At 43.5% G+C, this 72,089-nt stretch overlaps 1 protein-coding gene and 1 non-coding gene across 2 annotated transcripts; both read left to right on the forward strand.

Moving 5' to 3' along the window:
• The first annotated feature begins 11,332 nt into the window (after positions 1-11,332).
• Positions 11,333-49,770, forward strand: HTR3B (5-hydroxytryptamine receptor 3B). Its single transcript, XM_061155141.1, has 9 exons — positions 11,333-11,372; positions 17,703-17,863; positions 34,390-34,434; positions 34,901-35,010; positions 35,689-35,858; positions 36,369-36,526; positions 47,618-47,828; positions 48,217-48,399; positions 49,538-49,770. The coding sequence occupies exons 1-9, from the start codon at positions 11,333-11,335 to the stop codon at positions 49,768-49,770; spliced, it is 1,311 nt and encodes a 436-aa protein (XP_061011124.1).
• LOC133064812 (U6 spliceosomal RNA) lies at positions 48,729-48,832 on the forward strand. The gene has a single exon (XR_009694727.1). It is a non-coding gene; the product is annotated as a U6 spliceosomal RNA (small nuclear RNA).
• Positions 49,771-72,089: the final 22,319 nt, after the last annotated feature.

The following is a 72,089-nucleotide window of genomic DNA, read 5'->3' on the forward strand; positions in this document are numbered from 1 at the left end:
AAAAGGCCATCCTCGAAGGGAAGTGAGACAGGGCAGACATCTCGACAGGGCAGTTTCTGTTTACAAGAATCAGAGTGGAATTCAACGATTATTGAATGAAGGGAAATTCATTCCATCCATCTGCTAGTGAATCTATTTGCCTTGATTTAAACTTGTGATTTTCAGACCTGGTTGCACATCAGAGTCACCTGTGGAGTTTCAAAAACATGCCAGTGCCTGGTTCCTACCTTTCACCATAATATCGGAATCTGTGAAGGTGGGGCCTACGTAATTTTTTTTTTTTTTTAAGTTTTTAAGCACTCCAGTGATCCCAATGTGCTGCCGGGATTGCAAACTTCTTGTTTAGACTTCATGCCATTATAATTTTGACTTCAGATTTTAGGATTTCATATCTTATTCTTAAATGATGTGATCAAGTTAGAAATCATGTACCTCTGATAAAATTTCATCAGCTATGCAGATGACACCACCCTTATGGCAGAAAGCAAAGAGAAGCTAAAGAGCCTCTTGATGAAGGTGAAAGAGGAGAGTGAAAAAGCTGGTTTAAAACTCAACATTCAAAAAATGAAGATCATGGCATCCAGTCCCATCGCTTCATGACAAATAGATGGGGAAACAATGGAAACAGTGAGAGACTTTATTTTCTTGGGCTTCAAAATCAGTCACTGCGGATGGTGACTGCAGCCGTGAAATTAGAAGACGCTTGCTCCTTGGAAGAGGAGCTATGACAAACCTAGACAGCACATTAAGAAGCAGAGACATTACTCTGCCAACAAAGGTCTATAGTCAAAGCTATGGTTTCTCCAGTAGGCATGTATGGATGTGAGAGGTGGACCATGAAGAAAGATGAGCGCTGAAGAATTGATGCTTGTGAACTATGGTATTGGAGAAGACTATTGAGAGTCCCTTGAACTGCAAGGAGATCAAACCAGTCAATCCTAAAGGAAATCAATCCTGAATATTCATTGGAAGGACTGATGCTGAAGCTGAAGCTCCAATACTTTGGCCGCCTGATGTGAAGTGCCAACTCAATGAAAAAGACCCTGATGCTGGGAAAGATTGAAGGCAGGAGGAGAAGGGGACGGCAGAGGACGAGATAATTGGATGGCATCACTGACTTGAGTTTGAGTTCATGGGAGATGGTGAAGGACACAAAATCTGGCATGCTGCAGTCCATGGGGTTGCAAAGAATCAGACACGACCGAGTGACTGAACAACAATAACAACTGCTAAAATTTATAGCTAAATCATCATTGAGTATTTTGGGGCAAGAAGAGCCTTCTTTGGTGGGGGCTAGTAGCTCAGTCGGTAAAGAATCTGCATGCAATGCAGGAGACCTGGGTTCAATTCCTCGGTCAGGAAGATCCCCTGGAGAAGGAAATGGCAACCAACTCCAGTATTCTTGCCTAGAGAATCCCATGAACAGAGGAGCCTGGTGGGCTACAGTCCATGGGGTCGCAAGACTTGGACACAATGTAGCAACTAAACCACCACCAGTATTAATTTGAAGGTAGCTTTTTATACTTCTGTATGATTTGTTTTTGTTTTTTAATTGCTAAGTTGTGTCTGACTCTTTTGTGACCCCATGGACTATAGCCCACCAGGCTTAGGTTCTGGAAAAGTTGATTATCAGTTTCTTTGGAATGTAATAGTCTTCTGGAGGAATAATAAAATCAGTGCCTCCCACAAATCTTCGCAGACTCTGCAGTGGAAACCTTCAGCCGTCTTCCCAGATCTCAGATTTCTCTTTACTGGTTCTGGACTCCCTTCTCTCGCCTTCTGTGTGCTATTGCTTCCAGATGCCAGTACCTGGAACTTTCACAGGCTTCGCAGGTGGCGCTAGTGGCAAAGAATCCACCTGCCAATGCAGGAGACGCTAGAGACGTGGGTTCGATCCCTGGTCGAAAAGACCCCCGGGAGGAGGAAATGGCAACCTACTCCCGTCTTCTTGCCTGGGAAATCCCATGAATAGAGGAGCCTGCTGGGCTACAGTCCATGGGTCACAAAGAGTCATATAGGACTGAGCTCGCATACACACACACAAACACACACACACACACACACACACACACACACACACACGTGTGAACATCTAATTAAAAGGGGCTTCCCAGCTGACTCAGTGGTAAAGAATCTGCCTGCCAATGCAGGAGCCGTAGAAGACTGGGGTCTGATTTCTGGGTCGGGAAGATCCCCTGGAGGAGGCAGGCGATGGCAACCCACTCCAGTATTCTTGCCTGGGAAATCCCAAGGACAGAGGGACCTGGCAAGCTACAGTCCATGGAGTCACAAAGAGTCAGACACGACTGAGCAGGCACGTAGTCAGTCAGAACTTTCATAGAACTTCCCTTGGACTATTGAAGTTTGTCTGCACGAGAAAAGAGCAGGAAATGCCTGGGAGTTCACCCCTGACCACCCCACCCACCCCCGACCCCGCTCAAAGCCAACGACTGACAGGGGTGGTATGTCAGCCAGGCCCCCTTGCTAAGGAGCAGTCTTTTAGTATAGTTTCACTGCCATGTCAAGCTAAAGCCGTTGTTTCTCCTTAGTTATTTCTGTTGGGAGTACTTCTATAATAAATACGAGTTCACAAATCCTTATCTCAGATATATTAACAAAAAACAATTTAAGACAGTCAACTTTACATAATTGTATTCTTTCTGTCCAATATTATCGCCTTCATGGATGCAGTCTTGTCGTGGCGAAGGGGGGTTGCATAACTCAATGAAGCTATGAGCAATACTGTGAGGGGCCACCCGAGACAGACGGGTCACAGTGAAGAGTTCTGACAAAACGGAGTCCACTGCAGGATGGGGTGGCAGACCACTCCAGTATTCTTGCCTCAAGAACCCCATGGACAGTATGAAAAGACAGAAAGGTAAGACACCGAAAGATGAGCCCCTGGATCGGAAGGTGTCCAGTATGCTACTGGAAAAGAGTGGAGGGCAATTACTAACATGCATTTAGTAGTACTATTTATAATCTTCCAGATAAAAAGCATCAAGGCTTTACTTCTTCCTGCTCTTAGGAACAGGGTAGGTAGGGAAGTTACCCCTTGAGAAGTCACTGAGTCATTGGGAAATTCCCAGGAACAAAGAGTTTGGAGGAAGGAGAGTAAGTAAACGAGCAGGGAGGGATTGGCTGACATTTGTAAACAGAGTGGAAGTAGATTAGATAGGTTGGTGTGAGTTGACGTTGGGGAATATAAAGAGGGATATTCAGAACAAAGGGAAAAGAGTGGTGACACGGATAGAGGCCAGACGGAACTTGAAAATGACTTAGAAGTGCACTGTTTTACAAAAGAGAAGACCGCGCGGCGGTTCCTGGGGCTGCAGTTATGACTGCTGCCACAAGGAGGCGCGCTCTGACCGCACTCCCTTTGCTCTCCTCAGAGCGTTCCATCTTCCCACTCTGCAGCCTTCAAGGGCTCCAACCGAGGTCTGTCACACTCCATCCGTAGTCAGCCAGCCTATTATTAGTGCCAAGTGTTCCTCCTGGAGCAATGACAGTGTAAATTTCAGCAGTGGCAGAAAGGGGACAATGCAGCTGTTGTGAGTTTTAGGATAATTGCTACAGGCCATTTGGAGACAGCTTTATAATAACAGCCCTTAACATCGACTTATACAATATTTCACTTTTCTGTTTTATTTTTCCCCTTCACACTTTTTAACACGAACTTGTTAATCCACTCAGCTCATGTGAATCTGGAATTCTCTACCCCCTAGTTTTACAAAGTGAGGCTTGCAGCCCCCTGGAAAGTATATGCTCTTTTTTTCTTCTTCCCTTTTTAAAAAAAAAAAAAATTTTTTTTTTTGGAGTACAATTAATTTACAGTGTTGTGTTAGTTTCAGGTGTACGTACATATTTTAGGATTCTTTTCCCATGTAGGTTACTACAGGGTGTTGAGTAGATTTCCCAGTGCTATACACTAGGTTCTTATTGATTATCTACTGTAAATATGTGTGTGCGCGCGTTCTTAGTCACTCAGTTGTGTCCGACTCTTTTCCACCCTATGGACTGTAGGTCACCAGGCTCCTCTGTCCATGAGATTCTTCCAGGCAAGAATACTAGAGTGGATTACCATGCCTTCCTCCAGGGGATCTTCCCCACCCAGGGATTCAAACCCATGTCTGTTAGGGATCCTACACTGACAAGTGGGTTCTTTGCTAGTAGCACCGTCTGTATAGCAGTGTGTATATGTCAATTCCAAACTCCCAGTTCATCCCTCTTCCTCCTTTCTGCTTTGGTAACCATAGGTTTGTTTTCTATGTCTGTGAGTCTATTTCTGTTTTGTAAATAAATTCATTTGTATCAAATTTTTTTTTAGCTTTCACATTTAAGCAGTATCATGTGATATTTGTCTTCCTCTGTCTTACTTCACTTAGCATGATAATCCCTAGTCCATCCAAGTTGCTACAAACGGTGCTATTTAGTTCTACCACGCTCTTTCATCTCACCATCCAGCCTTTTCATGTGCTGTTCCTTCTGCTCTCCAAGGTCTCTCCACCCCTAGCTGACTATGATCTTCACCCAGAACAAACGCCATTTGTGAAAATCCTCTTCTCACCTACCCAAATCCAGGCTCTTCCCCCATCCTCCCCACCTGCCCCTCCCTGAACCAAACAGGCTTGTGGGATCTTAGCTTCCTGATCAGGGATCAAACCTGTGCCCGCTGCAGTGGAAGCATGGAGTCTTTACTGGACCACCAGAGGAGTTCTTTTTTGATTCCCTCTTCCCCAGTTCACCCATCTGCTGGCATTTATCTCATTGTATTCTAGGTGTTTTTTAATCTATTACCTCCACCCCAAGAACCTTGAACGCTCTTATCTTTAGCTCTCCAGTGTCTACCACAGTTCTCCATTCAGTGAATGAATGAACAAATAAAACAAGCTCTGGAAGATCAAATCCCTTGCCCATCTTGAGTCTACAGCAGACACTGAAATATCCATAAATTTAGATCCAAACCAGAAAAATCTTACTGGCCGCTGTTATTAACCATTTCCAGGCCTCTCCACTCCTGAATGAACCTAAATGGAAAGTCCTGGGCTCTGTGGTGAGCCACAGGTCACAGGAGATTTCCCAGTTCGGGCACAGCAAAACTTCAAGGCTCACGGCCTGTGCATAAGGCCTGGCCAGCGTGGCACGCGGAGTAAGGCTCTTTGCCTGACAGTGCAGTCTAAGCAGTTCCCTGGAAGAAACAAGTTTCCTTTTGTGGGGAGCATACACAGACACAGCAAGCCCACAGTTCTATATTCCTCTGTCTTTTTTGGGGGGAGACACCTTGCTTCTGATGATAACAAGACCCCTGAATTCTAAGCTGCCTCTGAGAATTCAAAGAGAGGCATGAACTTCCTCTATTTGTGTCCCATGTTTACCCTTTGCATGACTTGCTGGCAGGTTCTGGAGCAACCCAAATAAAAGCAATCTTGGTTTAAACCCAAGTCATCTTTCTCCCCCATCCTTCGTGAGATGGATAGTGAAAGAAGAGCATATTAGATGTGCTTGTGAAAAAGCTAGGCCCTTGGTACCAACTTTCTTGCATAAACCGAAATTCTATTTGTTAATTCCTTCCTCCCTCCCCTCTTTCCATCCTTCTCAAACATTTAGTGAGCACTCACTAGGTACCAAGCTCTGTGCCAGAGACAGAAAAATGAATAAGATACAGTGCTCTGCCTTCAAGGAATCCACAGAACCCTGAAAGAGATAGGAGAGGAAACAAGTAATGATAACACACTTGAGTAAGTGCTGGAATGGAGGGGTCTGGGAAGCCTTGTAAGTTCAAGGTATAGGGCCCCAGTGTATTAGTGGGTGTTTAATAATCAGCTGGTGGGAGGGACCCTGATTTTTAGTTTGCTGGTTCCCATGTGGCAGATACTCCCAGCATGACTGATTTCAAGCTACTAACTAATATCATTGAACACAGAGTTGGGAAGGGATATACACAGTTCCACCAAACCCTTTTTATTTTGGTCACTTTGGATGCCTGCAGGATCTTAGTTCCCCATCCAAGGATCGAACCTATGGCCCCTGTGGTGGGATCATGGAGTCCTAACCACTGGACCACCAGGGAAGTCCCCACTATCGGCCCTTTTGATGCAGTAAGAGCCCGCTTCAGTAGACCACCATGATTTCTGCCTTGTGAGATTCTGAGCAGAGAATTTTATTCCTTGCTGTGCCTGGGCTTCTAACCTAGAGAACTTTGAGCTCACAAATGCGCTTTGTTTTAAGTTGCTAAGTGTGTGGTAATTTCTTGTGCAACCATGGAAAACTAAAGAGAGCCTATGATACCCTTTTTACAGATGTGAAGAATGAGGCTTGGAAGCAATAAGCAGTTTGACCAAGGCCATGAGCAGCTAACAAATGATGGAGTTGGGAGGCAAAATAAGGTATGTCTGACTCCAAAGTCTGGAGCCTTAGCTCCTATGTTCTCATAGAAAACCATGTCACATAACCACAAAAGGCCAGGGTCGTGAGGGGTCACCCTATTTCTTTATTTGTTTATTTTTAGGGACCAGAAAATGCACATTATTATTAAAAAATGAAATCCTGTGTGAGGAAAAAAATCAAATGTTGAATGTAGCCTTGAAGTGGAACCCAAGTGGTTACCTTATTATTTATTTCAGAGGACAATGCTATGGAGCAGAAGAAATTTCATATGGGACTCTACTCATTAAATATTTGAGTTTGGCTTCAGTGACCATTTCTGCTTTCCTCCTCCAGCCTGACCAGATGTGCTCAGAAAATTTGGTTCCCCCTGAATATGTACATCTGTCAAAATTCCTGTCAATTTTAGCACGACTGCCAAGGGAGTGAACAAAGAGAGTTAGTGATTAACTTCAAAGAACTTTGTTGGAGAGGAATAAAGATATTTAAGGCCTATTTTGTGAACTAATTGCATTTGCATATTTATGGGATTTACTGATATAGCAGTAATTAAAAGCTATTTAGTAGTCTTAAAGGACACATAACTCAGTTGCTGTTTGCATAATAAACACTTCCTTATTATGTTTGCATAATAAACCGTCTCCCCCTGCTTCTTCCAAAAGACTGGCCCATCTAAGGGGTGCCATATCTTACTTGGAAATAATGGAAAACACAGTGTGCAAGGACTCATGGGAATGTGGAGAGGAGACCTCTGAAATAAATATATTTCTAGGTGCTCTCTTAATGATTGGCCTGGCCTCGACTGCTATTAGAGAATGGCAGATTTAAACCTCCGATTGTCTTTCTTTTTCCCAGGTGATGTTTAAGAAGCCTTACTTCGTATCCCCTGACAATTCCACTTCTTTTACTTTAATACCCTGATTTGTTTGAAGTGCCTGAATGGGGTTCACCTGGTACTCATCCTTTCTAAAGAGATGTCTTGTGTGTGTGTGTGTGTGTGTGTGTGTGTGTGTGTTCAGTTGTGTCTGACTCTTTGTGACCCCATGAACTCTAGCCCACCAGGCTTTTCTGTGCATGGGATTTTCCAGACAAGAATACTGGAGTGGGTTGCCATTTCCTCCTCCAGGGGATCTTCCCGACCTAGGGATCAAACCTGTGTCTCCTGCATTGGCAAGCTGATTCTTTACTCCTTGAGTCTCCTGGGAAGCCCCCTAAAGAGATGTCTAAGGATGCTTTTGAACTGTGGTGTTGGTGAAGACTCTTGAGAGTCCCTTTAACTTCGAGGAGATCAAACCAGTCAGTCCTAAAGGAAATCAGTCCTGAATATTCATTGGAAGGACTGATGCTGAAGCTGAAACTCCAATACTTTGGCCACCTGATGCGAAGGGCTGACTCATTGGAAAAGACTCTGATGCTGGGAAAGATTGAGGGCAGGAGGAGAAGGGGATGACAGAGGATGAAATAGTTGGATGGCATCACGATGAACACAAGTTTGAGCAAGCTCTGGGAGTTGGTGATGGACAGGGAAGCCTGGCGTGCTGCAGTCCATGGGGTCACAAAGAGTCAGACACAACTGAGTGACTGATTTGAACTAAAGGACAGTGAAATCTTTGACTAATGGGTTGTAAGAAACACTGTGAGTAAAACGTGCTGAATTTAGGCAGTGAGAAGGGACAGTTTTCATGGAAAATTAAAGGTTGAGCAAGGGACAGACACCAAATGTAAAGGCACTGAATATATAAACTAAACCCAGATGGGACAGTAAGGTTGGGAAAAGAAAGCTCTGAGCCATCTGGTGGGGCAATGCAGGGAGATCAAGGGAAGACCAGGAAGGATTTGGATGCAAACTACTTCGAAGACAAATCACTCGTACAAACCAGCAGAATTCATCAGCCAATAAAAAGCTGTAATGGGCAGGATCACCAGACTGTTGTTAAATTAGCTAATGAAGGTCATAATGTACCTGTATTACACATCATTAGCAATGGCCTTCCAGTAACAGATGGGTATATGAGAAAGCGAGACAGAAGGGAGGGTGAGCATGTCCCAAAGGGGTTGACTTCGAGCCATGGCTTACTAAAGTGTGTGGCAGGATGATAATGTTGATTACCGTCTCAATTAAACCTTTGCATAAAGGCAAGCTTCTGTGTTCCCTGCCCATGACAAAGTGCACTGCTGCATGCAGCTTGCCTTTCTCCTGTCCTAATTCATCTCTTAGGTGGAAACCAACAATTCAGAGCATTTATGGAAAGTGATGGGACTTTGAGGCCCTGATCAGTCCTTAGTGATCTTATTTCTTGTACATGCCTGCTCAGTCTCTCAGTTGTATCTTACTGTTTGTGACCCCCACAGACTCTAGCCCTCCAGACTCCTCTGTCCATGGGAGTCTCCAGGCAAGAATACTGGAGTGGGTGGTCATTTCCTCCTCCAGGGGATCTTCCCAACCCAGGGATCAAACTCAAGTCTCCTGCATTGCAGGCAGATTATTTACCGCTGCACCGAACACTTTCTCTCAAGGTTATTTCTGAAACTTTCCTCAACTTTGTATTCCGTTTCCTCTGCTAGGTTACATTTCCTTTTTTTTTTTTTTTTCTGAAATATGTTTAAATGCACAGCAAAATTAGAAGCATAGTAGGAATAACTCACTGCCCTCGCCCCGCTAGCCGTTTGAGAGTTCTTTGCAAACATGATGACCTGTGAGTACTTAGAGAGTTATTCTTACAAACAAGGACATTAATTTACATAATCTCAATACAGTCAAAATCAGGAAATTAACATCACTATGTCACTACCACCTAGTCCACAGACCCTGTTGAGTTTCACGAGTTCACCCCAAAATGTTCTTTATAACACAAGTATCTACTCGAGAACCACACATGGCATTAAGTCATCAGGTCTCTTTAATCTCTTCTTGTTTTGTACTGTTTCTCAGTCTTTCTTTAACTTTCATAACCTTGACTCTTTTGAAGACTACACACCTACTGTTTTGTAGAATGTCCCTCAATATGGAGTTTCTTCCAAGATACATTCAAGTTATGAAATTTTGGCTGGATGAAGACAGAATGGCTGTTGCATCTTCTCAGATCCTATCTCATGGTGCACAACTCATAACTGGTGATGCTAGTTTTCATTATTTGATTGAGGTGTTGTCTGCCAGGCTTCTCCACTAGTAGATTTTTTTAATCTTTGTAATTAATAAATATTTTGTGTCAATGTCCTGTTCCTCATCAAACTTCCACCAACTAGTTTCCATCACCCATTGTCGTTTCTTCTGCAAATTAGTCATCACTGTAAAGATTCCATTATTCTACATTTATTAGCTGGCATTCTAATTTAAAGGAAAAGCTTTCCCTTCTTCCCATTCATCTCTTTATTTAAATCAGGATAGACTTGTGGAATATTTGGTATCCTATTTTGTAGGTTATAATTCTTTGCCATCATTATTGGTTTTGAAGCTCAAATCATTAAAGATTGGGCCAGAGAGAGCCCCTTCAAGCTGGCTATGTCCATGTATCCCATTCCCATAATTTCTTTAGCACTTCTTTATGATACAAGGGGGTGTTCTAGGCTCTTATATTACACTTTCCCGCCCCAGCCCTGACTCACACATTGCTCCATTTCTTACTTGTCGGTAGGTGTGCCATTTAGAGACCAAGATCTGGGTGTTAGGTGTGCTCACTGCTCTTGGGGTGTCCCTGCTCCCAGGCCCTCTAGTGGACAGAGCTAGGAACATGTGCATTTACGAACAGAGGTTCACATACACCGTTGCATTTGTATTTATTTCTGTATTTAGCAAGCGCTCACTCTGATACTTCCAAAACGAACTCAGCACTACAGGAGTCATCCTGGTTTTCTCCCTTTTTGTGTTTGCAACTTCTTTCACCAACAATGGGAAACCAATCAGGCTACCTGGAGAGAGAGCTTCGTGATTCCAAACAAAGGGGATCAAATAATTAGGAGAACAGGGACCAGGTATATATTTCCCCCCTCAATTTGTTCCATGAAAACTTATCTCAAACCAGCGGGCTCTACATTTGATTTAGAGTAAAAAGCAGGCAGATGCTGGAAATGGCATGAAATTTAATTTTTTGTTTCTAGAGCATCCAGGAGTCTACTAACGGAAAATAAATTTATGTGGAAGGATGCATCTTTTTCCTTAATAATTAGCAGTGAATGGGGCTCAATCCAAAACTGAAAAAAACTTTTTTATGAACATTAAACTTTTGTAGTTTCATCTTTAATAAGCCTATACACATTCTCTCTTATGTAGTTACTTTCTGAATTGTGGGCAGTGAGAATTAAAGAAGCATTTCCGTTTATCAAAAAAATCAATGTTTCTTTTAATGAAAGGGGATTAGGAAAAGCAAAACACACTCTTCCCACTGTGCTGTTTGCAGTTGCTGTTCATTTGATGATACCAGGTTTCCATTAGCTTGGTGTAATTCAAGAGTCCAATAATCATTGTCAAATGCTGAAGATGTTCTGCATAAGTCTGATTTAGAACAGCTATTTGGATCTCAATTATTAATGAAATTAGTGTCCTGGATGTCAGCAAGAGCATTGCCTTAGGTAAAGGCTATAAAGGAAATCATATTAGTGTGGAATTTCCCCTCCTTAGGGGCTCCTCTTGGATTACATTATTCACTTAGCTATCTCCTGTCAGGGAAATTGAAATGTTGGCCACGATCTGATCCTGGGGCAGAACCAAATGGAGAAGTTAAGGGGTACTGCAAGGGCATCAATTCCAAAACATTTGTGTGGTGTTGGTATTGTCTTTGGTCCCCTTCAGTGTTTACAAAGCAGCGTCAGCAAGGACAGCACAAACTGGCAGACAGAGGAGGATGGAGGAGAAAGGAGCTCTTTTAGGAAAGCCTGAGTGACATTCTACCCAGGAGGCAACTTGTATTTCTCATCTTCAGGACGCGCCTGGGGGACACTAGCAGGTCCAATGGCTCCTCTGTGGCCCTTCGTCCTGGCAGCTGCCTCCGGTGAGTACCTTAGTGATTTTACTAGGCATCGAGGATTAGCACCTAGAACCTAGAGACAGGCCTTTCTATGTTGTGCTAAGTAATTCCTCACAAGTGTTTGCTTTTATTCACCATCTGTAAAATGCCAGTCCTGTGAATCTACAAGGAGACCAACACCTTGTTATGACTTTGCTCCCACAATTACAGGTGCGTGTATCCAGAGGGCCACACAGTGGGGCTTTCCAAAGTTAAAAGTATGCTCTGAAATGATGTAATTGTTTGATAAATTTCTCCTTCTTTAGAAATCAAGCTCTCTTTACAACAATTGATGTTGAGAGTTTGGGGCATTCTTTTTCAGATTTACTTTTATGTCTGAAGAGTGTATTTTTATTATCCAAAATAGTCTTGGTCTTTAGAAGCCCACGGAGAGAGTCCCTTGGATCCATCATAGCTACAGACACCTGAGTGTCATTTGGTTTTAGGGCTTTACATCCAGTCCTACAAAGTCTGTATAGACATGGAGTGTTTCTCGAAAGATGAGCTCTAGAAACTTGCATGTTTTCAACGTGCAATTCCCCTAAAAAAATACTTAAGAAACTAATACATATATGTTGTATATATATATTTCCCCCTACATTTCTGGACTTAAACTTCCGTGGTGCCAGTATTAACTCTACCGTATTGAACCATTTGAGTTAGGATACAATTGGTTCCTAGAAAACATGCACAAATCAAAAATTTATGTTCACGCTAGTGTTTCCCAACACGCCTTGTTCTTGAGGGTTCTCCTAGAGCTCGTATCTGAATTTCCATGTTTTAAAATATAACTGAAAGTGGAATGAGTCAATTACAGAGATGAGGAAGGAATTTGGTAGCCAAGCAGCTGGAAATGATTTTTTTATTGGATAGAGAAGAAAAATAGCCACTTATCATTAAAGTTTAAAATCCTGGATGTTGAACTTAAAGGATAAAAGCATATCTTAATTATAAAAATGAAAACAGAGGAAATTTCATTAAATGCCAAATGGGTTTCTTAGCAGAAAATAATTGTCAACATTAAACGAAGCAAGATAAAATAGAAAAATGAAGGTTTGAAAATAGAAGAAATTCTTCTTAATGATTTCTCTTTTTAATGTTTTGTATTACGCTTGATTTTTGTTCTAAATGTGGCAGAGAAAGTGTTTTAATAGCGTCTCATAGTCAGCACTTGACCATAAATCATACTGAGAACGTTCGTTGCAGAAAAATTTACCCTTTGAAATCTTACTGGGTTAATATCAGGTTGATTTGTAAATATAAGAGCACTTAACAAACCACCAGGTTGGAGCCAAACCCAGAGGCAGTGTGCTGGAACAGGATAGGAGGCCTGAATTGGAACCACGTAGTCCTACCACACTGCTCACCAGCCATGTGACCCTGGGTGAGTCCATGTACCTCTTAGAAATGCTGTTTCCCTGTAAGTTAACTTTTTATTTTGCATATTCATGGAGACCAAATAAGAAAGCATTATGAACTCATAAAGTGCAATGCAAATGTAAGATATTGTTGACCCAAAAACACGCAAACACAGAAAATAACAATGAGCTGTTTCTTTCCAAAAACGTACACCATGCAACTCTTCCTTTTTGTTTTAAATTTTATTTATTTATTTATTTACTTTATTGGAGTATAATTGCTTTACAATGTTGTGTTAGTTTCTGCTGTAGAGCAAAGTGAATCAGCCATGAAAGTGAAGTCGCTCAGTCGTGTCCCACTCTTTGTGACCCCATGGACTGTAGCCTACCAGGCTCCTCAGTCCATGGAATTTTCCAGGCAAGAGTACTGGAGTGGGTTGCCATTTCCTTCTCCAGGGCATCTTCCCAACCCAGGGATTGAACCTGGGTCTCCCGCACTGCAGGCAGACACTTTACCGTCTAAGCCACCAGGGAAGCCTCCTCTTAGTCTTCCCTCCCACCACCATCCCACCCCTCTAGGTCATCACAGAACATGGAGCTTGGCTCCCTGTGCTAAGCAGCAGGTTCCCACCGCATAGAATATACGCATGGTAGTATTCTACGAGAGAATACACAAGCGAATACACAAGGTATTTTCTTCTTCTTGAAGGGTTACTTGCTGCTGTTCCCAAAGTTCTCAGGGAGCCAGGTCAGTGTAGCATCAGAGTAAGAGCTTGGTCTTTAGATTCAGATCCGCCTTGTTTAAATTCCATCCTCTTCTCTTGCAAGCTGTATAATCTTCCGCAGTACTAACCTCACCAAGCCTAGAGTCCCTCACCTGTAAATGAGTCCTAACAGGGTTGTAGAGCACCTATCTCATAAAGCTCTTGTAGAAGTTAAATGAGATCATTTATGTAAATGGCTCTTAGCCTAGTCCCTGGCACACAGCAAGTCATTTAATCAGTATTAGGTATTTAATAATACCACACATCTAAACCACTATTTCCTTGTAACCTCTCAGATATATGTATTGCTATCTATTGTTCAACAGAAATTGATCAGAGACTAGACAAGAAATTCAGGCAAGTCTTTATTGGGGTCCCTGCAGCAGCAGGGAGAAGCTAACGCAAGTAACAGGTTCCCTTGCTCACACTCAGAGCTGAGCTGGCTCTTTACATGGGATGAAGGTAGGGGTGGGTCTGTGATCGAGCCAGAGGTGTGGCTTAGGTATTTTGCCCACCACTTTGGTAGTGTTGTATGCAGGGGGCAAACACAGTACCTTGCTTTTGCTCCCTACTCTTCAGAAGTGGCACTTGGGATTTTGGTCTTTTTGTATCTTGTTCATAATTTGCCCGAACTGCACATGCACACCGGAGAAGGCAATGGCACCCCACTGCAGTACTGTTGCCTGGAAAATCCCATGGATGAAGGAGCCTGGTGGGCTGCAGTCCGTGGGGTTGCTAAGAGTCAGACATGACTGAGCGACTTCACTTTCACTTTTTACTTTCATGCATTGGAGAAGGAAATGGCAACCCACTCCAGTGTTCTTGCCTGGAGAATCCCAGGGACAGGGGAGCCTGGTGGGCTGCCGTCTATGGGGTCGCACAAAGTTGAACACAACTGAAGCGACTTAGCAGCAGCAGCTGCACATGCACACAGTTGTTTTTAGTCCCTTATAGCTTCTTTGTATTCTGTTTCTCCAGGAGACATTTGTCCAGGGCAAACACTGCAGCGGGGCCCTAGGTCCCAGGTCCCAGCCTACTGCAGTCCTAAGTAAGTAAGTAAAGTCGCTCAGTCGTGTCCGACTCTTTGCGACCCCATGGACTATAGCCTACCAGGCTCCTCTGTCCATGGGATTTTCCAGGCAAGAGTACTGGAGTGGGTTGCCATTTCCTTCTCCAGGGGATCTTCCTAGTCTCTTATAATCCTAAAGGTGATATACTCACTAAACCAGAAACAGCTCTTTTCATCAAAGTGCCCAGAACACTTTAAGATAGGTGTGTATGTAACTCATTGAAATAAGGAAAGCAAAGGAATAATTCTATTGCATTCTTATCTTTTTAAAACCTCTCTTCACCTAGAAGCGCTTCACAACTCAGTTGGTAACACATTCTACTTTTCAGAAATCTTACAAGTGCGTTATTTGATGCTGATTATTAGCATTCAAGGAGGCAGTGCTAGTGTGGTATCTTTGCTGGGTCTGCTGATAGCTTCCATCAGTGTCTGTTGAAACATCACTGAACTGTGAGTCATTTAGTGCTTGTGTGAATGTCACATTAGCTTTCAAGGGGCATAATTTACTGTTAATTAATGGTCACTTAAATCCTTAATCTCTCTCCTGTAATTGATCTTTCTCCTCAGGCAAATTTGCATTCATAGTAGAAATGTAATTTATTATTTCTTCCCATTTTAAACAAAGAACTATTTCCCCCTGTAGTTTATTTAAGCACACTTCCCTTTGCTTATTTTTCTCCTATCACTCCCGGTTTCTCTTTTGTTCTTATTTCCAGCTTCCAGAACTTTCTCTTTTTACCCAAAGACTTTGACTCATTCTTGAAAATATGTTTATCCATAAGAGACCTATATCCACAGGAAAGATATCAGAGGGGAATTTGAGGCCCTATGAGCAGAGCGTGTAGAGAACATTCGTTTCTCAGAATTATTAACTCTGTCTCAGGTGGTTTCCTGTATTGAAACACGCACATTTCAGTGTTTTCCCAGCTGGGACTTGGGAGATTCCAAGGGAGGTAAAACTGAAGTTGCCCAAAGTGAAATTCACAGGAAAATCACCAGACTAATTTTGCTCTGGGGTCCAGAATTCTCTCCCGTGGGATCGGCCAGTAAGAAACAGTCCCAAGCAGAGAGATTCAAGGGGAAGGGGGCAGCAGAAGATACAATGGCTGGATGGCATCACCATTGGTTAGACTCAACGGACGGGAGTTTGAGCAAGCTCCAGGAGATAGTGAAGGACAGACACGCCTGGCTGCTGCAGTCCGTGAGGTCACGGAGAGCCAGACACAACTTAGCCCCTGAACAACAACAAAAGAGAGATTCGTACCACATCTTTGACAGTCGCAGTTCACAAAAACTAAATATGATGCCTGACGTGAGCCACCCACCTTAGTCCCCGCATGCCTGAAGAGCGGCTGCCTCTTCTGGCGTCTTGTTGGATGAATAGTCAGGGAGTTTAAAACGCTCATTAGATTCCCCAGCTCGGACGGTAATGAAAGTGAATATTCCACTGCCCGCAGTGAGTCTGGAATGGCCCCTCCACCACGGTCGTTAGCGTTTTGGTCACACTGACATTGATAAATCATAGAAATTGCTGCCTGTGGCGGCAACTGACATGGCATCATTCATAAAGAGATGGGTATAAACAGGATTGTCGCACAGGGGAAGGTGCCTCATTCGCAGTTTCCTGCTGGAGCCTGCGTACCTTCCGCAGCTCATCAAAATAACCATCAAAACCGCTGAGAGTCGCGGTGAATTCAGGCGCAGGACACCACGGATAGAGTTCGCCCGCGCTGCGGCGGGTGGGTGTGCAATTTGCTTCAGTCCAGTGACTGAGGGAAGCTTTGAATCCCCCAGGGGCCGGCAAAGCTGGTGAACAAAATATCTTTCTGCAATTTCGAGAAAGCCCTCACAGATTTGTCACTTCCAATTGCTGGTGCTCATTTCTCTTGCTTGCTTCCCCCTGGCCGCTCCAGCCTCAGCACTCATCAGTTTCCTCCACAAATCAAGATTCCTGGGTCACAGGAAATGGTTGTCCCCTGGAACCTCAGAGATTTTTTTCCCAAAATGAAGCTCTCGTTTTCTGACAAGTGCATTTTCAGACAGACTGAGAGAACAAATACGATTTTTGAGGAGAAAAATATGAATTGGATTTTCCTTGATTGCATTATTTAGAAATCTACACAGCTCTTTGGATTCAAGTGGTTTGTCCATGTTTCTGCTTGGATTTTCTGTGTGATTTTTGAATTATAAATGGAAAAATCGAAAGGAAAAATCCAAGGAGGAAGTTGGCTAAGTGCATCGGAAGCTTCCTCCTGTGTACCAGGAGGGGGTGATACAGGAATGAAGAAAGGATGCTGTCTTCAAGATGCAAGATAGCTGTAAAAATGGAAACAGAGTGCAAGTTAGCACCCTCAGAGATGGAGTTGGTTTATTTAGCTTTACAATGAGATTTCTCCATTGGGCATTTAGACTATCAGCTGACTTAATTTTTTTATTCTTTATTGAAGTATGGTTGATTTACAGCTTTCAGGTGTGCAAAGTGACTCATTCACACACACACACACACACACACACACACACACACACACACGTCCGGGCTTCCCAGGTGGCGCCGGTGGTAAAGAATCCCCCTGCCACTGCAGTGGACATAGAGATTTGATCCCTGGGTTGGGAAGATCCCCTGGAATAGGGAATAGCAACCCCCTCCAGTATTCTTGCTTGGAAAATTCCGTGGACACAGGAGACTGGCAGGCTACAGTCCATGAAGCTGTAAAGAGCTGGCCATGACTGAGCACTTTTACTTACACACATATATTCTTTTTCAGTTTCTTTTCCATTGTAGGTTACGATAAGATGTTGAATATATGTTCCCTGTGCTATATAATAGGTCCTCGGTTGTTTTTTTTTAAACCTATTTTATATACTGTGTATCTGTTAATCCCTAATTCTCAATTTATCCCAACCCCCTCTTTCCCATTTGGTCACTGTAAATTTGTTTTCTGTATCATCAGCGTACTTTAAATGTGTCCGACAAAATGTCCATGAGTTGGTTGTGAACTTCCGCAGATTGGGGTGTGCTAAAAACTGTGTTCTTCCAGGAGCGACCGAGCCCTGGGCAGTCTGAAGTCTCCTGAAGATGCTAAGTTCTTATTTTCACCCTCACAGTGATAGCTTTCTTTTTCAGGAATCCTGGCCATGGATACTCCTTATTCCAGGAGTCCAGCTCTGCATCATCTCACCAAGCAGCTATTACAGACGTATCGGAAGGAAGTAAGGCCAGTTCACAACTGGACCCAGGCCACCACTGTATACTTGGACATGTTTGTTTACGCCGTGCTGGATGTGGTAAGGACCATCCTACCGTCTCCTAGTCCCATGATTCTTTTGTAAAACTACCCACTGTTTATGCAAGAGGAGTTTTTTCCTTGAGACTCTCGATGAGCCGATAGAGAAGTTGGTGTTAGATTCATCTTAGCAGTGAGCCTGGGGTACCTATTTATTGGACAAATCATGCTAACTAGCCTCCAACTTACACTGTGAGGGGCAGATAGTCTAGAAATAGGAATTTCACAGAATTAAGATGCTTTCAGAGTTGTGGGCCTAGGTTACACATATATTTATGAGTATTGCTGCAACCAGAAATGGTAATAGATATTATTTTCTGTGGTTCACATTTCTTAGTGGTAACAGTAGGCTTATGAAACAACTTCTACAACTTACTGCTTGCAATTTTAAAATGAGAAAAAAAAATGTCGTGGTTTCCTGAGTTTTTAGGAGACTTTATGCCTAAGATATTTGCTAAGGGTGGTAGGAAGTTTTGTTTATTAAAGCGTGTCTTTCCTACTATGGCCGAAAAATGGGTTATTATGGGAATTAAATGAGAAAATGCATGTAGTTACTAGAGATCTTAGTAAACCCTCAGTAGATGACAGACTATATAATTATCTCTGCTTCTTCTTTCTCCTTTTTCTTAATTACAAAGTCTTCAATATTAGTAGATTCGAGATTTACTTTGATTTCTTTTAAAAGCAGACTTTACTGAGCTTGTTTGTTAACATAGTTAAAATTTTTTTTTCAATTTACTTTTCAAAACCTTTTACCAGTTGAGAAGTAATATACAGATATTGAAATGCACGGATGTTAAGTGTATAGTTCAATGAGTTTTCATAATTGCATGCACCCACATAATTCATATCCCTATCCATATATCAAACATTTCCATCACCTTACAAAGATGCCCCGTTTCTTTTCCAATCACCATCCCCTCCACCCACACACCATTCTGATTTCTGTCATCATAGATTATTTTTGCCAGTTCTGGAACTTCATAAGAATGAAAATTTACTGTGTGTACTTTATTGTGTCTGGATTTTTCACTCAGCATAATTTTTTCCCTGTATTTATTTATTTTTTAATATTTTTTATTATGGTGGAAGCCAAGTAATATAAAACATACTATTTTAATGATACTTAACTGTACAGTTCAGTAGCACTAAGGACATTCACACTATTATGCAACTCTCACCATCATCTGTCTCTGAAATTTTTCACCTTCCATGGAATTATGTCCCCATCCAACACTAACTCCCCATATACCTTCTCCACCTCACCCCAACCCCTGGCCCCGGGCATCTACCAATGTACTTTTTGACTCTCTGAATTTGACTGTTTTAGGTACCTCATATAAGTGGAATCAAATAGTATTTGTCTGCACCTAATGTATATTGAAATGTTTTTTGAGGTTCATTCATGTTGTACATAGTAGCTTTTCTTTTTTGTGGATAGGTAGTATTTGCTTATGGCTATACCATGATCTGTTTACCCACTCTCCTGTTGATAAGCACTTGTGTTGTTTCCAGTTTTAATATATTATGAATAAAGCTATGAACATTTCTGTACAAGTATTTTGCTGTACATGTGCTGTACATATGCAAAACCTAGAAGTGGAATAACCACCACTTCTCATAGAATAGATATAAATTTAATGAGACACTGCCAGATTGTTTTAGAAAGTGGCTGTACATTGTAACTCCTACCCATCAGCTATGAGAGTTCCCATTTCCCCACATCTTCACCAACATTAGGTATGATCAGTCTTTTTAATTTTAGCCATTATGGTAAACGTGTAGGAGTATTTCATTGTGTTTTTTTTAATACATCCCATGACTAATAAATAGGGACTCTTTTCTAATGTGCTTATTGACCACTTATGTATCTTTCCTTGTGAAGTATCTGTTTAAGTCTTTTCCTATTTTTTATAATGTTGGTTGTTGTTGTTTTTTTTTTTTGTTATAGATTTATAGGAATTGCTTGTATATTCTGAATACAAGTCCTTTGTCATCTATGTAATGCGAATGCTTATTCTCACTCTGTGGCTTGCCTACACATTTCCCTAATGGAGCGTATGATGAACAAAGTTTTAAAATTTAATGAGGTCCAATTTTACCAGTTCCTTTATTTATGGTAGTGTTTTCTGGATATCGTCTTAAGAAATCTACTCTACGTTCATCAAAACATTTCCTGTATTTTCTTTCAGAAGATTTATGATTTTTAGTTCCTTATATTTAATTCTATGATCTGTTGAAAATTAATTTTTATAATGGTGTGAAGTATAGGTCAAGGTTTTTATTGTTGCTGATTTGTGTTTTGTTTTTGCATTTAGATAGAATTTGTTCCGGCACAATTTTTTAAAAAGTTTTCCTTTTTCCATTGAATTGCTTTAGTATCTTGACTGAAAATTAAGTTAACTGAGAAGTGTCAGACTGTTTGTTATCTTGATATCAGATAGTATATGTCCTTGAACTTTATTCTTCATTTTTAAGATAGTTTGACTTTTTAGGACCTTTTTACTTCCAAATAAATTTTATATTCAACTTATCACATTTTACTTAAAAAAAAACCTGCTGGGAATTTGTTTGGAATGCTATGAGATCCACAGAGAAATTTAGGAGGAGAATTGATATTTTAACAATATTGAATTTTCCAGTTATTAAATATGGTATGTCTTTCCATTTATTTGGGGCTTCAGCAGTGTATTATTTTTAATGTAGAAGTTTCATACATGTTTCTATTAAACTTATTCCATAGTATTTTTAATGCTGTTATAAATATTACTTAAATTTTTAAATGTTCTATTTATTTGTTGTTATTATAAAGAAACTGGATTAATTTTGTATGTTGACTTTGTGTCCTGTGACCTTGCAAAATTCACTTACTAATTCCAGTAGTTCTTTTAAAATTAATATTTTCTACATATACAATCATTTCATTTGCAGATAGTTTTACTACTTCCTTTTTTAATCTGTGTGCCCTTTATTTTTCTTATCTTGTCTTATTGCATTGTCCAAGACCTCTTCAGTGTTAATGGGAGCGGCGAGAGCCGATATCTGTATTTGTTCCATCCTCAGGGCAAAATCTTTCACCATTAAATATGGCATTAGCTATAGATTTTTCATAAATGATCTTTATCAAATTGAAGAAGTCCCCTCCTATTTTTGTACACTGAGAGATATTTTTAAAATCATGAATGTTATGAATACACCAAATATTTTTCTCAATCAATTTGAATGGTCATATGATTTTTGTTTTATGCAGTTAACACAGTAAATTATTTTTGATTGATTTTCAAATGTTAAACCTCAATTTGAATGGTCATATGATTTTTGTTTTATGCAGTTAACACAGTAAATTATTTTTGATTGATTTTCAAATGTTAAACCACTCCTGCATTCTAGAATAAACTCTACTTCATCCTGATATGTTACCATTTTATATATTTCTGAATTTGAATTCCTACTTATGATAGGTTGCATCTATGTTAATGAAGACTATTGGGCTATGGTTTTATTTCTTGTAATGTAGTTGTCTGTTTTTGGTGTTGGTTTTATAAAACCAGATGAAAACTCTTCCCTCTTCAATTTCCTGAAGGAGTTGTGTAATATGGATAATTTTCTTCCCTAATGTTTGATAGAATTCACCAGTAAAACTATCTAGGGCTGGAGTTTTCTTTGTGGGAAGGTTTTTAAATATAAATTCAATTTCAGTAACACATATATGATTTTTCAAATTTCCTTTCTTGTGTCACTTTTGGAATTTATATTTTTCAAGGAATTTGTCTGTTTTATCAGAGTTGCAAATTTATTTTTTCATAATATTCCCTTTTAATTCTTTTAATGTCCAAAGGCTCACCAGTGATGCTACCTCTTTCATTCCTCATATTAGTAATTTGTGTTTTCTCTTATTTCCCTTGACCAATATTGCCAAATTGCTTATCAATTTAATTTATTTCTTTAAAGAGCCAAATGTTGCTTTTGAATCTTCCTTACAATGTCTATTTCACTGATACCTACTCTTACATTTATTTCCTTTCTTCTGCTTACTGCACTTAATTTGTCCTTTTTTGTCTAGTTTCTTAAAATGGAAAGTTGTATTATTGAGTTTAAACCTATTTTCCTTTCTAATTTTAGCATTTACAGTTAAAAATTTTCCTCCAAACACTAATTTAACTGCATCCTATGAAATTTTGATGCATTTTTAAATTTGAGGTATGACGTATACAGACTGAAACCCATCTTTTAAAAGCCAGTCCCTTCCCCCCATCATCCCAGTCTCTGGCAGCCACAGATTTTATTTTTCTCCTATGGTTTTGCCTTTCTTATATAAATGGAATCACACTGTATTTTCCTCTTTGTTTTTTGGCTTCTTTCACTTAGAGTAATACCTTCAAGATCCATCCATGTTGTGCTGTTTCATGCATCAGTACTAGTATTCCATTGTGCAAATGTACTGCAATTTGTTTATGTATTTACCAGTTGTTGGACATGTGAGTTATTTCTGAGTTTGAACAATTTTGAATAAAATCACTATAAATATTTGCATATGTTTTTACTTCTGTTGGATAAATACTTGCAAGTGGGAGTGTTGAGTTGTATAAGGCAATTTTAACTTTACAAGAAACTGTCAAACTGCTTTCCACAGTGGCTGTATCATTTTACATTCCGTCTGCAAATTATGAGAGTTTCAGTTCCTCCACATGATGACCACACTTGGTATTGTCAATCTCTTTAAATGCCAACCATTCTGTTAGTTTCCTGGTGGTATCTCAGTGTGGTTTTAAACTCATTTCACTAAAGACTAATGATGTTGAACATCTCTCTGTGTGCTTACTTGTCAACTATGTATCTTTTAAAACAAAGTATTCACTCAAATATTTTACCTTTTTTTCAAATCTTTTACTTTATAAAAAAATAGGGTTGTTTGCCGTCTTATTATTGAGTTGCAAGAATTCTTTGTACAGTTTTAGTCTGTTTATGGATTCTATTCTGTCCAACTAGTCAATATGTTTCTGCTTACATCAATATACTGTGTCAATTACTGCTCATTACAGAAGTCTTGAAATCAGATGGTGTGAGTCTTCCAAACATACTTTTCTGTTTTAAAATTGTTTTGACTCTTCAAAGTACTTCACATTTCCATACACACTTAAGAATTAGTTCACTTATTTCTATTTTTAAGACTGACATTTTTTATTGAGATTGCATTAAATCTATAGATCAATTAAAGGAGAGTCAGCATCTTGACTTCTAATCCATGAAACACTGTATCTCTCCATTTGTTTAGTTCTTTAATTCTTTGTGTAATGTTTAGCATTTTTCAGTTTTGCACATATCTGGTTAAATTTAATCTCTTAGTAATGCACATTTTTGATGCTATCATAAATGGTATTTTAATTTTATGTTTCTTGCTGGCATACAAAATATAAATGATCTGAATATATTGGTCTTGACCCTGCCATTTCATTAATTTTTGAGCCTTTTTTGTAGATTTTTTCAGATTTCCTATGTAGACGATCATGTTGCCTATAAATAGTAAAAGTTGTACTTCTTTCTTTCCAATCTTTATACCTTTTCTTTTATTGCTTATTGCACTGGCTCAAACCTCTAGTACAATGTTGAATAGAAGGGTACACTGTTCTATAAATATAAATTCAATAAACATGTTTATAGTATTGCTAAGGGTTCTTACAACTTCAAGTTTTTTGTTGTTCTAGTAAATCATAGGGAGGTATATAAAAATCCCCAACTATAATTGTTGTTTGTCTCTTTTTCTGTCATGTTATTAGGTGCATATACATTTAAGATTATATGTCTTCTTGACAAATAGAACCTTTTGCCATTATGAAATACCCTTCTTTACCTCTAGTAATACTTTTTTCTTGAAGGTTTTTTTTTATGCTTACTTTTTGCATGGTATATATCTTGCCTTCCTTTCATTTTCAATATCTGTGGCATTGTATTCAAAGTCATTTCTTAGAGTAAGTAGTTTGGTCTTGCTTTTCCCCAACTCTTTATTTTTAAATAATTATAAATTTATAGAGAGGTTCTGTTCACCCTTCACCCAATGCCCGCTCTATTTTTCTTGCATAAATTTGGTATAGCAGCAATACTAGAAAATTGACATTGGTGCTTACTCCGATTTCTCTAGTTTTACATATACTTACTCGTGTATATGTGTATTTGTGTGTGTGTTTGTCTATAATTTTATTATATGTGTAGCTTTGTGTAACCACCAGTACCACCACATTGATCTACACAATCATCACCACAGGGCTCCCTGGTACTGTTCACTTACTGACACAATCCTTTCTTCTGACAACTTCTGGCAACTAACAGATCTCTTCTTCATCTTTATAACTGTGTTACTTGAAGACTAGTATACAAGTGGACCCAAATAGTACGTTGCCTTTGAGGCTGCCTTCTTTCATTCAGTGTGATCCCCTTCAGGTCCACCTAAGTTGCTGTGTGTATCAAGTGTTCACTCCTTTTTGTTGCTGAGTAGTGTTCCAGGGCACTGCTGTTTCAACCTGTCAGTCTGTGCATTTTAATTGAAGTGTTTTATCCATTTATGAATACCATCTTGCTATTTGTTTTCTAGCTGTCTCTTCTGTTTTCTGCTCCTCTTATCCTGCCTTATTTGGGGTAAATTAAGTATTTTTTAATATTTGATTTTAGTTCCTCTAAAATCAAATTGACTTTTTTGTAATCCCTCTGTGTATTATTTTTAGATGTTATTTTAGGGGTTTCCATACCCACCATTAACTTAATACAATGTACTTAGAATTAATGTTATTACAGTTCATATAAAATATACAAAACTTACAACAGTAAAATTCCACGGACCTGTTCCCTTTACATTTGCATACATAATGTATCCTACAATACAATGTTATTATTTTGATGTACTTTGTTAAAATAATTCAATAATTTCTCTTTATTTTAATGGAGGTGGTTTTCTATGTTAATATTTGAGTGCTATGCTATAAATTACAGACTGATTTTTTGACTGAGATTCAGGTATTGAAATTGATGGAAAATTGTTTAAAGGAAAAGTATAAATTATCTGTTATAACAGGGTTCAAATTATTTTTTATCTGATGTAAGTTATTTTAGCATAATTTTCCCCTAGCTTAGATAAACCCCTACTCATTATTTCCTCATAAGCAGGTGCATTTAATGGAGCACACACAAAAAATGCCCCGTTTAGCAAACAGTTTCACTTTTCCCAGCTTTACTTTCCCACTCACACTAGTAAAAGCACTATATCCAGGATCCTAGAAAATACTTTTTAATCCAGTGGCAGAAAGTGCCCACTCTTACTCTCCACAACATAGTCTTACACAATGCTCCAATAGAAAACTCCTTTACATCTCTTTTCTATTTTGATGTTGATCTAGAATTTTGGAGACAATTTTCTGGGGCTGCATCTTCACCTACTTAAGAGATATTAGTCCTTGCTATTTAGTTGTCAGTAGGTTTTTATGTCTGTATTGTTTATTGGACATTGTCCAATGGGAAAAGCATGACTTGAAAAAGATATGATATGAACCATGTTACATGAAACTCCAACACAGGGATAACATCAGCTTTGAGTAAGAGATGAAGACAGGTTTATAGGTCTCTCCTCGTTCTTCTACTTTCTGACTTCATATTGATGAAGGTAAAGTAGAATTGTTCAGACTTTCCTTTATAGGCTTATTTGGAGATAAGGGAAAGGAGTAAAGTCTTAATATTTTCCCTTGGAACAACCATATCAAATTGAGGTTTTGTTTTTTTTTTTTTTTAGAAGCTTAGTCTTTATTACAAAAAAACAATAATCACCAAAAGAATTACTGAAAACCGGGGCAAATTAGTTCACATTCACCAAATAATTTGACACCCTTAAAGCTTGAGATTATCATTTCGGTAAACTAGAAAACACTAGGCCTCTGCAAGAACTTAATGCATCACTCCATCAATGACAGTGAACTTGGAGCTTCTGGTCTGGCAATGCTTAGTTGCCCATATGACATCTGAAATCCAAATCTGTCCACATAAGTGCAAAGAAATGCCCTGTGGGCCAAAGCTTCGAGCCAATAAAGTTCATGTCACTCCACTCCTTGTTACCTACCCAATACCTCAGGACAACTGACGGTTTTAGATCACTTACATGACAATCACACCAAGAGATGAGAATTATTAATATCTTTTGAAATAGTGTTTTTTTAATCTTTCACGTGTCTGAACTAGTTGAAGATATCAAATTGGAAATTTTGGTCTAACTCTTCCTACCCTAATAAGAGAAAACAAAATCATATCCATTATGATAGGTAAGGAGAACACTATTATTTTTTCAAAGATAATGCTTTTCTCCACTGTTGTCAAATACACTATATGTTAGACGTATCATTTTATTGGATATGGAAAACTTGTCTTCTGAAACATGGAAAAATCTTACATTCCATCCCTCTAGTTTCATCCCTATCTCCTGTCTTGACTTTATCTTCTATGTGTACTCAATGTTACAATGAACCTGAAATTATTGGGTCCTGCCTGTATGCTGTTCATTCTGCTGTTTCCTCAACTAAATGTGTCTCCTTTATCATTCTCCATGTACAAAAGACTATAGCCCTCAAATCTCAGCTCCTAAAAGAAATTTTACTCAGTTCTGCACTCTGGCAGCAATGTCTCCTTACTTTGAATACAATGAAGTATGTATATTTCTTCATGCACGTAGTTGAATGTTAAAATGATACTTGCTATGCTGTTGTTTAGTCACTAAGTTGTGTCCAACTCTTTGCGACCCCATGAACTGCAGCCCACCAGGCTCCTCTGTCCATGGAATTTTCCAGTCAAGAACACTGGAGTGGGTTGCCATTTCCTTCTCCAGGGGATCTTATCAACCCAGGGATTGAACCTCAATCTCCAGCATGGCAGGCAGATTCTTTATCACTGAGTCATCTGGCAAGCCATATCTCATACTCTAATGTATTAATAGCTACGTGAAGGACTTCCCTGGTGATCCAGTGGTTAAGACTTCACCTTCCAGTGCAGGGGGTGCCAGTTCAATTCCTGGGGGAGCTAAGATCCACATGCCTCATGGCCAAAAAAGACATAGAACAGAAGCAATATTGTAGCAAATTCAATAAAGATTTTAAATATAACCTATATCAATAATAATAATAAAAGAAACACTATTTAAAAATAGCTACTGGAGGGAAGGGTTTTCTAACTCATGATCCTATTTACCACAATATTCAGGACAGTATATCTTACTTCGGGCTTCCCAGGTGGCTCAGTGGTAAAGAGCCTGCCTGCCAATGCAGGAGACATAAGAGATGCCAGTTCAATCCCTGGGTCAGGAAGATCCCCTGGAGAAGGGCATGGCAACCCACTCTAGTATTCTTGCATGGAGAATCCCATGGACAGAGGAGCCTGGTGGGCTACAGTCCATAAGGTTGCAAAGAGTTGGAAATGACTGAAGCGACTTCACACACACACACACACACACACACACACATCTTCCTTCGAAGCTAGCTATGTAGATATTTGCCTAATCAGTTAATTAGAATATGTGAATTCAATTCTAGAATCATCTTTACGAATGACTTAGTCTAATATGCCTTGCAAATGTCTATATTATATTCAGGTGGGCTGATCCTAAGGTTCGTTCCAGAGGCTTGACTGATTTGAAGAACTTGATGAAAATCGCTCAGAGATTCTGCTCAGACAAGGACATTCCCAATGTGAATAGATAGCTTGCTGGATGCATCTGCCAGCAGCTGAACTGCTGGCAACTTTTGTTTAGAGTGAAGAGCTTTCAGCTCAGCTTTCATCACTGCACCTCGCTTCCATTATAATGTTTTGCCTCCTGTTTTATTTACATGAAAGACTACAGTCTCGTCTTAGAATTTCTGGGTATTATGAGTACCTTAGGGAAATCTGATTATAGAGATAATCTACTCAACAGTGAAGAGTTTCCATTTGTTTCTATTGAGTTTTGTCAATTCCGAATCACAGATACCTTTGTATTCCAGTCCATTGACTAGAGCCTCCCAGACAGACGTTGAGGCATCTGTTTCTATAGTCTTCAGAACTGGGAAAGATAAATAAGAATGTGCAGGAATTATCTGTATATTTGCTAACCACCAATTTAGATCTAAATAGACTCCCTCTGTTAGGAAGACTAATGAATTCCAATTCTCTGAAATATCCTTTGCTTTTAACAAGCAGGATGGAAGGTATCTAAAGAAAAAAAGAGAGAGATACACAGAGGGAAAAGCTGTGAATAATGCCACCAGAGAACCAATTATGTTCACCAGCTGGCATTGAGAAACTTGTTTCTCTTGACAAAAAAAAAAAAAAAAAAGACTTCAGTTTTAGCCTCAAACTTCTTTTTGACATTGTGTTCTTTAGGGCTGAATAACCAATCCTCCCAGACACCCCCTCTAAGATGTTAGGGAAAAAATCATTAACACTATTGTTATGTGTAACATGACAAAGGGCTGGGCAGGAAGAGAAAAACAAGCAAAGGCATCAACACGGCAGTTAATAAGAACCAAACTGGATACAATGACAGTGGGAAGGAAACATTAGGATATAGAGACCTTCCTCTCCAGCCACATGACTGAGTCAGCAAGATGCACAGTGGTGAAGAAACTGGTCCAGACACTTCATAGATGTAAAAGTATATTTGTTAGGAGAGAGTAATGAAAAGCTGTATTACTTGATAATGGAAACTACATTTCAGACTTTTTCTCCCTATGACGAGGGGACCCTCGTTGATTGGAACTAAGCCTATATACTCTCAGACGCTCAGTCGTGTCCAGCTCTTTGAAAGCCCCTCAGCAAGAATACTGGAGTGGGTTGCCACTTCCTCCTCCAGGGGATCTTCCCAACCCAGGGATCAAACCAGTGTCTCCTGCATCGGCAGGTGGATTCTTTAGGACTGAGCCACCTGGGAAGCAGCTAAGCCTAGAGGGGAGTCTTTTTGTGCTTTAGTGGGTGAGACATGATCTATTTCAGGCTGTCTCAGCCAGTGGACCTTGGAAGGAAGAAGTGTCACCCAACCAGGGGTTCTCACTAGAGGTCTTATTTTTTTTAAGTCTTTACTGAATTTGTTTCAATGTTGCTTCTGTTTTATATTTTGGTTCTTTGGCCACAGGTAAGCTCCCTGCCCTGAGCCCCACAGAGCTGATATTGGCTGGGAGTCCCCTCTGTCCCTCTTCCAAGCTGTTTCTTGGGGAAATACTGTGAATTCAGTGTTTTCACTTTGTACCATCAGTCCTCCATATCTTTGGAGATTGCAGATATTTGTGGATTGAACCAACTCTGCATCGAAAATATTTTTATTTATTTATTTAGCCATGCTCAGCAGCTTGTGGATCTTAGTTCCCTGACAGGGATTGAACGTGGGTCCTCCGAAGTGAAAGCGTGGAGTCCTAACTATTAAGACCAAAAATATATATATTTTTTAAATTCCAGAAAGTGCCAACAAATAAAACTTGAATTTGCCTGCCATGCGCTGACAACTATTTACATGGCATTTATACTGTATTGGGTAATTATGAGTATTCTAGAGATGATTTGGGCTTCCCAGATGGTGCTAGTGGTAAAGAACCCACTGCCAATGCAGGAGACACAAGAGATGTGGGTTCAATCCCTGGGTTGGGAAGATCCCCTGGAGGAGGGCATGGCAACCCACACCAGTATTCTTGCCTGGAGAATCTCATGGACAGAGGAACCTGGCGGGCTACAAGAGTCAGACACAACCAAAGTAAATAAGCACATTATAGCACAGAGATGATTTAAAGAATACAGGAGAATGTAAGTTATATGCAAATACTTCTCCATTTTATACATAAGGAAGTTGAGTATCTGTAGATTTTGGTAACCAAGAAGGTTTTGGAGCCTCTGGAGCCAATCCCCCATGGATACTGAGGGGCAACTGTATACCATCTTAAAACCTGCCTTTCCCAAGTATCTGTTTGAAGTTCATAAAAATCTGTAGAGCAAGTTCACTCAGGCTAGCCTTTGTTGAACAACTATAACACGGTTATTCTATGTGTGAACCATCCTTTTTTTCTCAAGGTACCTAGAAATATTTATGCAATAACAACTTGCTTTCTTGATTACAGAAAGGGGGAACTTTAAAAGTTTATTGTTTCTCTTTCAAACTATGCCGCCCCCCGTGTACACCTGTCCAGTACTGAGTACTGCACAATTCCGGGTGCACCCCCTCCAAAGAGCAAATATCAGTGGCACCTCCCTAGCCCCACCCAACCTGGAGTGAGGACACTGGTAGTCTTGACCCTATGCACAAACATCATATGTTTTTGATGTGGTTGGATAATTCACTGGATAATGAATTTAATGTATCTTGTTCTAAAGAATGGACCTGTTATTTGCTTTCATGTCATAACTCCCCAGCTCCATTGTTTTACTGAAGTTGGTATTATACTCAACATTACAGAAGTACAGAGGTTACTTAAATGACTCGTTACCTTTGAACCAAAATCAGCAGGAGGAGCATTTCACATTTTATTTTATGTATTTTCATCTTGGATTTTCCATATCTCTATTCTCTTTGAATGATGCAACTTTTAATGATGGATTATGAAAGTGAAAAAGTTGCTCAGTTGTGTCCAATCCTTTGCGACCCCATGGACTATACAGTCCATGGAATTCTCCAGCAGAATACTGGAGTGGGTAGCCTTTCCCTTCTCTCCAGGGGATCTTCCCAACCCAGGGATCAAACCCAGGTCTCCTGCATTGCAGGCGACTTCTTTACCAGCACAAAGGAAGTCCAAGAATACTGGAGTGGGTACCCTATCCTGTCTCCAGGGGATCTACCTGACCCAGGAATCAAACTGGGGTCTCCTGCATTGCAGGCAGATTCTTTACCAACTGAGCTGTCAGGGAAGCCCATGGGAAGAAATGGATTATCTGTAGTCTGTATCAGCCTTCTCACTTATACATTCCCTGGAAGTGTTTTCAAAAATGGTTTCCTTTTTCTCTATTAATACATTTTTAAAATGGCAGCTCTATTGATGTATAACCCAACTACAAAATTCATCTATTTAAAGTATACAATTCAGTGGTTTTAGTATATTCACAGAGTTGTGCAACCATCACCACTATCTAATTTCAGAGCATTTTATCACTTCAAAAAGAGCCTTCATACCGTTAGCAGTCACATCCTGCAACCCATCCCCACCAGCCCTAGGCAAACACTAATCTAATTTTTGCCTCTATAGATCTGCCTATTCTAGACATTTCATATAAATGGTATCTTACAATAAATGGCCTCTTGTGACTGAATTCTTTCATTTAGCATAATGTCTTCAAGGTTCATCTATATCGTAGCATATATCATATTTCATTACTTTCTTTAGTGCTGGAAAATATTCTGTTGGATGGATATATGCTAATTTTGTTTACCTGTTCATCAGCTGATGGGCGTTGGCTTATTTTTACTTTTTAACTGCTGTGAACATTCCTGTATTGGTTTGCTTTTTTTTTAACCTGTACAGGTTTTTTTGAGTGTGTGGACTTGTTTTTCAAGTCTCTTGATTCTTCACTTATGAGTGCAATTCCTAGGTCATATGGTAACTCTATATTTAACATTTTAAGGAACTACCATACTGTTTTGCAAAGTGGCTGCACCATTTTAAAATCCCACTAACAATGTATGAGGGCTCCAATTTTCACCATTCCTCCTAACAGTTGTTATTTTAATTTTATTCATCCTAGTGGGGTAGAGTGATATCTCATTGTGGTTTTGATTTGCATTTCCCTAATAACTAATGATGTTGAGCATCTTTTCAAGTGCTAATTGGCCACATTTATATATCTCTTTTGGAGAAATATCTGTTCAGGTCCTTTGCTCATTTTTTTTTTTTTAATCTGTATTGGACTATAGTTGATTTACAGTATTGTATTAGTTTCGGGTATACAGCAAAATGATTCAGTTATACATATACATACCTATTCTTTTTCAGATTCTTTTCCCATTTAGGTTATTACAGAATATTGAGTAGTCATTAAAAAAATTTTTTGGCCGCACAGCATATGGGATCCCTGATCATTCAAACCCATACCTCTTGCATTGGAAGTTCGGAGTCTTAATCACTAGACTGTTAGCCAAATCCCTAAGTTATTTTTGCTGTGGTAAAATACACATAATATAAAATTTACCATCTTAACCATTTTTTAAGTGTACAGTTCAATGACATTAAGTACATGCTCATTGCTGTGCAATGATCACCACTGTCCATCTCCAGCACTCCTCATCTTCCAAAATTGAAACTCTATACCCATTAAACACTGACTCCCGATTTCCCAGCCCTGGCAACCATCATTCTACTCTCTATCTCTCTGAATTTGACTGGTTTAAGAACCTAGACTTAGTGTAAAGTGGAATCACCTTGTCCTTCTGTGACTGGCTTACTTTGTGACTTAGCATAAAGTTTCATCCATATTGTAGCATGTGTCAAAACTTCCTTTCTTTTAAAGACTGAGTAATATTGCATTGTATGTATACACCACATTTTGTTCATCCATTCCTCTATTGATGGATACTTGGGTTGCTTCCACCCCTTAGCTACTGTGAATAATGCTGCTGTGAGCATGGGTGTACAAATGTCCGAGTCCTTGTTTTCAGTCCTTTTGGGTAAATGCCAAGGAGTGGAATTGCTGGACCATGTAGTAGTTCTATTTTTAAGTTTTTAGGAACAGCCCCACTGTTTTCCATAGCAGCTGCACCATTTTACATTCCCAACAATAGTGCACAAGAATTCCAATTATCCTCACCAACGCTTATTTTCTGCTTAAAAAAAAAAGTAACCATCCTAATGAGAGTGAAATGGTATTTCATTATGGGTTTTGATTTGTATTTCCCTAGTGATTAGAGATTATATAAGCCAGCTCTAACTCTGACTGCCATAACAAATAGCGTAAACATGGTGACTGAAACTACAGAAATTTATTTCTCACAGTTCTGGATTCTGGGAAGTTCAAGATCAAAGTTCTGGCCAATTTGGTTCCTAGTAAGAGCTGTCTTTCCAGCTTGCAGATGGCTGCCTTCTCACTGTGTCTTCATATGGAGGAGAAAGAGAGATCATTCTCTCTTCCTCTTTTTCTAAGGCCACCAATCCTATTGGATGAGGGCCCACCCTTGCAACCTCATTTTACCTTAGTTATCTCCTAAAAGTCCTATCTCCAAATACAGCCACATATGAATTTTGGAAGAACACAGTTTGGTCCATAGCCATGATGCTGAGCATATTTTCATGTGTTTATTGGCATTTGAATATCTACTTTGGACAAATGTCTGTTCAAGTCTTTTGTCCATTCTTAAATAAGGATTTTGGTTTTGAGTTGTAAAAGTTCTTTAATATTCGGGATAATAACCCTTTACCAGATACACGATCCACAAATATTTTCCCACATTCCATGAGTTGCCTTCTCACTACGTTACATTCTTTGATGCTTGTTTTAAATTTGGGCTACTTATCTTTTTATTGTTGAGTTGTAAGAGTTCTTTATATATTCTGGATACAAACCTCTTACTAGCTATGTGATTTGCAAGTATTTTCTCCCACACTGTGGATTGTAATCAACTTCCTGTCATTTGACTTTAGTATATGTGCTGCCGAAGCGAGCACTGTCATTTGACTTTAAAGCACAAAATTTTTAAATTTTGATGAAGTGCCATTTACTTCTTCTTTTGTTGCTTGTGCTTATGGTGTCTTATCTAAGAAATTATTACCTAATTCAAAGATTTACTCCTATGTTTTGTTGTAAGAGTTTTGTAGTTTTAGCTCTTATGTTTAGGTTTATGATCCATTTTGAGTTAATGTTTGTATGTGGTATGAAATACTCCTTTTTTTTAATCCCTAAGAACATAGTAACTATAGCATGTTTTTGTTTTTTTACTAGATTCAATATGAAAAAAAATTTAATGAAGAGGATTTTTTTTTGTTTTGGGGGGGCTTTGCTTTTTTAATCGCTGATTCATTGCAGAATGGGGAATCACATCTATTTACACCATCAAAAATATACCTCGCTTGGATTAAGCTCATTCAGGCTATTTTATAAGCAGAGAAATCCAAACATAAGGTAACAACAGGAAAGGCTGCCAATGGCAATTGAAATATTAATAATACTCATTCAGAAATTAGGAATAACATCTTAATTACAGATAAGAGTTTGGTCTCATCTTTTTAGTCCAGAATTGGCTATGACTATATACCATCTTTTAGTCTGATTAATGGCAGAGTAACTATTAAAGTAGGAAAGAGATTAGCAAATCATTTAACATGTCAAGTGCACTTAAAGCATCGTTTTGTCATAGATAATACAGTAAAACTTATAGCGACAGGTGTATGTAATAAATAACTGGGAATACTCAGATCTTAAAGAGTCAAGGTAATGTTTTTAAAGTCAGCATTATTTACTTGGATGCAATTGTCTTCCTCTGAATTGTCATGCTGTTGAATTGGGCTTTGATTTACTGACTCTATAAGATTTGTTGTGTATTTAATTTTTGCTTTGCAGGATACACAGAATCAAAAATTAAAGACAAGCGTATGGTATCGTGAGGTAAATGATTGTTTTTTTCCTTCTATGCATGCTATACTCCTGAAATTGATCTGCTGAAAAATGTAATTATTTGAAAGAATAGATAATTATCTTTTTTTTCCTTTTTTTGGCTGAACCATTTGGCATGTGGGATCTTATTTCCCTGACCAGGGATCAAACTCATGCCCCCTGTAGTGAAAGCTCTAAGTCTTAACCACTGGATTGCCAGGGAAGTCCCAGGAATAGATATTATCTTTCCTTTTATAGTTCCTTACATCTGCAGCAGACCTGATTTATTAGAATCTGAGTAAGATATATGGCTGCTGTTTCTCATTAGGGAAAACATCTTTAGGAGTTGGATGAGAAGTCCTCTCCCCTAACAGATAGTAGCAACAGGCTGATCAATTGAGTTACTCATCCAAATTCCTCTTCAGTTCTTTGATGGGGCTGACATTGCCTCTTTGTGACATTTTCTTTTTGGCTACAGGTTTGGGATGATGAGTTTTTATCCTGGAACTCCAGCATGTTTGATGAGATTAGGGAGATCTCTCTACCTCTGAGTGCCATCTGGGCCCCTGATATCATCATAAATGAGTAGTAAGTGTGTTGGGGTGTGTTTCTGTGGGTTGTAGACTGCTTAGAATACTCAAGCCAGTTGCTGCTACCTTTCAGACATTGTTACTATTTTTTGTTTCTCAACTTGAAGAGGAGCTGTATTGTTGGGAGCATTCAGGTTAGCAGTATCAAAACCATGATTGACATCATTTAAGATACAGTGTGTGCGTGCATGCTAAGTCCCTTCAGACATGTCCGAATCTTTGCAATCCCATGGAATGTAGCCCACCAGGCTCCTCTGTCCATGGAATTCTCCATGCAAGAGTACTGGAGTGGGTTGCCATGCCCTCTTCCAGTGGGTCTTCCCAACCCAGAGATTGAACCTGCATCTCTTCTATCTCCTGCATTGGCAAGCAGGTTCTTTACCACTAGCGCCACCTGGGAAGTCCTTTAAGATAAAGGTTTGATGGCTAATGCTTGATGCTACCCACTGATTATGTCTGTGTTTTAACAGTAGCAAGTGAGTTGACTCATGAGGCTGTCATTGCTGAACCCATATTTACCAGGTGACTGTCTCATGGAAAATGTGATTCAGTCTTTGCACATCTGGGCTAGTCTGGGATGATATATGTTCACTACCATCTCATAATCAGTTCTGTTTATGTATTAGAATGAGGAAAGTTCACTCTGTAACAACAAGATCTCTTGTGTTTCACACAGTGTGGACACTGAAAGATCACCTGACCTTCCCTATGTCTATGTGAACTCATCTGGGACCATTAAACACTCCAAGCCCATCCAAGTGGTCTCTGCATGCAATTTGGAGACATATGCTTTTCCATTTGATGTCCAGAATTGCAGCCTAACCTTCAGTAGCATTCTGCACACAGGTAAGTCATGAGAGGTGTAGTCTGCTAGTGGGCAAACACACTTGTGCTGGGTGGGCGCACAAAGGTGAAATTATGTTATGTGGTCCCTCAGTTGATTTTATTTTTGCACATAATTGACCTTTTATAAATCTAAAATCTTCTTGCAGTCATTTGGCTCCTGCTGCAATTCAGACTAACCACAGTATTGTGCCGAGATAGGGCCCTTTGCTGCTGTTGGTTTGAAACCACAATATTAGACCTCCAATGCCATTGAGAACGTTACAGAATTCTCATTCTGTAGACAATGGTATGCAAACCCTAAGTTCATAGCTGCTTTTTTTTTTTCATGACCAGCAAGTTTTTGTTCCTCATCATTACCCCTAATTCAAAATGGTATACTGAACCCCATCTCAGTAAGACTGTCCATATGGGAGCTAGAATAAAAAGGAAGGGTTTGAATTGGGAATTAGAAAAGTGGGTGGTCTTTGGTGCCTTTTTCTATGGGAAATCAACTGTTTCTGTTATTTTCAGTGGAAGATGTAGACCTGGCCTTCCTGAGGAGCACAGAAGACATTGCACATGACCAAAAGGCATTTTTGAATGACAGTGAGTGGGAACTTCTTTCTGTGTCCTCAGCCTACCGCATCCTGCAGAACAGCGCTGGAGATTTTGCACAGATTCAGTTCAATGTAGGTTCCACCCTTCTTCCTGTCCCTGTTGCCCACTTCTCTGCAGTCTTTCACCTTCCCTATCAGGCTGAGCAATCCCTGCTCTCCTGAATCTTCTCATTCATATCACCCAAGCACAGCTGATTCAGATGGCTCCAGACATCCATTTGCATCTGAGACCAGAGGTTCAGCCGTAGATCTGGAACTCCTGCTGGAGCGATTCCATGCATGAATATAAAGAGGATGGTTTCCAGACACAGAGCCCCGAACCAGTCACTGCAGCAGGAATCCTCAAGCCTTTCAGCACATATAACATTCTCACTACTAATTGCTACTGAGAGAGAAAAAGAAACCCACACACAACAGCAACCAAAATTAGGAGAAAAATGTCTCTTCAATATGAATGTCCTGTGTGACATTAAGTAAATTATTAATCATTCCAGATGCAAATACATAAAATTATCATATTATTAACTTAAGTAACTTGAGGGATTAGCTAACCTGTCACCAGCAGGATCCTCAGAGACCATTGGTTGTTTCCAGATCTGAGAAGTACAGCTGCTCAGCAAAGACCTGATAAGAACCCAAACTTCTCAGATGCACCACCAGAAACGCTTCTGGCTGCATTGTTCCTGGGGAAATGTGTCCACTAGGTGCTTGGAGGGGGCAGCGGGGAGCAGGACAGTGAAGCCTGCTGCTTGGCAGTCCAGGGGCACCGTTACCCCTTCCCTCCCAGCAAACCTTCCTGACGTGGTCTGCAGCAAGTGTCTGCAGCCAGTAGACTTGTCAGTAGTGTTCAACCCTGCTTTTCTGCACAAAGTCAGCTAGTGATGGGGGTAGCTGGAGGATGGGAGGGCCCTTCAGACCAGGTAATCTGATTGAAAGCTAGAGACTACAGACAGGTCAGGATTAAGCACAGCTGAATTCTCCTAGAAACAAACCTTTTGAAAGAGAAGGAAAAAATTAGACTACACTCAGGTGCTATGGTTACAATGAATAATTGCCTGCTAAGGAGGATGGTGGTGGTGAAAGAAGCGATTATTGAGGGCACAGAAGCCCTCCATTGGTTAAAAGGTGTGGTATGCAGTTTTCTAGTAAAGCACTTGTTAAAACAAGGCCTCTTAAATACAGCTGTGATTTGAACCTGACTGATGTCTAATGCTGGGCACCAGCTAATCCCAATTCACGCCTTCCTTGTGGTAGGGCTTGAGTCCTTGCCTCTTCTACTTGGTTTTTTAGCAAAGCTTACACTGTGGCTTGTTTGTCCACTTTTTTACCGAGGGAAAGGGAGGGGGGAAAAAGAAAGCTTTTTTAATTTCAATGAGTTTCTTGGCTCAGAGTAAACACCTCATTAATTTTAAAGATATCAGCCTGCAAACATTATTAATGCAGCCCGAATAATGGAGAGCATTAAAAGGAAATGTGAGTGAGTAGCATGTGCAAGGTGGAACACAGTCACCTACCAAGCACTCCGGAGAACACTGCACACACCATTACCTACGCCGCACGGAGGAGAAAAACAAAGACGGAGACGGGGCAGGTAAACCAGAGGTGGGAGTGCGCACACACACACGCTCGCCCCCCCCCGCCCCATAGAGCAGCCGCGATTTGTAGTTACATATCACCCTCTACCCTAAATATCATCTTCTCAACGGTGGTCAAGTTTTTCTGTGTCTAGCTCCATTTTAAATATGATGAACACAGGCATAAAATATTGTTAAAGGGAGGAGAGGCTTCCCTGAATTCCAGGGAACAGGTCTGCGTTTCTTTGCTGTCTTTCCTGCCATGCTTCTTCTCCATTCAGAGTTTACGCTAAAGGCAAGCGGAGAGGGCAGTGAGCCGATTTCTTGTTCTGGGAGCTTTTCCCAGGGTTCTGTTGCCGTGGGGGCTACGGTAGGTTATTTGGGGGACGGTGAACGAGGAGAGTGAAAAAGTTGGCTTACAGCTCAACATTCAGAAAACTAAGATCATGGCATCTGGTCCCATCACTTCATGGGAAATAGATGGAGAAACAGTGGAAACAGTGGGAGACTTTATTTTTTGGGCTCCAAAATCATTGCTGATGGTGATTGCAGCCACGAAATTAAAAGACGCTTACTCTTTGGAAGAAAAGTTATGACCAACCTAGGTAGCGTATTAAAAAGCAGAGACATTACTTTGTCAACAAAGGTCCGTCTAGTTAAGGCTATGGTTTTTCCAGTGGTCATGTATGGATGTGAGAGTTAGACTGTGAAGAAAGCTGAGTGCCCAAGAATTGATGCTTTTGAACTGTGGTGTTGGTGAAAACTCTTGAGAGTCCCTTGGACTGCAAGGAGATCCAACCAGTCCATCCTAAAGGAGATCAGTCCTGGGTGTTCATTGGAAGGACTGATGCTGAAGCTGAAACTCCAATACTTTGGCCACCTCATGTGAAGAGTTGACTCATTGGAAAAGACCCTGATGCTGGGAGGGATTGGGGGCAGGAGGAGAAAGGGACGACAGAGGATGAGATGGTTGGATGGCATCACCAACTCGATGGACATGGGTTTGGGTGGACCCCAGGAGTTGGTGATGGACGAGGAGGCCTGGCGTGCTGCGGTTCATGGGGTCGCAAAGAGTCAGACACTACTGAGCGACTGAACTGAACTGAACTTCCTTCCTCCCTGGTCCTGGGGAGCAGAATCCTGAGAAGAGTCACAGATTGTGCTTGGTGAGGCAGGGAGCCGGACTTAAGAAGTCCTGCAACTCTGGAAGACAAAGTAGACTGAGTGACTCTCCAGGTCTGTTCCTTGCCCCCTTGACCTCTCTCAGCCTCCGCGGCTCCCCGGTTCCCACTGTGTGCACAGTGATGGCTCATGTCCTCTTACTCCGTGCCAGACATCCAACTCTGAATTGAGCAGTCAAGTCACTCTGGTGTCCTTCAACAACCTTTAGGCAATGATGTGAAATTCAGAGCCCAGTTTCCTGCCCAGAACCCACCAGGGTCCTGACAGTAAAAGGCCAGCTTCCTCTTAATCTAATCACCTGCTATGTCCCCATCCAGGCTGCCCAGCACGGGGTTGGGGACAGATACGGCAGAGGGAGGAACAAAGATATAAATACATGTTCTGCCTGGGCCTGGTGTACACGCTGCCGCTGACACTGAATCAAATGCTCCAGGTGCCGGTTGGTTCCTGCTAACGTGCAATCGTATCTGTGGCTCCAGGACATGTATTGTTGATCAGAGAGCACTGCTGACTCCTTGGAGTCAGGCTGCATTCCACAGGGAGCCCAGAGCAGAAGAGACACATCTGTGTGTAGCTTGGTGCCCGAGCCAGTGGCCACGGGAGGGGAGGCTTCCTTCAATACACTGTTGGAGGCGCTGCTTCCCAGAAACAGGATGAGCATTCAATTTCTGTATGGCAGTGCTTTTTTTTAAAAGTAATTTAATTTATTTATTTATGGCTGTGCTTCGTTGCTGCTTTATGGGTCTTTGTTGCTGCGTGGCTGCTACTCTGGTTGGTGTGCGCTTGGGCTTCTCATTGCTGTGGCCTCTCTTGTTGTGGAGCACGGGCTCTAGGGTGCTCGGGCTCCTGAAGTTGCAACTCATGGGCTGTAAAGCACAGTTTCAACAGTTGTGGTGAATGGGCCTCGTTGCTCTGTGGCATGTGGGATCTCCCCAGACCGGGGATCAAACCTGTGTCTCCTGCATTGGCAGGTGGATTCTTTACCACTGGGCCACCAGGGAAGCCCATGTCTGGCAGTGTTTTGTTTCTTTTTTGTTTTCTAAAGAATGATGGTAGAAGTGTGAGGAGGTAGAAATGGTACCTGAGAACTCTTACTGGATGCAAGGGCTTCCCAAGTGGTGCTAGTGGTAAAGTATCCGTCTGCCAATGCAGGAGACATAAGAGAGGTCAGTTTGACCCCTGAGTCAGGAAGACCCCCCGGAGGAGGACATGGCAACCCACTCCAATATTCTTGGACATAGGACTCTGCAGGCTACAGTTCATGGGGTTGCAAAAAGTTGGACATGACTGAAGTGACTTAGCATGCACGCATTGGATGGAAACTGGCAGACAGTTGTGGGAACTAAAGTGAGCCCCGACCCCAGATATCCTCTCACAGAGTAAATGCTCATGTGAGCAGGAATTGGGGAACCTACAGTGGACTCCTAGAAAAATGAAGAGGGGCGTTTGTGAAAGAAATATGCCTCATATATCCTATTTTTTCAGATGTAATTTTCTTTTTTAGATTAGAGTAGATTAATTTTGTTGAGATATTGATTGAATGCCGCTCATAAACTTGATAGAAGATCCTTCCAAGCTCTACAGGTCACTCCAGAGAGAGAGCGAGAGAAAGAGAGAATTTGGACCCCTAGAAACCCTCCAGGGTCATTCGAGTAATCCGGGAATCATGGACTTTCTGCTAAACCAACTCGACCCATGGTCTAGATCCAAGAAGCTCTCACTCTTGTGCAAGGATCTTACTTCAATGGCAGCAACTTTCCCATTCTTTCTGAATTGGGAATGTTGGGAGGGGCTTGGGAGAGGAGGAAAATGGGCTTCTGTATGAAGCGTGAGTCTGGGCGTCAAAATTCCAACTATGTCATAAAGACGGTCATGCAAAATTGAGTACTGGTGGGGTCTACCATCAAGGAGGCAATTAGAGGCTAACCTTGGGGCCTATTCCATCTCCAAGGAGCTCTCCACACACACATTCTGAATTAGATTGATCTCTTTCATTAACATCAATAGGCTCCAAATACCTTTGTGTACTTATTATTACCTGGCTTTAATGGATAATGAAATTGTGGCATAATATTGCTAACACCTGAAGGGTGTCTAATGGAGAACACGGACTGAAACTAAAGTGCTTTTTCTTCCCTTTCTGTGGAATTTAAAGGTACCAGCTCCTTTAGTCCATTAGAAATGATGGGCTCTAGGTAGGGGCAGTTCTGCGGAGAGCAGTGTCTTGCTGAGCTGGTGATGTACCATCCCCCTGGCATACGGGGTCACTGCCTCTGACATGACCTGCAGAGAAGTGGCCCCCAGAAGACTGACTTCAAGAGGGGAGCCCCACTTTGGGCTCACTCCACTCTCTCACCCATTGGAACTAAAAGAACCATTATTAGTAGACTCTAATACAACTCTACACACCTCTTTTGAGTTCTTACCCTGTGCCAAGCTCATGGCTAAGCACCGAGGACACCAACATGAATAAAACAAGACTCTAGGTTCCTATCATGGGGCTCAAAATCTGCCCAAGGAAACATGATAACGATGACCACAAAACCAAGCTCCGACTCTGTATGAGGCACCATTTAAAAGTTTGTATATGTAATCCTTACATCTCTGGGAGACGGGGACTCCATGTATCCACATTTTTACAAGTGGTTGAATTGGGATGCACCTTAACCAAGGTTAACAGGTGACTCGTGGAGCTAGGACTTGACACTGCCTGCCTCGTCCTGTATGATGCTTTCACACAACTAAAGAGAACTGGTATGTTTCAGTCCATTTTGTGGCATTTTCCCACTGTGCGTTACTGGCCAAGTCACCTGTATCAGGGTTTTTTTTTTAATTAATTAATTAATTTTATTTATTTGGCTGCACCGGGTCTTAGTTGCAGCATGCAGGATCCTTTAGTTATAGCATGCCAGATCTAGTTTCCTGATCAGGGATCGAACCTGGGCCCCCTGCATTGGGAGCCTGGCCTCTTAGCCACTGGGGACCACCAGGGAAATCCCCACCTGTATTAGTTTCTTTGGGTTGCCATAACAAAGTACCACTTTAAGACAATAGAGCTTTCTTCTCTCATAGTTCTGGAGGTCAGAAGCCTGTAATCAAGTGTAGGCAGGGTTGGTTCCTTCTGGGCTCTCTGAGGAACAGTCTGCTTCTTGCTTCTCCCTTAACTTTAGGTGGTTGCTAACAATCTTGGCTTCCCTGGGCTTGTAGGATATATCACTCCAATGCCTACCTCCATCTTCACATGCCTGCAAAGGTATTAGCCTTGGCATGTCTCTTCTCTTCTTCTTACAGGGACACCAGGCATATTGGCTTGAGGGCTCACTCTGTTCTGTAAGACCTCATCTTAACTAATTTCACTTGCAATGATCTCATTTCCAAATAAGGTCGTATTCTGAGCCTCTGGAAGGACAGGAATTTTAGGGAGCTTTACTCAACCCAGTGGAGCTTCCCAGGAGGCTCAGTGGTAAAGAATCTGCCTGCCAATGCAGGAGACACAGGTTCAATCCCTGGGTTGGGAAGATCCCCTTGAGAAGGAAATGGCAACCCATTATAATATTCTTGCCTGGAAAATCCCATGGACAGAAGAGCCTGCTGGGCTATAGTCCATGGGGGTCACAAAAGAGTCAGACACAACTAGTGATAAGCAACAACATTCAACCCAGTAGAGTCTGCCACCTTCTGACTCACCCAAATTCATGTCTGTCCCATGTGCAAAATATAGTTACCCTATCCCAATATCCCCAAATGTCTTAACCTATTTCAGTACTAAGACCAAAAAGTAGTGAAAGTGTTAGCCACTCAGTTATGTCTGACTTTGTGACCCCATGGAGTGCAGCCCACCAGGCTCCACTGTTTATGGGATTTCCCAGGCATGAATACTGGAGTGGGGCCATTCCTTCTGCCTGGGAATCTTCCTGACCCAGGGATGGACCCGGGTCTCCTGCATCGCACGCAGATTCTTTACAGTCTGAGCCACCAGGGAAGCCCTCTAAGATGAAAACATCATCTCAACATAAACTCAGAAAGTCTCAAATGTTATCATCAAAGCAAGCATAGACTCTGGGTATGGTCCATTCTGGGGCAAACTTCTATCTACAGACCTGTGGAATCTGGTTCCTGATCCCATAAGACGTCAGGTCAGGAGTCAGGGGCAAGAGTGGGGACCTGTCCTGTCAGCAGTTCTAACTCTAGTATTTAGGATTGTGCCTGACCTCTTTTCATGCTCAATTCATGTTTCTTGAACATTGGCACAAAGGGCTTTGAGGATCAAATGAGATCATGAGGACAAAACATTTCTCAAAACTGTGGGATAAAATTAGAGTTTCTTTAGGCTGCACTGGGTTTGTAGAGAAAATTAGACTAGTCCATAAGTAGTATTGTCCCCAAATCATCCTAAAGGAAAATGTGGGTCCTTTGTTCTTGAAGAAAAGCAAAATTATAGGTACTGTTTGATCCATCTTAAGAACTGGCTCATCCTTGGTAAAAGGCAGAAGAATGGATGAAGTGGTTTTGGAAGGCCTGTCTAAGTTTACGATTTTATGTCAGCTTAAAACTTATACAATTTTTTGAGTTGGAGAACTTTCTGCTTTATGTCACAGCCCAACTAATTGTCTACCCTTGTACCTACCTGTTTCCTTTCTACTTTCAACTACTCTTGACATCCAGTGAGGAATATAAATTTGTGGGGCCTCATGCAAAGTGGACATGCAGGGTACCTTGCTTAAAAATTATTGAGGACTTCAAAATGACACCAGGCCAAGCATGGGGCCCTTCCAAGTGCAGGACTCCCTCTGACTGCATGAAGCCAGCCTGCCTCCCAGCCTCTCAGTTCTTGCCATGACTCTGCCCTGACACCTTGCAGAACATGAGGTTCGGTGAAATTGCACTTTCTTGGGAACCAGGGAACCTAAGGAGCCACACTGCTGCTCTTTGGTTCTGACCCAGATTTCTATTCACTCTCAGCATCAGCCTCTGGGTGGAGAGGAATCATCTCAGCATGTGCTATTTACGTGGGAACTTTATTTAAAGAGTACAGCAGCTGATCTCAATTGTACCCAGGATGGTTGGCGAGGCAAAAGTAAACTGCTTTTTAAAAACAGGGGAAAAATCAAGGCTTGGAGATGTTCGACAGCATCCAGAGTCCCTTAAGACAGCACTTGGAGTGGAGGGCTCGGGGACTCCGCGGCTCCTTTGACCCTAAATCTGGGCTCTCTCTGCCTAACCAACATGCCTCCTTGTGCTTCTCTTTGGGGTAGCATTCTTATTCTCTTCATCTCCCTTATGTGACGTCCACCGTGAAGTCTCAGGGGGTCTTCTTGCTTCTACCCTCCAGAGATAGCAGACTCGGTCGCCCCCCATCCCCACAGCCCAGGTGGGGCCCACAACGCAAGACCTCTTGTGGACTCTGGCCCTGAACTCCCTTCTTCCCAACCCACCTACTGCGGCCACGCCCGTCACAGCACAAGAAAGCAAGGGAAGAGATGCAGGGTATTGTCAGTTCATGGTTTTTCTTGTTGACTGCACTTTGGTAAAAATGTATTTTAACCAAATGATGGCAAAACAGTGAGTGTCACTCTGGTTTAGATGTTTGCAGGCAATTAAGTTTAATGCGGAAGACCACAGTCAGACTACAATTGGCCAAATGGCCCTGGTCGGCTGAGTTCCACTGAGTCAGGATGTGCTTCCAGACCCAAAGGCTGAGGAGCCCTGACTCCCACCAGCAAGGTGACATCTCATCTCACCCAGCCAGCCTCCTCCCCCACCACCTTCTGCTCAGTCTCCTGTCTATGCAGTTCTTTTCCAGGTAGGGAGGCCCAGCTGAGAGAGAAGACCCTGGACTCAGCTCGGAGGTCTGATCAAACTGAGAGGAGCCTGTCTGGGAAAGAGCACAGAGCTTGGAACCAGAAGGTGCAGGGGCACATCCCACTCACTCAGCTTACTGAAGGGGCTGAACTTTATTTTCAAAAATCTATAGAGCGGGATGCCATATTATCTGCCAACAAACTCACACTGAGTATTAAATAAATCACATCCCATGTGAAAAAGTGTCTAGCACACTTTCTGACATGTAGAAATCATTCAATTGTTTGGTGAATCAGAGAAATGGGAGGTTTCAGACATTGGTGTTTTTTTTTTTTCCTCATATCTAACAGCACAGGGCCCAGAACATTCATTTGTTTAGTGAACATTTACTGAACGTGTGTTTGTGTGTGTTTTCAGTCCCTGAGTCATGTCTAACTCTGTGACCCCAGGGACTATAGCCCGCCAGTCTCCTCTGTCCATTGGGTTCTCCTGCCAAGAATACTGGGGTGCGTTGCCATTTCCTTTAGGGGATCTTCCCGAATCCAGGCTCAAACCCATGTTTCCTGCATTGGCAGGTGATTCTTTATCACTAGCTACTAATCAGTTCAGTTCAGTCGCTCAGTCGTGTCTGACTCTTTGTGACCCCATGGACTGCAGCACACCAGGCTTCCCTGTCCATCACCAACTCCCAGGGCTTGCTCAAACGCACGTCCATCGAGTCGATGATGCCATCCAACCATCCCATCCTCTGTCATAAAATAGGCATTATTTTTGACTCCATGAGGGATTAAAAATTACCATTCTCACCCTCAAAGGGTCCATAGTCTGATGGGGGAAGCAGCCCTGTCATATCCTGTTTCTCTCCAGGAAGGATGGGAATAGATTTTGTGTTCATTATAGACATGTCGTATGACCATCCCAGAGAAGCTTGGTATAGGAAAATGGCAGTGATTCTCACTGTAATTTTATGAGACTTAAATTCCCAGCTATAAGACTTCTCTCACAGCCCAGTGGTTAAGAATCCACCAGCCAATGCAGGAGACACAGGTTTGTTTCCTTGCCTAGGAAGATCCCACATGCCCCAGGGCAACTGAGCCCCTGCACCACGACCAGTGAGGCTGCGCTCTAGAGCTCGGACGCTGCAACTAACGAAGCTCACTCAGCCTAGGACCTGTGCTCCGCAATGAGAGAAGCCACCGCAATGAGAAGCCCACACACTGCGGCTGGAGAGTAGCCTCCACTCGCTGCAAGCCTGCGGGCAGCAACGAAAAAAAATTAAATTAGCACAGCCAAAAAATTAATTAATTATTTTTTTTAAAAAAAAAGAAAAAAAAAAAACAATTTCTGGCTACCAGACCTGCTCCGCAGCTCTCTGCCCAGCCATGCTGCACGCCCTGGTGGATCTCTGCAGTTGCCCCACTTCACAGCTACTTTTGCTCCTGGAGGCTGTGCTGTGGCCTGCAGAGATGGGAGCCCTGGTCCCCCTGCCCGCTATTCTGTTTATCTTTCCATTTCTCCCCACCCCAAGGAGCCTCCACCCGTGGGCCGTGCTCCTAAGAGGACGCCACAGGTCCACCCAGCTTCCTCTCCCCTCAGGTTCCAACCACACTGCTGGCCCTGGGCCCCTTCAGGCCTACAGGTAGGAGCAGCTCACCCAGTCCCCCAGTCCCTGGGGTATGCCCTCCTCCTGTGATTTCTTTATGTCCCGCCCACATCTTGTCAAGCCCACCTCAACTTTCCTAGTTTCATTGTGCTATTTGTCCTAGCCAGTCTCTGACACACACACAAGTACTAAAGTGTGTGCCTTCCAAGTAAGAAGAGAGATTAAACCAAAACCAGTGTAACATTTTGCAAAGTGGTTTAAGAAGAAAGATTTTGGGTGTGAGACCTGATTTTTAAAACAGTTTCTCACTCTCCAGCTATGTGAATTTGGACAAGTCAGTTAGTCTTTAGGATCCTCTATCTCCTGGTTAAAATGGAGGTTATAATACTCAGCCCCCAGAGTTGCTGTGAGGACTAAATAAGACAAATCATATGAAACACTTAGTCCAGTGCCTGGCACACAGCAGGTGCTAAATAAATGATGGCTTCTTCTTCTTATAATTATGAATAATATTATCAATATTAGTTATACAGAAAAGCTTAAAGGATTTCCCCCCTATTTTCTAAACCACAAAATAACCTCCTATTTCTAAATGACATAGAGGGACTTCCCTGATGGGCCAGTGGTCAAGAATCTGCCTTGTAATGCAGGGGACACAGGTTCAGTCCCTGGTGGAGGAACTAAGATCCCACATGCCTTGGAGTGACTAAGCTCATGCACCCCAACTACTGAACCCATGCTCTCTGGAACCAGTGGGCTGCAAATACTGACCCTACACACCACAGCTAGAGACTTCGTGTGCTACAATGGAAGATCACAATGATGTAACGAAGATCACATGTGCTGCAGCTAAGACCCGACACGGCTAAATAAATAAGTTTTTAAAAAATAAAAATAAATTAGGTAGACTTTTCATATTATGTAAAAATTCTGGGACGGTAGTTTCTTGGCTAGTCCATCGGCTTGGACCCACTTGTCAACTGACTGCTTGTCCCTGCCCAGGTGGTGATTCGCAGGCATCCTCTGGTCTATGTGGTGAGCCTGCTGATCCCCAGCATCTTCCTGATGCTTGTGGACCTGGGCAGCTTCTACCTCCCGCCCACCTGCCAAGCCAGGATTCTGTTCAAGACCAGCGTGCTGGTGGGTTACACCGTCTTCAGGGTCAACATGTCTGATGAGGTGCCAAGGAGTGCAGGGAGCACCCCTCTGATTGGTGAGCAGCCCCAGGGTCACCAGGCCTTTAAAAAAATTATTCATTTATTTTTCACTGTGCTGGATGTTCATTGCTGAGCATGGGCTTTCTTTAGTTGAGGGGAGCAGGGGCTACTCTCTAGCTGCAGGGCATAGGCTCTAGGCTGGTGGGTTCAGTAGCTGCAGCACTGGGTTTAGTTGCCCCATGGCATGTAGGATCATCCCGGACCAGGGGGTCGAACCTGTGTCCACTGCGTTGGCAGGTGGATTCTTAACCACTGGACCACCAGGGAAGTCCGGGCGCCCGTCTGGCATTACTTCTGTCCAAGATCTGATGTTGCCTTTCAGACAGGGAAGCAAGGGGCCCAGAGACTCCTGCTGACCCCACCGCCTCCATCTCCTTCCCTCAGGGGTCTTCTTCACGGTCTGCATGGCCTTCTTGGTTCTCAGCTTATCCAAGTCCATCCTGCTGGTCAAATTCCTCTATGATGAGCAGTGCAGCCAGCAAGAGCAGACCCTCCTGTGTCTTCGAGGGAACACAGATACCGACCAGCCTCGAATGGATTCTGGGGCCCAGCTTGCTGGGGTAACAGGTTTGTGAGAAGCCTTGAAGTCTCTTGTTTGTCTCGCTTGATCACTCAGCCCCAGTGCCCACAGGTGGAGCAGTAGGCCATGCATTGCTGTGTGGAAAAAATGGAAACATCTGCTTCTTAGCCTCTGCCCTGCATTTTACATCAACTCTCTGGAGACAAGACAGTCTTCTGTTGTCCCCGTAGCTAGTTTTATTTACCAGTTTGGAGCCACTGACCTCAGAATAGCAGAATGCCTGCATACACACATGCACGTACACATACATGTGCAAATAGTTTGTATACATTTGAGTTCTAGTTGCCAAATGTGCAGAAATATACAGGTCATCCCAGTGTTCCCTTTGGCAGCACTTACACTAAAATTGGAGTGATGCAAAGGTGAGTATGGCCCCTGGGCAAGGATGACATGCAGAGTCCTGAAGTGGAACATATTTTTACTGTGTTTTTAAAAATTATTTATTTTTAAGGGGAATAATTGCTTTACAATGTTGTGTTGGTTTCTGCCATACAACAATGTGAATCAGCCATTAGTATGCATATGTCCCCTCCCTCCTGAACCTCCCTCCCAGCTCCCACCCCATCCCACCCCTCTAGGTTGTCACAGAGCACCAGTTGAGCTCCCTGTTATATAGCAACTTCCCATTAACTTTACTGTATTCTTGAAAGTCAACAAGACACTTTATTTCAAAAGTTCTTATCACAAGAACAAAAATATATAACTGTGTGAGGTGATGGGTATTACCTAGGCTTATCATGATTATCATCTCACAATATATACAAATATTGAATCATTATGTTGTATGCTTGAAACTAATATAATGATACATATCAGTTATACCTCAATTTAAAGAAGAGCCATTCCTGCCCTAAAGCTCTAAGTCAATGAGGGCTGTCCTACCTCAGAAAAATCTCCCAGAAGGATGTAACCTAGACCCATCACCCTACTTGCCGTGTTCTCCAGGGTTCCTTCAGCACAGCCTTGCCTCCCCTCAGTGGGTAGGGAGAGAATCCCCAATCTTCCCGCCCACTGGCCACGTTTGCCCACAACCTTCCTTGAAGGATAAGGCCATTGGCTTCGATGGGAAGGCAGGGGGAGCCATGGTGTCCCCTGGCTCACCTATGGTGTCTTCCTCTCGCGCAGAGTCCTCCGTCTGTCAAGAGTGCCCGGCCCCATCCGGGTCCCTGAAGGAAGTCTGGTCCCAGCTTCGATCCATCAGCAGCTACTTCCAAACCCAGGACCAGGTGGACCAACAGGAGCTTGGGTGGCTGGCCCTCCTGGAGCGCTTTGACCGCCTGCTCTTCCAAAGCTACCTTGTTGTGCTGGGGCTCTATGCCGTCACCCTATGCTCCCTTTGGGTGTCCTGGAGTGGTTAGTGAAGACCAGGTTTGCTAGTGTCCATCCATGTGCTCTCCTGGCACTTGGGGAAGGCTGAACATTTTTCCGGGAGATATTGGAAGGAGAGGAACGGTGAGTTAAAAAGCTCTCCAGCCCCTGTTTCTTCTTTTCACTTACCCCAGAACACACATCATCTAATGAGCTATTGAATGATCCAGGAGTAATACGCTCATGATGAAAATGCATAAACAGTGTGAGTTATCCAGGGAAAAGTAAGCCTGCCTTCTTACCCAGTTCACTGCCCAGAAAGAACCACCATTAGCAGCCTCTTTCAGAAAATTTCTAAGCACATACAAACATACGTGTATGTTTAAACTGGTTTTTAAAAGGTGTTCAGAACACACTCCATCTCCCAGTCCTGTCATGGTTACTTATTCAGTTAGTCATTCAGCAAAACTTGTATTGAGTGGCCATGAAGCCCCAGGCATTATGTTAGGCATACCAGAGAATACAGAACAAGTCAATTTCAGATCATTCTTCACTTGACTTCCTTCCTGAAGAACCTTGTTCCAACCAGAACACAAAGGTCTGTATCCTGGGGCTCTGGTTCCCACCATCCCAGGAGAGCCCGTCTCCCCTGTGCCTTCTCAGCAGTGTGTTCCTATTGGAAGGGATCCAGACCTAGCACATCTCATAAACACACACCATGCGTGAGGTGCTGAGCTGGGGGAACAAGCTTAATGCATGGCCCTTGGGAGTTTCAAGGCGTTTGTAATCTGCTATCCTTGCATTAGTCTGCTCTGTTATAGCAAAATACCACAGACCTGTGGGAGCTTGCTGCTGCTGCTAAGTCATGTCAGTCATGTCAGACTCTGTGCGACCCCATAGATAGGAACCCACCAGGCTCCCATCCCTGGGATTCTCCAGGCAAGAACACTGGAGTGGGTTGCCATTTCCTTCTCCAGTGCATGAAAGTGAAAGATGAAAGTGAAGTCTCTCAGTCATGTCTGACTCTTTGCAACCCCATGCACTGTAGCCTACTAGGCTCCTCCGTCTGTGGGATTTCCCAGGCAAGAGTACTGGCGTAGGTTGCCATTGCCTTCTCCATGTGGGGGCTTAAACAGATGGATTTTCTCATACTTCTGGAGGCTAGAAGTCCAAGGTTGAGTTGTTGACAGGGTTAGTGTCTTCTGAGGCCTCTTCCTGGGCTTGTAGATGGCTGCCTTCTCCCTGGGTTCTCATATGATCTTTCTTCTGTGTGTGCACATATGTGTCCAACTTTCCTCTTCTTCTAAGGACACTAGTCATATTGGAGTGGCCCACCATAATGAACTCATTTAATCATAACTACTTCTTTAAAAGCCCTTTTTTCTATATGCATTCCCACTAGTGAGGTGCTGGGAATTAGGACTTCAACACATGGATCTGAGTGAGACACAGTTCAGCCCATAACCCTCACTTGACTGTGGAGACTTGCCAGGTCCGTAATAGAGGGTATTCTGGCAGGTTAGAAACCCAAGCAAGAACTGCAGTTGGATGAAAGTGAAAGAGGAGAGTGAAAAAGTTGGCTTAAGGCTCAACATTCAGAAAACTAAGATCATGGCATCCGGTTCCATCACTTCATGGCAGATAGATGGGGAAACAGTGGAAACAGTGGCTGACTTTATTTTTCTGGGCTCCAAAATCACTGCAGATGGCAATCACAGCAATGAAATTAGAAGACGCTTACTCCTTGGAAGGAAAGTTATGACCAACCTAGACAGCATATTAAAAGACAGAGACATTACTTTGCCAACAAAGGTCTGTCTAGTCAAGGCTATGATTTTTCCAGTGGTCATGTATGGATGTGAGAGTTGGACTATAAAGAAAGAGTGCCAAAGAATTGATGCTTTTGAACTGTGGTGTTGGAGAAGACTCTTGAGAGTCCCTTGGTGCAAGGAGATCCAACGAGTCCATCCTAAAGGAGATCAGTCCTGGGTGTTCATTGGAAGGACTGATGTTGAGGCTGAAACTCCAATACTTTGGCCACCTCATGTGAAGAGTTGACTCATTGGAAAAGACCCTGATGCTGGGAGGGATTGGGGGCAGGAGGAGAAGGGGACGACAGAGGATGAGATGCTGGATGCCATCACTGACTCGATGGACATGGGTTTGGGTGGACTCCCGGAGTTGGTGATGGACGGTGAGGCCTGGCGTGCTGCGGTTCATGGGGTCACAGGGAGTCAGACACAACTGAGCCACTGAACTGAACTGAAGAGACCCAAGCAAGAATTGCAGTTGGAGTCTCAAGTTGGTCTTCTAGCAGGATTCTCTCGGCTTCTGGGGAGGTTGGTCTTTCTCTGTAAGGCTTTCAAGTGACCGGATGAAGCCCACCCACATTCAGAAGGTTAATCTGTTTTACTCCAAGTCTACTGGTTTAAGACTTTAGACATCTAAGAAATACCTTCAAAGAAACATCAAGAATAATCTTTGACCAAATATCCATGGCCCAGCTAAGGTGACACTTAAAATTAGCCATCAGAGTCTTGATGGCCCCTTAGCTTCCTGTCTGGGCCCACAGCCACTTGTCTAGATAGAAGAGCCCTGATCACCGTGCACTTGGGTAACTAAGCAACTTCTGGTTCATTCTCCTCAGTAGTCAATTCTGGATTGATGAACCAATCTTATGCCATTTCCCATGACCTCGTAACCTGAGGACTAAGATTAGAATTCAAGCCTTCCACGGTGTTTGACTTTCTTAATTTCTCATTGCTTTCTTAAAAAAGAAAAAAATTATTATTTTTTGGCCACATCGCATGGCATGTGGGATCTTTGCTCCCCAACTAGGGATCAAACACAGGCCCATTGCAGTGGATGCATGGAGTCTTAATCACCGGACAGCCAGTCCCTCCTGTTGTTTTCTACTACAGAGTCTTCAATCTAGCCAAGCCAGCCTGCCTGCCAGTCTCCTCAGGAAAGGGTTTACTGCCACCTAAGCCTGTACTTCTAGTCTTCTGTTTCATCTATCTGTATGTCCCTGTGTGAAGACATTGTTCAGACTCCAGCCTCCTTCTCCCATCCTTCCCACCTGATTGCCCCAAGACTCGGTCCCCTCTCTTCTAACTTTAGACATACCTGATCAAATTGCCAACATCCATTGGATCATCAAAAAAGCAAGAGAGTTTCAGAAAAACATCTATTTCTGCTTTATTGACTATGCCAAAGCCTTTGACTGTGTGGATCACAATAAACTGTGGAAAATTCTGAAAGAGATGGGAATACCAGACCACCTGACCTGCCTCTTGAGAAAGCTATATGCAGGTCAGGAAGCAACAGTTAGAACTGGACATGGAACAACAGACTGGTTCCAAATAGGAAAAGGAGAACATCAAGGCTGTATACTGTCACCCTGCTTATTTAACTTATATGCAGAGTACATCATGAGAAACGCTGGGCTGGAAGAAGAACAAGCTGGAATCAAGATTGCCAGGAGAAATATCAATAACCTCAGATATGCAGATGACACTACCCTTATGGCAGAAACTGAAGAGGAACTAAAAAGCCTCTTGATGAAAGTGAAAGAGGAGAGTGAAAAAGTTGGCTTAAAGCTCAGCATTCAGAAAACTAAGATCATGGCATCTGGTCCCATCACTTCATGGGAAATAGATGGGGAAATAGTGACTAACTTTATTTTGCTAGGCTCCAAAATCACTGCAGATGGTGATTGCAGCCATGAAATTAAAAGACGCTTACTCCTTGGAAGGAAAGTTATGACCAACCTAGATAGCAGAAGGCGAGGGTGGGATGTTTTTGAGAGAACAGTATCGAAACATGTATATTATCAAGGGTGAAACAGATCACCAGCCCAGGTTGGATGCATGAGACAAGTGCTTGGGGCTGGTGCACTGGGAAGACCCAGAGGGATGGGGTGGGGAGGGAGGCAGGAGGGGGGATAGGGATGGGAAATACATGTAAATCCATGACTGATTCATGTCAATGTATGGCAAAAACCACTACAATATTGTAAAGTAATTAGCCTCCAACTAATAAAAATGAATGGAAAAAAATTAAAAAAAAAATAATAAAAAGCAGAGAAATTACTTTGGCAACAAAGGTCCGTGTCTAGTCAAGGCTATGGTTTTTCCAGTGGTCATGTATGGATGTGAGAGTTGGACTACAAAGAAAGCTGAGCACCGAAGAATTGATGCTTTTGAACTGTGGTGTTGGAGAAGACTTGTGAGAGTCCCTTGGACTGCAAGGAAATCCAACCAGTCCATCCTAAAGGGGATCAGTCCTGGGTGTTCATTGGAAGGACTGATGCTGAAGCTGAAACTCCAGTACTTTGGCCACCTCATGTGAAGAGCTGACTCATTTGAAAAGACCCTGACGCTGGGAGGGATTGGGGGCAGGAGGAGAAGGGGACGACAGAGGATGAGATGCCTGGATGGCATCACTGACTCAATGGACATGAGTTTGAGTAAACTCCGGGATTTGGTGATGGACAGGGAGGTCTGGCGTGCTGTGATTCATGGGGTCGCAAAGAGTCGGACATGACTGAGCGACTGAACTGAACTGAACTGAATCTCATCCTCCTCTCCTTGGATATTTCATGGCCTTGTGTGTGTGTGTGCGCGCGCACGCGCACATGCATGCATCACTTGTCAGATCAATCACACACTCCTAGAACAGAAATCTTGTTTTCTATTTCTAACTTATTCCCATCTTGGCCCAGGTCCATACAGAATTTTTTTTCATGGTAATTCTGCCGTAACTATTGCAGAGATACACACTCTAGCTCACTGCTGATGGTGAACAGATTTCTAGTGTGTTTCCACAAGTCTGAGAGACTGAGTCTGCCAAGGGTCAGACACCCAGGCCTTCAGCATCCCTTTCTCAGAACAGCCACTAGGAGCTGATGGGTAGAACACAGAGGACTGAGAGACAAGCATGACTCCCAACACTGCTTACAGAGGACTGTGTTTTGCTTGGAACTTTTTCCAGCACTGAAATTGCCTTTAAAAAAAAAATCTGCCCCTCCATCCCCCCGAAGAAAGAGAATTTAAATTCAAACAGCCTTTACCTGCCTCCTCCCTCTCTCATTACCTCCCAGTTAGTGCTCAACGCCAATTGTCCATGAAATTCCACTGCTGCTGTTAATGAAATGAGGAGCAGAAGAAGTTTGTGAACTGGAAGTGTCCATGCAAACCTCCACCTGCTTCTCTCCTCGATTCCTACTTCCTGTTTGTGGCCTCCTCTGCCTTGACCTGCTCAGTTAGCCTCTAAATTGACCCCTAATCTCTCTTCACTTCCTCGGTTATTAGAGGAGGCAAAGGCTTGCAGTAAGTCCCCACTACAAGGTCTCCATCCTTTCCACCTCTGTCTTGGAGAAAGCACCTGACTTTGCTCCTGGCTCCATCACTGCCTAGCCAGGGGACCTTGAGACTGACCTCTCAGAGCTTCAGCCTACTCTGTTTGACATCAGGACTGCATATATTTATTCTGCCCATATCACAGAACTTTGAGGATGAGAATGAAGCAATGTACTTAAGCACACTTTGAAAAATAAGTCATGTATTATGAAATAAAAAGGCCTGCCTGCTATCAGCAGATGGATTCCAATCTTGAGTCTTTGGCATGAGGTTGTCTTCTAGCAGTCTCTATCAGAATACAATTATAGGCTGGATTCCACCGAAGTGCCCTTGTTCCAGAATCCAAAGGCCAAGGGCTGAAGCCACTATCTGCCTCCTTGTGGAGAACTTGGGTTGGGGAGGCTACCCAAGGGACTTCCCATTTCATTTCCCATGCAGTTCGCCTTGGCTTCCCCTGCCCAGGGAATAGCTGCCAGGTTCTCAAGTTCAGCCTCTAAGAAGCAGCCCTTTGGGAGTGAAGCCTGGATGCTGAGTGCGGCCCCAGGGTGTGGATCTCCTCTGTCCAACTGCCAAGTGGCCCTGATCGCAACATGGCAGCCGGGGTCGCATTCTAAGCCCTGGGTCGGGTCAGCATCCTGAAGCAATGCCATCGTCAGCAAGTGGCACTACAGCCCCCCTCCCGGAAGAGGGCCCCTCTGCAGTGGGAGGAAGACAGGGCACCAGCAGCCCTCACTTACAAAGCATTGTCAGCTCAGCCTCTCCAAGGGTTTATCAATTTCATGATTCCTGTTTCACAGAGGAAGGAAACTGAGGAACAGAGCAGAAATGGGGTTTTCCCAGCTGTGATTGCTCCTACCATCTGCTGTTTCCCAGACTCTCAAGTCTTTTCAGCACTCACCAAGAAATCACAGCTCCCACTCTTGGAGACTTCACTGATGTCTAGAATAAAGAGTTGGTGGAGCACAGCCCCTGGCTAGGCAGGCAGTCCTCCGTTTGTCATTCTATCTCAGGAGAACTTCCAAGGGCTTCTGCTATGATCGCCCACAGCCTCTGCAGGGGTCTCACTTTCCCCCCAGGACATCCCCACCTCTCCCCCCAGTTGTCCTACAGGAGAGGAACCCTATGGTTACAGATGCTGAGCCCTTGGCCTCTTATATCTCCATGACTCAGCCAGTCTCCCAGGGGCCAGCTTGAAGCTGGATGGTTTGGACCCTCAAGTGAACCAAAGAGCGGCCCTGTGAGCCACCAGCAAAAGCTGTGCCTGAAGGCATCAGCCTTCCCCTGGGTCCAGCCCTAAGGGCTCCCAGGCCCTCTCACTTCTCAGGGATCTAATTATACATCTAAAGGCAAGGTTAGTAAACACGGGCGGGGTTTAAATATGTACCCTAGTCAGTGGTTCTGAGGGTCCAGAAAACTTCAGGTCTTCAGGTTTAAGGTAAAGAGTTTCTCTCCCACTCCCAGATGGTGAGTGGTCACCCCAGGGCAGAAACCCAAGTTCCTGTGTCCCCTCCAAGAAGGCGATGCCTCTCTCCCTGCCACAGGGTCCATCCCAGGCTTCTTCCTGTCCCGTTCCCCGGCTCACACGCCATCTCAGCAGCCAGAAGCTCTCAGTCCTGAGTTATTCACCTGCAAGACAGTAAGCACTTCACAATTAGCTGAGCAGCAGCATGGAGGCTTTTATGAGCTGCCACGCCCCCAGCGCACTCCGGTGTGCGGAATTGAAATGACCCACACCAGTGATTAGATTAGGGGCTGAAGCAGCCCAGCATGTCACTCCAGCCCCTCCCCATCCTATCAGGGTTGGGGAGGGGTGATGTAGTTAAGTTTGTGCTTCATTTAGCAGAGACCATAAAGTAAAGTGGGGATTGCAGCCCGGCTTTCTGCTGGCCGGGAAGCAACAACTGGGCAGTGGGTGGGCTGGGTGGCAGGCAACAGACTCCAGAGCCGGGTTGGGGGAGCCCCTTACTCACCCCTTACTTCACCCTCTACTTCTCCCCGAGCCTAGCACCAGGATCCCAAGACCTGGGACCCACTTGAGCCTTATTGGGTTTTCAATCCTAACTGGTACCACAAGGGACAGACCTCAGGTAGATGACCGGGATCAGAGTCCACTTCCATCACCCTGCTCATCCTCTTTGGAGAGCTCCAGGCCAAGAACCAGGGACCGAGGGGCTGTGAGCCATTCTTTTTATCCCCTCCTCCCTGGTCAATCTTGTTTCTTTGCTCTTCCCCATATGCGCCTCCCTGTCTATCTCTGCCCCAACTGCCTCCTCCTGGTGCTGTCTATCCCACCATGGGCTTTGGGGGCAGAAATGCTCATTTGTCCCACTGCAGCACAGTGACTCAGAACTGGCATAGCTTTGGTCTCGGTGCAAACCTCAGCATTAGCCAGAGGCTGCCTGGAGGGCTGTCTTGAGGCAGAATTTTGGACCACAGGCCAGCTCTGCAGGGAAGAACCACAGCTGTGCTGTGATCAATTAGTGATGTCTGCCACAGGCAAGAAAAGAGGAAGAGAACAAGCAGAGCTTACATTCTGCCACGTGCCAATCACTGTGCTGAGTGCTCAGTGGCTATTATTCTAGGACCTCCAGCACGTCAGTCCTGGGAGAGCAGGGGGGTCGTTGTGTTCACTGCTGTATTTTCAGTGCCTGACACTGGAAACACTCAATCACTGTCAAGATGTGTTGTGTGAATCCCACTGGGTTCAAATTCCAGCTCCATCACTTATTAGCTATGTGATTTTGGGCAAGCTGTGAAAGCTCTGGGCCTCACAGTTTTCTCTTCTATACAGTGTGATGAATATTACACCTAGGTTATAGAGTTATTATGAGAATTAAATTAGTTACTTCATTAAGATGCTTTGACACAAGCTAAGGCCTTGATTAAATGATAGTTTTTATCCTTAGTATCCATATCGCCATTTTACAAGTAATTAACATCACTGATTTCGGTGCCAGACACTTCTCTAAGTGCTCTCTCTCTCTGTAATCTCTTTAGATAGATAATATAAACATTAATAAACAGGAACCTCAATTAAAATAGGGAGGTCAGAAGCAGGAGTTCTCACACCCGAGATGACAGCAGAGTCCAACAGAAAGAAGAAAAAACATTCTCTTCTAGCCTGGCAAGAGCTCCACCAATCAAAAGCCACTCTGCTTGGACTTCTCAATTCCCGGAGTGAACTCTTTGCTTACTATAACCCCTGCAGCTTCCTTTTCCTCTCTGTAAAAGAGTTCTTTTCTCCTTGCTGCACGAGATTTGCACTCGCCATGGTTGTAGACCCCAGGTTGCAATTCTTTGCTGATCCTGAATAAACCCATCACTGCTGAAGAAGTAACTATCTATTTGTTTAAGGCCAACAATAGATAGGTAATACTGTGGTTATTACAAAGATTATACATATATATGAGATATCATGGTATATACAGCTGTCCTATGGTATCTGAAGAGGATTAGATTCAGGACCCCTCCCTCATGGATACCAAAATCTGTAAATACTCAAGATTCTTATAGTCAGCCCTCCATATCTGCAGGTTCCATGCCCACAGAGACAGAAAGCTGACTGCATAATCCTCATAATAACTCTAGGATTATCATTCCCATTTCAGTGAAAGAAAACAGGCACAGAGAAGTTAAGCAGGTTGCCTAAAATCACCAAGCTAGCAAGTGACAAAGGAAAAAGTGAATGTTAGTCACTCAGTCGCGTCCAACTCTGTTACTCCATGGATTATGGCCCACCAGGCTCCTTTGTCCATGGAATTCTCTAGGTAAGAATGCTGCAGTGGGTAGCCTTTCCCTTCTCCAGGGAATCTTCCCAACCCAGGGATCAAACCCAGCTCTCCTGCCCTGCAGGCTGATTCTTTACTATCTGAGCCACCAGGGCAGCAAGTGACAAAGCTAGCATTCAAATCCGAGTTGGGTCCAGACTCTTGGGATCTCTGCTAAACACAGGCACACTGGCTCCAGAGCTTACATCCTTGACCATTAGTTTTCAAAAGAAGCTTAAACTTGCCAACATTATATACAATTAGAGGAGGGACCCAGCATTAGAAGATGGGAATTTGAATTCTAATTCTACCCCTCATGGGGTTTATGATTCTGGGTAAGTATTATCTCAAAACGTCAGTTTTTTTCTCATCTGCAAATTTTGAGAAAGAACTCTCTTGCTGAAGGGCTGTGAGGACTGAGATAGGGTTTATGAAGTGCTGAGTTCAGTGCTGTGCATTAGAGGCATTGAGAATGACAGCAATTAATAAATATCCTCACCATGTTTCCACAGGGATGTTAGGCGAGCCCAGAGATCATATACATAAAAAAGCTGTGTAAACTCTATAAAGATTTCCTACTCAAAACGCGGTGCCCGGATCAGCAGCAGCAGGGGCATGGGGAAATCAGCTAGAAATACAAAATCTTAGGCTCTAAACTGGAATCTGAATTCTAACCAGATCCCAGACCATTGACTTGCACTTGACAGTTGGAGAAGCCTGGGTCTAAAGAACGATGAAGGCAAAGCGGGCCAGTCTGCGTTTTGGGAAGGAGACGCACAGGAGTCCCGGGAGCTGGGGCTTCTCAGGCCGTACAGTGTCACGTGGAGCCCGTTTTTGCTACCAGGACAGCTGGGCCCCCGGGCACCTGCCAATCATCGCGCTCCACTCGGTAATCTGCCCTCCCCACAATCAGAGCCGTGCAGCTGGGTGGCTGAATTATAGGCTGTGGGCAGATGGCGGAGATGGCTGTGTGTGTGCCGTCCAAAGAGAGAGGGGAGGGAAGCCCCTTCCACTGCCCTCCTTCCCCTGACAGCAGACACCCTCCTTTTTGGAGAACCAGTCTGCCAGCCCCAGCCATCGGGCGCCCCCCTTTTCCTCCAGAGCACACTTGCCCTGGAGCAGACTCAGTGCAGCGAACTCCTGAGCCCTCCCGCCAGCCAGGTCATGGCCACCGCGTCTCCATGCCCCTCCATCGAGTGAATCCCTCCCCTCACAGGAGGAGCTTCCTCTAAGGGACTGGCCTTCCGACGCAGGTAGCAAGTTTGTTCACCCACATCCTTGCTCCCCAGAGTTTGGCGCATCAGAACATCAGGTGGCGGCACACCTGAGACGGAGCTTCGAGGCTGGCTTGTAGAACAAGCCGGCACAGAGCATGCGCACTGGGAGTTCGGGATGAAGGCACGAAATCTGCGCTCCAGTTTCCCCGGAAGCCCGCCAAGCTGCAGTGGGACCAGGGCTTTGCTGCCGCCCCTGATCAAAGCTCTGGGTATTGGGGCTGGGGAGCTGCAGAACCCCGGGTGAAAGGGTGCCCCATGCCACGGTCACCCCCTCATTGCCTGCCTTCCAGAGGTGCCAGTGCTGGGAGGAGGCACTTAAGTGGAGGCGGCGCTCTGTCTCCCCACCCGCATCTCGCGCCACCATGTCTCTGCTCCAGTCCCGGGAGAGATGAGAGCTCTCTTGTCTCCCAGACTTTCTCTGGCTTCAAAATCCCATTCGGTTTTATGGGGCACTGTTTCCAGGGCTACAGGAGATGGCTCTGGGACTGCGATCCAGGCCTTTAGGGCTCCCAACAGCCTGCTGATCCTTTTGATCATTTGGCCTGTCTCCCCTACCGCCTCTGCCCTGTCGTCTATCAGCTGCCATCACATTCTCCCTGCTCCCTGAGCTTGACAGCTGAAGGTCGCTGAGCAGAGCTGAGGCTTTTAGCTGTGTAGGTCTGGGGTCACCCGTGCCACTTCTTTTGAACAGTAGAGGGTGTGTGTGTGTGTGTGTTTGAGGGGGAGGTCACTCAAATTGTGGATGGTGCCTGCAGCCATGAAATTAAAAGACGCTCCTTGGAAGAAAAGCTGTGACAAACCTTAAACAGTGTATTAAAAAGCAGAGACATTACTTTGCCTATAAAAGTCTGTGTAGTCAAAGCTGTGGTTTTTCTAGTAGTCATGTATGGATGTGAGAGTTGGACCATAAAAAAGCCTGAGCACCAAAGAATTGATGTTTTCAAACTGTGGTGTTGGAGAAGACTCTTGAGAGTCCCTTGGACTGCAAGGAGATCCAACCAGTCCGTACTAAAGGAAATCAGTCCTGAATATTCATTGGAAGGACTGATGCTGAAGCTCCAATACTTTGGCCACCTGATGCAAAGAACTGACTCATTGGTTCTTCCAAGTACCCAGAAAAGGAGACAATTGGAATATTTGGATCATAGTATGGTCACCATATCTGGTTTCTAACCACATTCCACAGTATCCTGAACCTCAATTTCCTCATCTGTAAGGAGGGAATAATAATTCTACCTTTCAGGACTGTTGTGCTGACTACTGCATAAAAAGCCCAATCCTGGGAACCCTGCATCATGGTGATCTGTGTCTGTGGGGGAATCAATACTTAGGGGCTGGTCAGCTCAACCTTGGTTTGGTGGAATGACAAGTGGAGCTTTAGAATTTGGAAGGTTCCCAGAAAATAAGGGGACAGGCTATGGAAAGTGCTGTTGCTCTCCGCGTGCCTGAAATCACCTATGGGGACCCAGAGGGGAGGAAAGTTTCCAGGCTGACAGTCACCAGCAACAGCAAGCATATAAATGTGATTATATCAGCAAATGTGCAAACTGCTGTACATTTTTGGAAGACTCTTCATTTAGAACTAATTAGATACTTGAAGCAGGAAGATGGAGAGGGTCTTCTCAGGGAAGCTACTCCAGAGCAGCAAAACCTTTGGAAAGCATTTGTAAAGCTACAGAGGAAGAGAGATAAGGAAGGGATGAGATGGATCGACTGGGAACAACACAAGGTTATCGGGGCTGCCATCACCCAGGACATTGCAGCATCCTCCTGCCCAAACATGAGTCTGTGAGAGTCTGAGGTTCTATGTGTCGTGAGAAAACATACCTGTGCTAGTGGTTGTGAAGGGAAACTGCCCGTGGAATGACCTGTAGTGGTTTCTTATGGTTGTTGTAACAAGTTACCAAAACTTTAGTGGCTTAGACAATGCAGGTATGTGCTCTTACAGCTCTGGAGGTCAGAAATCCAAAATCAGTTTCAAGGGGTTCAAGTCAAGGTGCCTGGACAGGACTGGCTCCTCTGGAGGCTCTGAGGGAAGAATCTGCTTCCTCGCCTTTTTCAGCTTCTCATGGCTGCCTGCATTCCCCTCCTTGCATCCCTTTCCTCCTCCTTCACCACTCTGGTTTCTGCCTCTGACATCACATGGCCTTCTCCTTTTCTGTCATCACATCTCCTTCTGCCTCCTTCTCACAAGGACACTTGTAATTACATTTAAGGCAGACAGAGATGATCTAGGAGAATCGCACCCTCTCAAGATCTTTAATCATACCTGCAAACTTCCTTTGCCATATAAAGTAACATTCAAAAGATTCAGGGATTAGTCCCTGAGTATCTTTGGGGCCATTATGCAGTTTTCCACGTGGAGCCTGTGAGATGGGTTGGAAAGCAAAGGCGGCAACCATGAACCCACCTGTACTGCACAGATCTGCGGGGGACTGGCATGGGGGCACCCATGGCCATGGAAGCAACCTCTGTGGTGACTGCGGGAGAGCCTGTGTACACATGTCTTGCTTCAGCTGCCTGCCCAGTACACGTGCTACAGAGCAGCAAAGCTCTGTCGTGGAATCAGTCAATCCAACTATTAACAAATATATACTCAGCCCCTATTGTGCCGTATGGTAGACAATTCAGACCCGGGGCCTTGCTGGGTTCTCCGAGTAGGAGATTCATCCAACAAATATTTATTGAGCCCCTATTAGGTGTCAGGCACTGTTCTAGGTATTTTGGACGTATCAGCTGACAAAGCCCCCAAAGGTCCCTCCCCTCAAGGAGGTAGCATTCTATCAGTGGAGACAGAACAGAAAGAATCAACATGAGTCAATCCTGTAGAATATTAGGAGGTGATGGGGCTTTGGGAAAAAGAGAAAGAAAAAGTACGGCAGGGTAAGAGGGATCAGGTATGCCAGGGCAGGATGGGAGCAGGTGAAGGTACTAAATGAAATAGTCATGCTTGGTCTCACCAAGCAGGTAAGATTAAGGCAAAAGCTTGAAGGAAGGAAGGAGGAATTAACCAAGTGGGCATGTCGGGGTAGAGAGCCCTGGGCAGAGAGAACTAGAGCAAAGGGTCTAAGGCAGAGTGGACAGGATGATGGGGGTAGGGGGAGGGTGGTCACAGGAAGAGGAACAGAGGAGCAAGGATGGAGGGAACAGGGGCCAGATGGCTTATGAGGCCAAACCCAGAAAGAAGAGAGAAGACAAATTGAAGCAAGTTCTCTAAACCCTCTGATAAGGGAGTCTGGAAAAAATCCCCTGAACTAGAGCTAGTTCTGGTGTGAATAATTGTTGGCCTTGCTGACGTCACATCCTAGCTGAGATGCATTTCCTCACTCTTACATTGAGAAACTTCACCAATTCTTTGCCTCATCCACTCATTCAACGGACGCTGTTAGGTACTCAAGGGGCCCCAGGCACACAGCAAGGCACAGCACTGCAGCCTCTGAGCTGGGTCAGGGCCTCATCCCTCCCAATTCTGGGTTCTCCATACTCTGATGAAAGAAGTGAGGGGAGGGGCCTAGAGATGAGAAAGCGTGATGATGGGATGACTCCGACCTTGAAATCAGATTCGGCTTCCTCTGAGTAGTCCCAAAGGAAGGCACTGGATGGGTGGATGGTTTTGCAAAACAGATCTGGGAGACAAGAGAAGGAAGGCTTCTGCAAAAATGCGATGGGCTCTACTCATCCGACGTCTTCAAGCAAAGGCTGGAAGGTCATTTGCTGGAGATGTCATACAGATTTGGGTGCTGGATGGAGGCTGGATTAGATGGTTTCTAAGGCCGGAGGGAATTCTCTCAGATATCTGCCACTCTGGAGGACGTTGGTACAAAGGCAGGTTGAGGCTGTTGGGTTGTGTTGAGAGTCTTGCTTTGGTCTGAGGGACAGACTGCTCCCCCATGAACAACGAGGTGAATCAGATGGTGGCCTCCGAAGCAGAGGGGCATGCAGACTTCTTGGTGGGCCTTACCTCTCCACTGGGTGCTGTGGGCAGAATGTTCCCTAACTGAGTCCTCTTCAAGGCCTCTCTGCCTCCCCTTGTTGCGGGGGTGAGACTGGGGTTGCTCTGGGCCTGGCCTCTCCCCACTGTCCATCTCTCTATGTTCTCACACGGGCCTCCAGGCTGTGGGGCCCAGAGTGTTTCCTTTTTCCCAGTAATGGCAGCTCAGGGGGCCCAAATGTTCTCCATTCCAAGAAATGCATTATTGTGTCAATACAAGCTGCTCAGTAGCCAGCTGAGTCTCATGTGTCCAAGCGAGGAGCAGGCCAGAGTCGTGGCAACAGTTAGACCACGACAGTCTGCTCAGAACATCCACAGAACCAGAGGAGGCCACCAAGACCCCAGCTCCAGGGCTGGTGACATACTCCTACCTCACTTGGCAGGCCCCCCACCCTCCCATCCAAGAAGGCCATGAGAGCTAACGAGCACTGGAGAAATTTCCTAGATAGTCCCACTTTTCTTCCCTTCCCTAATGCGACTAACTCATTCACCCAGCAAATATTTACTGAGCATCTACCATGTAACAGGCATCCTTCCAGGTTCTGGGAATTCAACAATCAACAAAACAGATGGAAAAAATCTCAGCCTGTAAAGGATTGTTACTTAGTTGCTCAGTCGTGTCCAATTCTTTGTGGCCGCATAGACTGTAGCCTGCCAGGCTCCTCTGTCCATGGGATTTCAAGAATATCGGAGTGGGTTGCCATTTCCTCCTCCAGGGGATCTTCCTGACCCAGGGATTGAACCTGGGACTTCTGCATTGGCAGGTGTGTTCTTTACTGCTGGGCCACCTGGGAAGTCAGTCACCTGGGAAGCACCTGTAAAAGATAGTATGGTGTTGGGAAAACTGAATATTTACATGCAAAAGGATGAAATTGGACTCCTATCTTATACCACACACAAAAATTAACCTAAAATTAAGGACTTAAATATAAGGCTTGAAACCATAAAACTCCCAGGACAAAAGCTCCTTGACCTTGGTCTTGGTGATGATTTTTTGATATGACACCAAAAGCACAATTAACAAAAACAAAAATGAATAAGTGGGACCACATCAAACTAAAAATATTCTGCACAGCAAAGGAAACAACAAAATGAAAAGGCAACCTATGAAATGGGAGAAAATATTTGCAAGCCACATATCTGATAAGGGATTCATATCTAAAATATAAGAAACACATAGAACTTGGTAAAACAACAAATAATCTAATGAAAAATGGGCAAAGGTCTTGAGTGGACATATTTCTCAAGAAGATATACAAATGGCCAACAGGTCCATGAAAAGGTGCTCAACCTGACTAGTCATCAAGGAAATGCAAATCAAACCACAAGGAGATATCACTTCACAACATATCTGTTAAGATGGCTACTTTTCAAAGATAAGAATGAAGTGTTGGTGAGGATGTAGAGAGGAGAGAACCCTTGTACACTGTTACAGTCACTATAGAAAACATCATGGCGGTTGTTTTAAAAATTAGAACAGCTTGCTCAGAGTCATGTCCATGGCCTCACTGACTCAATGAACATGAGACTGAGCAAGCTCTGGGGGATGGTGAGGGGCAGGGAAGCCTGGTGTGCTGCAGCCCATGGTGCGGGGTGAGGGGGTGGATTAAAACAACTATGGTAAACCTTGGACAGCAAGGAGATCCAACCAGTCCATCATAAAGGATGTCAGTCCTGAATATTCATTGGAAGGACTGACGCTGAAGCTGAAACTCCAACACTTTGGCCTCCTGATGCAAAGAACTGACTCATTTGAAAAGACCCTGATGCTGGGAAAGATTGAAGGCAGGAGGAGAAGGGGACGACAGAGGATGAGATGGTTGGATGGCATCACCAACTCAATGGACATGAGTTTGAGTAAGCTCCGGGAATTGGTGATGGACAGGGAATCCGGGTGTGCTACAGTCTATGGGGTCGCCAAGAATTGGACATGACTGAGCAACTGAACTGAACTGAACTGAATGGTAAGATCTGGGGCCTCACAGGTGGCACTAGTGGTAAAGAACCTGCTGGCCAATGCAGGAGAACTAAGAGATGCAGCTTTGGTCCCTGGGTCAGGAAGATCCTTGGAGGAGGGCATGGCAACCCACTCCAGTATTTCTGCCTGTAGAATCCCATGCACAGAGGGGCCTGGTCGGCTACGGTCCACAGGGTCACAAAGAGTTAGACATGACTGAAATGACTTAGCACGCACACACACGTGGCAAGATCTAGCGATTCCACTTCTGGGTTATGTATCCAAAGAAAATGAAATCAGACTCTCAGAAAGATATCTGCACTCCCATGTCTAATAACCAAGATATGGAAGCAGCCAAAATGTAAACAGCATGTGGCATATAGACACATGGAGTATTTATTGTTCACCCATAAGTGAGGAAATCCTGCCATTTGTGACAACATGGATAAACTTGAAACCATCGTGCTTAGTGAAATAAGCCATACAGAGACAGACAAATACTGTATGGTATCACCTATAGGTAGAATCGTCTGTTTTTAGAAGTTGAACTCATATAAATAGAGAGTAGAATGGATGGTGGCTATTAATTCTATTGATCCATTTTATTTGTAATGAGAAGGAAACTATACAGCTTTTGAATATATACTAGGTCCTGGGCACCGTGCCACATGCTTTACATCCACCATCTCGTTTAATCCTCACAACAGTGCATGAGGATAAGTATGGTTGTGCCTAAGTTAGATATGAGAAAAATGAGGTTTAGGTATCTTGACCAGGATCATACAACTAGTCAGCTAAGCAACTGAGATTTGAGCTCAAGATGAGCCTGCCTTCAGCATCTGTGGTTTTTCAAACTCAGACTGGTTATAAATTATGGTTTTCCTGATTGTGTAATGGGGAAGGGGGAGCAGGTATCAGAATATCTGGGAGAGGAGGCATACATGTCAACCAGGTGATGCTGATACTGCCTTTCCCATTCCGGATTGATAGTTACTGAACTCTGTTATTCTCCAAAACAGTCCTTGTGGACATGGAAGCAACTAAATATCCATCAACAGAGGAATGGATAAAGATGTGGCACATACATACAGTGAAATAGTACTCAGCCAAAAGAAGGAACAAGATTGTGTCGTTTACAGAGAGGTGGATGGACCTAGACACTGTCACATAGAGTGAAGTAAGTCAGAAAGAGAAAAATCTTGTGAATTAATGGGTATATGTGGAATCTAGAAAAATTGTATAGATGAACTCATTTGCGAAGCAGAAATAGAGTCACATTCATACAGAACCAAGGCGGGGGAAGGGGGAATGGGACGGATTGGGAGGTTGGGAGTGACATATATACACTACTATGTATAAAATAGAGAGCTAATGAGGACCTTCTCTATAAACCAGGGAACTCGACTCAGTGCTCAGTGGTGGTCTAAATGGGAAGGAAATCCAAGGAAGAGGGGATATATGTATGCATATGTCTGATTGCCTTTGCTGTACACAGAAACTAATGCAGCCTCGTAAAGCAACTATACTCCAATATAAAAGGCCTGTGAGCTTGATAGACAGTGAATGTAGTAGTCAGGACAGTTGTTCCTTATCCTCACTGATAGGTGCTGAAACTGAAGTATAGACAGTTCAGCTGGCTTACCCAAGGTTACACAGGTTATGATGGGGCCATGACTGCCCAGCTTATATTCCATTCTTCCCATAGTTTCTTTTTAAAACCTCAATTTTTTAATAGGTAATATATTTACATAGTACAAAATTTAATAGCATAACAGGTAGATACAGAAAAATCTACCTCCCCACGCAGCCTATCCTATTTCCAGATCCACAATCTGCTTGCCCTAGAGGCGACAAACATTACAGTGTGTTGGGGTTCCTTCTTCTTTGCTTCTTACCTCAGTAGAAAAGGTACAAGACAAATTTTTCATGAGTGTCGCCCTAGCTTGGCTTAGGTTCCCAAGCAGGACTGGCTGCCTATTAGCTGAGCGATCTTGAACAAATTACTAAATATCTTGGTATGGTAGTTCTCCATTTATTAAATGGGGATAGTGTCACCTATTTCAGAGAGATCGAGTGCATTTCAAAGGGAACGAGACCGTGCGTGAAAGTGCATTGTAATCCATGCGGTGTGGTACAAAGGTTGGTATTCTCTGCTTCTGCTTTCTTTTCTCTGGAAGAGTCTGGAAATGACCACTGTGTTCTCACCACCTCTCAGAAACAATGGAGAGGATGGATAGAAATGCAACTCATTTCTACAGGATGGAAGGAAATGATACAAACTGTACCAAGTGCAATTAAAGTAAGAAACTGGAAGAAACTAAGTTTCGGAATCCCAAAGGGGTTTGTGAGATTTCTTTGAAAATTTCTCAGAAAATGCTAATAACAACATATTAAGACTCTAATTTTCCAAAAACAAGGGCATGGATAAAAAGGCCACTCCTGGCTACTCCTATCAAATTCCTTCCTGGATAGGAATTCAAGTAAGGGAGAAATTTAAACCAAACCATCTTTTGTCCCCAGGTCCGGCTCTGGGGTGGCCAGATGGATGAATGGCCATTCACTAGGAATAAGATGTGCTCTCTGGTTCCTTCCTCCCTGGAATTATTCCTTCTTTCAGGTTAGAGAGAAATCGAAGCCAAACTTAAGCGTTTGTCCCCACGTCTGGTTCTGGGTGGCCAGGCGGACTAATGACCCATGACCAGCCCTGTTAAGGCTTGCCTTTGCTACCAGCTTGCTAATTCCAGATGCCCTTTCCAGGATGAACTTCTACCATGGAGACCACCCTAGAATTGACTTTATTTGCGGGGAGTGGGTACTGAAGAAGAGCTTTAATCTCAAGAAAGTAAAAAGGCTGGAATTTGATGGAGGTTTAGGGAGAGGAGAAGAGGGAAAGTTTCATCTTTAGGAAGGAGACATATTCAAGAGGCTGGACCATCCCCTTCTTGGATCCTTGCAAGGACTTGAGTGAGACCTCCATCCTTCTGCGCCAGACGACCCTGCCTGCCCTGCTGTTTCTCACTCCCACGACCCACTCCCCCACCATGGCTTGTGGGAAGGGTTACCAGCTCCCTTGTGAAAACGAGTCACTGATCTCCGAAGATGAGAAGCAGAAAGATCTCCAGGCAGATGAATCAAGCAGTCCGTCGTGGTCCCTTGGGCTTCACTGCGCTCGGTGCTTCTGTCTCAGACCGTTGCTGCTGCCACCACCCACACGGAGCAAAGAGCCCTTCCTTCTCCTCCTCTTAGCGTGGAGGAGTCCCAGATGAGCGCATATTAAGGGAAGAGATGAGGGAGGTGAGCACAGGGGTCCGTGAAGACTGAGACACTTTGTGGTAGGGCACAGGGTGCTCAGTCCTCCCAGACCTAGTGTCCACAGTAGCTTCACTTTGTCCCAAAGGAACACTGCAACTTCACAGGCCTCTCGCCTGGTTTCTTCCCTCCTATTTCTTGCCCGTCTGCATGTGGAAGGCGGCAATGTAAGCAGGCACCTCCTAGGAACAAACCCTTGTTCATCTTTGATCATTTTTTTCATTTCTCTTGATCTCTTTGGAGATCAAGACGGAAAAAATCCCCAGTGTGTCATTTACTTCAGTATCTCCATCCTGTATGACTGGAGAGCTATTAAAAGCCTCTTCCCCAGGTGGCAGGACCCAAGTAATAATCACATCCTTCTAATGAAGACTCACCCCCATGTGCCCATACTCCACAGAATAATATGAGACTCTAAGAACTCTAGAGACTTCCCTGGAGGTCCAGTGGTTATGAATCTGTGCTTCCGCTGAAGGGGGCACAGGTTTGACCCCTGGTCAGGGAACTAAACTCCCCCACCCCCACCCCCCCCCACCCCCCCCGCCGCATGCCATGTAGCTGGACCAAATAAATAAGTAAAAATAAATTCAAACACTCTAGCGTTGGGCTTCCTGGGAGGCTCAGTGGTAAAGAATCCGCCTGCCAATGAAGGAGGCACGGGTTCAATCCCTGTTCTGGGAAGATCCCCCATGCTGCAGAGCAACTAAGCCCATGCACTAGAGCTGTTGAGCCTGTGCTCTAGAGCTAGGGAGCTGCAGGTACTGAGACCGTGCGCCCCAACGACTGAACCGCACAAGCCCCAGAGCCCATGCTCCGCACCCAGAGCCGCCACCACAATGAGAAACCCACACACCGCAACTGGAGAGTGGCCCCGGCTCTCCACAACTGCAGAAGAGCCCGACCAGCAATGAAGACCCAGCACAGCCAAAATAACTAAAATTATATGTATGTGAAATCCTCTAGGATCACATTCATACCGTGAGGAGGGACTGCAGAGGTCACTCGTCCCACATTCACTGTGCAGCCCATATCTGACATTTGCAGAAATGGGCTTTGCAGGGACCTGAATGGTCAAGTGTGATATTTCTGAATCCATTCTGTAGTGGGGAAAATAGTACACTTAACAGTCCATTAAGTCATCATATATTCTTACTTATGATACTCCTCAATAAAAATATCTTTAATTAGTAGACTCCGGAGCTTAGCTTTTCAACAAAACTCATCAAGGTAAGAATGAGGACCCCCATCCATTCTGGGGATTAGAGCCAGAGTCCCATCAGCCTGGATCTCAAAGAGATGCTCTGGGGCTCAGTGCAAGCAGGTGGTTAAAAGGCCAGGCTTTTGAGTCTATAAGACTTAATACAAAAAAAAAAAAAAAAGACTTAATACCACACTCTCCACTTACTGGCTATGTAAGTTTGCTTCACATCTCTGTGCCTCAATTTCCTCACCTGCAGTATGGGAGTAATATCTTCTTCACCGGAAGTAAGACTTAAATATGATAAAGAGCTTAGCACAATGCCTGGCACACAGAATGATTGATAAGGAGCAGGTACTGTTGGTGGCAGCCAGGTCCAGACCATTCCAAAGCTCAGACCAGGTCCTTATTAGGCGACAGGTCATGACAGGACATGATGGAACATCGAGGAAAGGAAGACCAAGACAGGGGAGATCATCCAGTGTCTGAGGACACTATTCCCCGACTCTCCTCCCTATAAAGGCCACTGTTGCCTCTTTGCACAGGGGAACTCGGGAAACTGAGGCAGGCATCTTCCCATCCTCCTTGCTTCTACCCTCCCCGTGAGCAGACAACCCCTAAGTGATTCAGCCTCCATGCCAAGGTTTGTCAGGTCCCCAGAACTGGGGAGTAGAAGGGCGGCCCCCATGCTGTAACCAAAGGTGGGATCCAGCTGTCCACTGCTCAAAAGCCAATAAAGAGGCGAGATTGCTGGAGAGGAAAGTTTGCTTTATTTTGGATGCTGGCACCTGGGGAGAAGGGCAGACTTCTGTTCAAAGGCTGACCACCCCCACCCCAACCACTACAACCAGTGGGCAAGACTTTTTATAGGCCGGGGTGGGGGCTACACGTAGAAACAGCACAGCCAGCTCTGACAGTCATCTTGAAATTGGTCATCAGTAGTCTGAGCAGCGTCATCTTGATTGTTTTACATACAATTAATCTTCAGTTCCGGGGTCTGTTTGTTCCCATTTCCCTGAGGCCAGTTCTCAGAGTTGTGGAAGTACAGCTAACAGTCTGGTCATTGTGTAGTTAACTTCTTCCAACGGGTGGGGGTTTCAGTGTCTATAAGGCAGCTCATGGATATGGCTCAGAACATTGTCTGTAGCCCTTGTTATTGTTGTTGTTCAGTTGCTATAGCCCTTGAGGAGGAACTAAAGGTCATTGACTATGCTTAATGACTAAGCTATGATGACTTAGTCTTATTGGACTATTTTCCCTTGTTTCTGGATTTTCTTGCTTTTTTGATTAAATTTATTCTTTGGCTGAAGCTTTTTCACAGTCAAAATGCAGGCTGAGGACATGGTGGGCAAGGCCCATAGGGTGCTGCTCGTTTCAGTTCTGCCTCCAGGGGAGAGAGGGGTGGGTGTCATAGGGACCCGGTGAGCAAGTGCCCAGCCTGAGTGTCCAACCAACCGCTGGGCTTCCTGAATCCCTCTCCTCAAGGCTCTGGGGAGTAAGAAGCTGTATC

Source organism: Dama dama, chromosome 1 (genome assembly GCF_033118175.1).
Source record: "Dama dama isolate Ldn47 chromosome 1, ASM3311817v1, whole genome shotgun sequence".
In the NCBI taxonomy this organism is placed as follows: Eukaryota; Metazoa; Chordata; class Mammalia; order Artiodactyla; family Cervidae; genus Dama; species Dama dama.

What these genes read in the sequence shown, in the direction of transcription:
- HTR3B (XM_061155141.1), top strand. Translation starts at nt 11,333, where the DNA reads ATGGCTCCTCTGTGGCCCTTCGTCCTGGCAGCTGCCTCCG. An exon ending in CAAGCGTATGGTATCGTGAG is followed by an intron (nt 34,435 to 34,900) that starts GTAAATGATTGT and finishes TTTTGGCTACAG; the next exon opens with GTTTGGGATGATGAGTTTTT. An exon ending in AGGGAGCACCCCTCTGATTG is followed by an intron (nt 47,829 to 48,216) that starts GTGAGCAGCCCC and finishes TCCTTCCCTCAG; the next exon opens with GGGTCTTCTTCACGGTCTGC.